This window comes from Alnus glutinosa, chromosome 7 (assembly GCF_958979055.1).
Source record: "Alnus glutinosa chromosome 7, dhAlnGlut1.1, whole genome shotgun sequence".
Lineage (NCBI taxonomy): Eukaryota > Viridiplantae > Streptophyta > Magnoliopsida > Fagales > Betulaceae > Alnus > Alnus glutinosa.
The window spans coordinates 8,372,096-8,442,977 of record NC_084892.1 but is presented as its reverse complement, the minus strand read 5'-3'; the positions used below and the strand labels follow the sequence as shown (position 1 = coordinate 8,442,977).

At 37.2% G+C, this 70,882-nt stretch overlaps 6 protein-coding genes across 8 annotated transcripts; 3 read left to right on the top strand and 3 right to left on the bottom strand.

Moving 5' to 3' along the window:
• The first annotated feature begins 3,353 nt into the window (after positions 1-3,353).
• On the top strand, positions 3,354-9,236 carry LOC133873208 (uncharacterized). The gene is made up of 4 exons (XM_062310940.1): positions 3,354-3,621; positions 7,087-7,788; positions 8,040-8,438; positions 8,593-9,236. The coding sequence occupies exons 1-4, from the start codon at positions 3,354-3,356 to the stop codon at positions 9,234-9,236; spliced, it is 2,013 nt and encodes a 670-aa protein (XP_062166924.1).
• A 1,919-nt stretch (positions 9,237-11,155) lies between these two features.
• Positions 11,156-20,793, top strand: LOC133872496 (DEAD-box ATP-dependent RNA helicase 37-like). Of its 3 annotated transcripts, none has more exons than XM_062310009.1 (7): positions 11,156-11,312; positions 11,944-12,805; positions 12,919-13,002; positions 17,154-17,396; positions 18,610-18,777; positions 18,970-19,083; positions 20,203-20,793. In XM_062310009.1, the coding sequence occupies exons 2-7, from the start codon at positions 12,059-12,061 to the stop codon at positions 20,695-20,697; spliced, it is 1,851 nt and encodes a 616-aa protein (XP_062165993.1). In that variant the 5' UTR covers positions 11,156-11,312; positions 11,944-12,058; the 3' UTR covers positions 20,698-20,793. The 3 variants fall into 3 exon arrangements, with proteins under 3 accessions (XP_062165993.1, XP_062165995.1, XP_062165994.1); XM_062310011.1 differs by having other exon boundaries at positions 11,307-11,409; XM_062310010.1 differs by lacking the exon at positions 11,156-11,312 and adding an exon at positions 11,400-11,534.
• A 101-nt stretch (positions 20,794-20,894) lies between these two features.
• LOC133872498 (protein WHAT'S THIS FACTOR 9, mitochondrial) lies at positions 20,895-26,826 on the bottom strand. Its single transcript, XM_062310012.1, has 2 exons — positions 25,299-26,826; positions 20,895-21,603 (listed from the first exon to the last, which is right to left on the bottom strand). Exon 1 carries the CDS (start codon positions 26,662-26,664, stop codon positions 25,363-25,365), a length of 1,302 nt encoding a protein of 433 aa, XP_062165996.1. The 5' UTR covers positions 26,665-26,826; the 3' UTR covers positions 20,895-21,603; positions 25,299-25,362.
• Positions 26,827-27,576: 750 nt separating this feature from the next.
• On the bottom strand, positions 27,577-28,845 carry LOC133873207 (uncharacterized). The gene has a single exon (XM_062310939.1). The coding sequence runs from the start codon at positions 28,843-28,845 to the stop codon at positions 27,577-27,579; it is 1,269 nt and encodes a 422-aa protein (XP_062166923.1).
• An 8,873-nt stretch (positions 28,846-37,718) lies between these two features.
• Positions 37,719-45,262, top strand: LOC133873500 (F-box protein At3g58530). Its single transcript, XM_062311205.1, has 13 exons — positions 37,719-37,967; positions 38,059-38,118; positions 38,435-38,518; positions 40,026-40,156; positions 40,253-40,328; positions 40,966-41,036; positions 41,397-41,483; positions 41,578-41,650; positions 41,735-41,802; positions 41,891-41,959; positions 42,993-43,098; positions 43,200-43,317; positions 44,929-45,262. The coding sequence occupies exons 1-12, from the start codon at positions 37,809-37,811 to the stop codon at positions 43,263-43,265; spliced, it is 1,050 nt and encodes a 349-aa protein (XP_062167189.1). The 5' UTR covers positions 37,719-37,808; the 3' UTR covers positions 43,266-43,317; positions 44,929-45,262.
• A 2,653-nt stretch (positions 45,263-47,915) lies between these two features.
• LOC133872739 (carbon catabolite repressor protein 4 homolog 1) lies at positions 47,916-56,572 on the bottom strand. Its single transcript, XM_062310331.1, has 12 exons — positions 55,937-56,572; positions 51,942-52,686; positions 51,174-51,260; positions 51,008-51,091; positions 50,849-50,935; positions 50,654-50,740; positions 50,089-50,142; positions 49,903-49,994; positions 49,587-49,701; positions 49,273-49,417; positions 49,024-49,178; positions 47,916-48,080 (listed from the first exon to the last, which is right to left on the bottom strand). The coding sequence occupies exons 1-11, from the start codon at positions 56,092-56,094 to the stop codon at positions 49,033-49,035; spliced, it is 1,800 nt and encodes a 599-aa protein (XP_062166315.1). The 5' UTR covers positions 56,095-56,572; the 3' UTR covers positions 47,916-48,080; positions 49,024-49,032.
• Positions 56,573-70,882: the final 14,310 nt, after the last annotated feature.

Here is a 70,882-nt window from a genome sequence, read left to right as displayed (position 1 = left end):
AAAAAAAAAAAACTGAACGGGTGGCTTGGCCACCCATTTGGGGGTGGCGCGCGGCCACCCCCAAGCCACAGGGGGTGGCCTTCGGGCCACCCCTGGAAGATCCGGGGGTGGCGCGCAGCCACCCCAGTGGCCTGGGGTGGCCATCGGGCCACCCCCTGTAGCTTGGGGGTGGCCAAACCACCCATTCATTTTTTTTTTTGAAATTTTTTTTTTTTAAAAAAAAATAAGTATTTTTATTTATTTTTAATAAATTTATATTTTTTATTAAGATGGACACGTGTCGCCGTAAGATGGCGACACGTGTCGCTGACATGGCATTTGACGAAATCTGTTAAAAAATTTAACAGAATTTGACGCCAGGGATCGATTTGTAATTATTGCATACCACGAGGACCTTCCAGTAATTTTTTAAACCATAAGGAGTAAAAAATAATTATGGAATACCACAGGGACCAACAGTGCAATTTTTCCTTTTTAATTTAAGGTTTTAAGTTTTATTTTTATCATCATGTGTAGTTAAAAGTTCGTTTAGGGTTGAGGATGAAACCTCACCATCGAAGAGAAACTGAGTTTCATGCTTGTTTATGCTATTTGAGTTTATGGGTTTTGATTTCTCATTGTTCTACTTCGATTTTTGAGATGATTTTTTGATATCTCTTGTGATTTCCGGATACAAGTGATGATGTGAAATAGTTTCATTAAATTAATGGCTTGGTTTTTCATCTATCAAAACATTGGATATTCATTGTGTTTCGTTCTACTGATACATTTGATGATTTGGTTTAAACCTGATATCTTTTGTGATTTGTGCAATGAACGGATTCATTGAATGATTTAAATGATTTTTGAAGCAATGTAGAGCATACCTAAGATTTGTATGTGAGAACCTCAAAATATGTGTGATGAGCATGAGATTAGGTTGTTGTGATTTGGTGAGTGTGGATTCCAAAACCCTAAACCCCTTTATTTTCATTATTTTTGTTTATGTTTCATTTTATCAAAAACCCCTAAATTTGAAACTAGGTTAAAATAGAATTAGTTTAAATAGAAATTAATTTTCGCAACACAATTCCCTGTGGGATCGACCTCGCACTTGCATAACGCTATATTGCAAAACGATTCGTGCACTTGCGAGTATATTATAATTTACACATCAGCTATCAAAGTTGATGTTGGCCGGAGAAGTTAACCCATCGAATTCTGCTAATGAAATTAGATATCCATCAAACAACCAGGGTCGTCCTTCCATAATTCTTATTTTATCCTACTCATTATCAAATTCCACGACTAACATGTTATTTCCAATTGCCTGAAAAACCGTTTCCCCCGCGGGTCGCCATGCACGTCTCAGGGGAGCCTTAAGAAAATCTTTAGACACAACCCTGTCCGATAATAGCTTCCCAATCAAACAATATCTTCCTCTAGACACCATTGGTTCAATCTCCGAGGCTTCCAAAGAAACCCCAGAGGTTTCATCCTCCAATAGAGAAAACTTTCCCCGCAGATGTGACAGATCCTCCTCCACCGAGTTAGGCTCCATGCTCACCAAAGAGAAGCAAGGAATGCAACAGAGATTAAATATCTACAGCTCTTTAGTACTGTTCTACAAGTTATTAACATGTATTGACATGTAGTTAAAGCCACGTTAATTTCCTTTTCTTTAAACTGGTCAAACACAAGTCAAAATTTTCATTGTAGATTGTAGTTCTCAGTTAGAGTAATATTCATTACACTTACAACTTTTACAACTACTGATATAGTCATAGAGAAGTAACTAACGTACTGAAACATGATGACAACCCATGTTGTAAAAGGAAAAAATGTAAAAAGTTCAATGATATATTAAAATTGATTATCTGGTTAAAAACTTATTTTTAATAACTGGATAATCGGTAGTTGGTAAAACTCGCAACTGGTCTACCGATTGCGGTTACGGTTATTAAAATGAAAATAACCGAGTACCCCAGTTGCGGTTGCGGTTATGACCAAATAACCACAACCGATTGTACGCCCCTAGAAAAAATCATGTAGCAATCTCAAGGTATGAAGACTGGTTTATGACAACTTAATTAATTCACGCAAGGCGTGACAAAATAAATTGTAAATTACATTTATATGTTTTTAAAAAATAACTAAATTTTGTTGAATTATTTATTTATTGTGTTAGTAATATTTTTTCATATTTTTAATTTTTTTTAATTCATCGAAGAAAAAACATTATCGACCCCTCCTTATCCAAAATCATATAAATTTTAATATTTATATTACTCGCAAGTGCACGAATCGTTTTGCAATATAGTGTTATGCAAGTGCGAGGTCGATCCCACAGGGAATTGTGTTGCGAAAATTAATCTATATTCAAACTAATCATATTTTAACCTAGTTCCAAATTTATGGGTTTTTGATAAAAGAAAACATAAACAAAAATAATGAAAATAAAGGGGTCTAGGGTTTTTGAATCCGCACTCACCAAATCACAACAACCTAATCTCATGCTCATCACACATATTTTTAGGTTCTCACATACAAATCTTAGGTATGTTCTACATTGCTTCAAAAATCATTTAAATCATTCAATGAATCCGTTCATTGCACAAATCACAAAAGATATTAGGATTAAACCAAATCATAAAATGTATTAGTCGAACGAAACACAATGAATATCCAATGTTTTGATAGATGAAAAACCAAGCCATCAATTTAATGAAACTTATTTCACATCATCACTTGTATCCGGAAACCACAAGAGATATCAAAACATCATCTCAAAAAATCGAAGTAGAACAATGAGAAATCAAAACCCATAAACTCAAATAGCATAAACAAGTATGAAACTCAGTTTCTCTTCAATGGTGAGGTTTCATCCTCAACCCTAAACGAAAATATTAGCTACCCATGATAAAATAATTACAACCTAAAACATTAAATTAAAAGCATAAAAATTAAACACTTACAAATAAAAAATGGAAGAACAACTAGAAGAGAGACTTGGTGCGTAAGGGCTGTGCCCCATTCCACACACCCCTTCCTCAGAGAAGAGAGAAATATATACTGCAAGCTTGCCAAAAATTAAAGAGAAAAACAATAAAGAAACGAAATGCAAAATGGTGCCACTGCCCTTCACTTTTCGGAATTCTTGCTGAATCTACAGGTTGTCTCTTTTCTGCTACCCTTTCACGTGATTCTCCACACTTTAGTTCATCCAGCACACACATCTTTCAATGGTCTAACAGGAAACCAAGAAGAAGAAAAATCTGCTGGTCCGTGTGTGTGTCTGCTGGGTGTGCTGCCCTTGTCTTGGACAATTCGGTGCTGGTCTTTGGGAGTTGTTGGACGTGCATGAGCTGCTGTCCATGGGAGCTGCTGGTGCTGTAGAGTGCTGCAGGTTGCTGTCTGGCGTGGAGGTGTGCTGCAGGTGCTGCTGTCCAAGTGCAGGAGCTGTCTGGCGTGGAGGAAGGTGCTGCTGTCCAAGCTGTCAAGTGCTGCAGAGTGCTGTCCAAGTGCTGCAGAATGCTGTCCAGAAGATGCTGTTGGTGAGGTGGACAGGTGCAGCCCATGCTGCTGTTCAGCAGCGTTTCTGCCCTTTACAGGTACTGCCAGCTGCTTTGGAGGATGGTGCAGGTCACACGTATGTGCTGCTAGGCGTGGACTGCTGCATAGAAAGAAGGTGCCGTGTGGTTTGTTGTTTGCAGTGAGATGTCTAAGTAGTTGGAGATGTGCTACCAGGCGTGGAGAAGCTATCCAGCAATTGCAAGTGCTATCCAGGTGAAAACAAATGTGCTGCCCAGCTTTGGGGAGACAAGGAATGGGACAAAATAAAATAAAATAAGAGGGATGGACAAACTTCTGGATTTTCGAGATGATCCAACGACAAAAATTAAAACAGCCATATCTTTTTGTATGTATCTCCAAACAGGATGAAACTTATTGGGTTGGAAAGCTGACATCTTGAACTTCAATTTAGACCTAAGAAACTCTCAAAACGGATAGTATTTGGTCCTGACATGATAAGTCTAAATCTAGTAGTCTGCTGCATCCGAATTTCCTTGTATTTTGCTTGAATTATATCATTTATCTCTTATTGTCCTACAAAACATAAAAAACACTAAAACTAACCAAAGCATCAAAAAATAACAAAGTTAAAGGTTTAACTAATGTAAATTAAGAGGTCCAAATATGCACTTTTTGGCACTCATCACTATACTTTCACAAATAGGATAAATCATTGGTTATGCCACGTGTCAATTAGGGATTAAGTGTGACGCTACTGTTTATGTTAAATAACTTATGCCATATGGCATGGACCATTTTAAATAAATAATTTATCTCAATGATCTCTAAGATGCTCCATGAATTAGTTTGGTACATCTACGAATACTAAATTAATAACTTTTCATGTCCAAATAAATACATAAATAACTTTCTCCAAATATAATATATGTTTATGCTTACTTAAAAAAAATATATATGTTTATGTTGTAATCCTTGAGTTACACTACCCGAACATTTATATTTGATAATATTATTGTAGAATTGCAAATATAAATACCACATGCTCCATCACAATATCCAAAGTACCTCTTCTTCTTCTTCTTCTTTTTTTTTTTTTTTTTTATTTATTTTTTTTTTTTTATCTTGAGCTATTAAAGCTAAATAGTAAAGAGAGCCCCTTCTATGGTAGTGGCAGAAAAGAGGGGGTTTATGCCCATCAATAATCACTTGACACATCAGCTAAAATGCAAAAAAATTGAAATTTTGGTGAAGTAGACAATCCCTCTCACAACTTTAGAGTACCACCATTCCAAAACAAAAGAAAAACCCCACTGCACGTCCGCTCGTCAGCCGGTCTGCCAGTCCACCCCTAATCCGCCCCAAATCACCGCACGCCCGCCTGGACTGAAAAAAAAAAATATGAAAAAAAAACTGAAGCTCTTCAACAGGGGCGGAGGCACGTATGTTCTTGGCCCCCCCAAAAATTTCAAAGCCCTCGATTTTTTTTTTTTTTTTTTGGCTAAGCATTGGCCCCTGCAAAAATAGAATCAGGCCCCCCTAAAAAAACTCTACTCTAACTACAAATATAATTTTTTTCCTTGTTTATTTTCCTTTTTTTAAAAAATATATATATAACCCTGCAAATCCACAGCAAACACAACAGATTTAAAAGGAAAAAAAAATAGCAATAGCAAAATAGCAAATCCTCCTCAACACGGCAACCCAACCTGGCAATATCAATTAAAAAATTAAAAAAATACACTGCACAAGGAAAAAAAAAGAGAGGCAAAATTAACTTTTCAATAACTCAAATTTTTCTCAACCTCGTTCTCACATTCAACCCTAAGTGAAAAGAAAAGAAAAACACAGCTTCAAAATACCGAAGGCTCGAGAGAACTCAGAGATCTGAGATTAAGATTTGAGAAGAACAGCTTTGGAGGAAACACCGTCGGCCGTCCAAGGTCCACGCACCACTAGTCCACTAGCAGGTCCAGCCGTCCAGCACTGTTGACTGTCGTCTACTCGTCTGTGTCGGTCTGTCACACTGTGAGTTATCTGCTAGATCTCACTTCGGTAGGCTATTTCAGTATTTTGCAATTTTTGCTTTAAAATTTGGGGCTTTTCTATGAACAAAAAGAAGAAGAAGAAGAGAGTGTAGAGAAAACTAGAGAAGTGAGGAAGTAAAAGGAGACGAGGAGACGAACTGACGGAGGATGGGAGGAGTGAACTGTGAAACTGAAACTGAAGGTTGTGATTGTGATTCTGTGAAATTTGATTTGCTTGAAGGCTTGAAGCATTTGTGCCTTTTTGTGTTGAGTCGTTGACACTGCGTTGGGGAGAACAAAAATATTAAAGGCAGAAAGTGAGAAGCCAAGAAGCCAGAAGGTCCTAGAAACTAAGAAATTAGAAGTGAATACCGTGGGTCTGGGTCATGAGTGAATCAATGGGTAATGGGTTATTGGGCTTAAAAAACCACTTTTTGATAAATTGTCTTTGTGAATTTGTCCTTTTGTTGGATCACTTGGATAGTTGGATGAGTGCATATTGTGCATTGAGTGGTGCTTTTCATGGGGACCATCAACCATTGGTGGGGAGGAAATTAATTGAAGATTAAATGTACATTGGGAATGGAATTAATCAATGACCTTTTCTTAAAAAAAAAAAAAAAAATAGGAATCAAATTATTTAAAATTTCAAATGTGATTATGTTATTAATATGATAAATAACCAATTAATCAAATATGTTTTGTTAGTATTTGTTTTTGATTGATAAAATTTTTTATATGTTTTTATTATTTAATTTGTTTTTTTTTTCAGTATTTAGTCTAGATTGAATTCTTAAGAAACTTACAAAATAAATACACAAAAAAAGGAACTAACTACGCCTTCTTCTTCTTTTTTTCTTTTTTCTTTTTTAATTGTGTTCCATCACTTATTCTTCTAATTTATTATTATTTTTTTATTGGTTTGCAGCGTTCAGTTAGCACATTATTATCTTTAATTTGTTTTCAAGAAATCCTTCAAACTCAAGATAACGTTGATTCACTGAAAGGTACTCTTTTTTTTATACTCTATTAACTGTGCTTAATTTATTTGTCAATTAGTTTATATTTTTTCTTGTTTGCTATTTTGATGGGTTATTTGATTTGGTTAATTATTCATTGCTTTTTGCCTTTTTCAATTGTTAATGCTAATAAGAATTATTATAATTAAAAAATTCTAACAAAGATCTTATATTTCTAGGGGTACTTTTCGGTTAATTTATTAATCTGTAAATTTTTTTTACAGCTTAAAAAAATATGAGCAGACCAAAAACAATCGATTCATTCTTTAAGAAAAAAAATACGAGTCATTCAGAGGTTGATAGTGATACACTTTTAAATAGACCGTTAGCAACGGATCTTAATGAGCGATCTTCTAAATGTCCAAGAATCATTCCTGAAGAAATTGATGCCACCACTTTGCAACGTGATCCAGGGAAACGTCCGCAAATATGGGAATATCCTGTAAACTTACAAGATGAAATGCGGCGTGCTTATCTTAGAGCTGGCCCATGTTAACCTATTCTTTTACCTACATAATATCCACCTTCAGGACCGGAGAATCATCATCGTCGATTTCAAGCTTCTTGGTTTCAGACATACTCAAGTTGGTTGGAGTATTCGGAATCAAATGATGCCATCTTCTGTCGTCCATGTTACATTTTTGCTAAGAAATCAACAGGCCGTCTAGGATCAGATGCATTTACAGTGAAAGGTTTTAGGAATTGGAAAAAGGTGAACGATGGAATGCATTGTCCTTTAATGGGACATGTGGGGACAGATCCAAATTCACCACATAAAATTGCTGTGAAATGTTGTGAAGATCTGAAGAATTATTCACGGCATATTGGGAAGTTGATTGAAAAGCAGTCATCACAAGAAATAGAGAATAATCGATTGCAGCTCAAAACCTCAATAGATAGTGTTAGATGGCTAGCATTCCAAGCATGTGCATTTAGAGGTCATGATGAAAGCTCCGACTCAAAAAATCAAGGTAACTTCATTGAATTGATAAAGTTATTAGCAACTTTTAATGATAAAGTTGATGGAGTTGTGTTGACAAATGCACCACGGAATGCCAAATATACATCACTCAAAATTCAAAAAGAAATTTTTCATATCTTTGCAACTAAAGTGAGAGATGTGATTCGCAAAGAAATTGAGGATGCTAAATTTTGCATTCTTATTGATGAAGCTCGGGATGAGTCAAAAAGGGAGCAAATGGCAATCATTTTGAGATTTGTTGATAAAGATAGTATTATTCGAGAGAGATTCTTTCATATTGTCCATGTCAAAGATACTACTGCATTAACTTTAAAAAAGAAGATATGTGATGTCCTTTCTTATAACGACCTCAAAATTTAGAATATTCGAGGTCAGGGATTTGATGGAGGTAGTATATGTGTGGTGAATGGAATGGGCTACAAGCTTTATTTCTTAGAGAATGTCCATATGCATATTATGTGCATTGCTTTGCTCATAAGTTACAATTAGCTTTGGTTGCAGCATCTAGAGAAGCAAAATTTGTTCATCAGTTCTTTGAGAATTTGAATTTTATTATCAACATCGTTGTTGGTTCTTCAAAATGCAATGATGAATTGCAATCTGCTCAAGTTGCTAAGATTGAAAGTATGATTGCTTCTAATGAAATCGAGACTGGAAGGGGGGCAAATCAAATTGGTACTTTGCAACGACCTGGAGATACTCGATGGTCTTCTCATTTTAATTATGTTTGTAGCATGATAAGAATGTTTCGTGCAACTTGTTCAATTCTTGACACTATCTCAAAGGAAGGAACCAACTATTCTCAACGCGGTGATGCTGAAGCGGCTTATATGGTATTAACATCATTTGAATTTGTTTTGATATTGCATTTGATGAAAGAGATTATGGGATATATGCATTGTCTTTGTCAAGCTTTGCAACAAAATTCTCAAGACATTTTAAATGCCATGAAAGTGGTTTCTACTACAAAATCACTTCTTCAAAATTTGAGAAATGAAGAGTGGGAGCCTTTCCTTCATACTGTTAAATCATTTTGTGAAAAAAAATGAAATAGATGTTCCTGATATGAATGCTCGTTACATTAGAGCTCGAGGTAGATCATGTCGCCAAAATGAAGAATCTTCCATGACAATGGAGCATCATTTTAGAATTGATGCGTTTATTGCTGCAATAGACTTCCAATTACAAGAACTGGATAATAGATTTAGTGAGCATGCAGTGGAACTTCTTTGTCTTAGTGCCGCTTTAAGCCCTTTAGATGCATACAAATCATTTAAGATTGATGATATATGTAGCTTAGTTGAGAAGTTCTATCCTCAAGATTTTACTGAGCAAGAGAAAATCATTTTGAGATTTCAATTGGATCATTATAAGCTTGATGTGCCAAAACATTCAGATTTTCAGAATATGTCCACTTTATCTGAGTTGTGCAGAGGATTAGCAATTTCAGGAAAATCGAAGATTTATAATTTGATTGACAGGTTGATTCGTCTAGTGTTGACTCTCCCTGTTTCTACCGCTACTATTGAACAAGCCTTTTCTGCCATGAAACTTGTAAAAACTAGATTACGTAGTAGAATGGAAGACGAGTTTCTAGCAGATAATTTGATAGTTTATATCGAGAAAGAAATTGCTAAGGATTTCACGACAGAGATGATAATGAATGAATTTTATTCCATGAAAGACTGTCGACGTTGAGCACAATTCGAAGGAGATATGAAGTTCCTTTTTGGATTTTTTTTTGTTTTGTACATGTCTATAGCAAACTAGAACGCTTTTGTATTTGAAAGTAAAGTTATTTTTAAGACTTGTATACAGTTATAACTTATGTTTTAGTATGAAGTTAAATTTAACTGTTTAAGACTTGTTTTGTTTTATTTTACAAGTGGGCGCACATATAAAAGGACTATATATACATATTTATTTATTTAGGTTTGGCCACCCCACCAATTAATTCCTGGCTCTGCTCCTGCTCCTCAACCCAACCCGTCAGCCGAATGCCTCTTCCCCGTCGACGGACGGCCGGTCCTCCAGCCACAGCGATCTGGTCACAGAGATCCGTCGACCACAGGCGAGCCTCCAGATCCTCTTCCCTGCGACCTCCTGACACCGTCGACAGAGATCCAGCCACAGATCTGAACTGAGCCTCCTCCTCTCCCAGGATCTCTCCCTTTCGCCGGCCGTTCTCCCCTATCGCCCCTCTGGTGGTTTTTGGTGATCAGATCTGGTCGGTGATCACATTTGGTTCGGTGATTTGGTGCTCTCGGCATTCTGGTTCAACCGGAGATGGTGAACGGAGATGTGGTCGGGGTCGAACTCGAGTCGGCCATGTGGTGGCGCTGCTTCCATGGGCTACGCCGGTTTGGTTGTCTGGGTCTGGGTTGGGGTCGGGGGTCGGGGGTCGGTGGTTGGGGCTGGGTTTCCATCTCTCATCTCTCTCCCTCGATCTCTTCTCTTCATTCAACTGCAAAGAGAGAAAAAAAAAATCGGATGTTTTGCTTGTATGTGATTTTCTTACTCCAGACTTACGTGTCAATTTTTTATTGGTGGGCAAACAAAACCTACTTTCTGGCACAGCCAAATTAAAGTCATTCTCAATAGTAAATACCAAGTAAGCAACTTCATTCGTAAGAATCGTGACTAAGCCTAACTTGCTCTCAAGAAGAAGTAAATGCCAACTTTTACTAAAAGAAGCAGGGGAAAAAGAAAAAGCAAAAGGGTAAAAACTAAAAAGTAAAAACAAAGCTCCACCGTCAGCTTAGATAGAGATAAAATGATAAATAACTTGTCCATTAAGGAACAACTGTCGGATTTGGACACGTTTATGGCACAATTGGCGGCAGATTTATATCTTGCAATTCAGGGTACGTAGCTCGATAAAAATTGAGGTTAAGGCAAAAAAGTAAACCGGCTCCTTTTAAATATTTATAAAATAATATTTTATGTTCTTAATCAAATTTTCATTTTTAATCGTCCATATATTATTTTTAATAAATAATATGACTAATAGTAAGTTTTAATTAATCGTGTACAAAAATCAACAACACACGATTGAAACTCGTAGCAACGACCAACTAAAATCAACAACGTTTTGATAATAGGTATAACATTTTTTTTATAAGATTTTAAACCCTTATTGCATGTCAAATGACCTCTTCTCATTTTATTTTTTTCGAGACATTTTAGCTATTTTAAAAGAGATTTACAATCCTGCCTTCTACGAAGCCACCTGAATTGTTTGTAATTTGAACACCGTAAATGCAAGAGACTTTCATTAGTGTGGCTAACCTTTAAGAGTGATTGACTACCATTTAGAAAGTGGTCAACCATCTCAATAAAAAGGTCGTTGACAGCCTTGAGAGACGAGAGGTAGTTTAACCATCCATTCATTTAGCTAATTAATTAATTAAGTTATCTAAAAACTTATATAATTCAATTTAAGCCATTCATTTCGAGCGAGCTAATTAATTCCGGTCTTCTTTATAGAATTATTCGTTACGAGGAGCTCAATGGCACAGAAACCAGTGAACCCACGTAACCAGATAATAATCTCCCCTTAACCTCACAATTACTGTAATTAATTAAAAGTTAAAACCCAATGAAAATCAGAATATAGAAAGTAGAAACCCATTTTAGGGACGCCAACGCATTTCTCTCTCTTTTTATGACGCCAGTTGCCTTACTCTGTGGGACACCCGTTTGCTTAAGATTTTTTTTTCTCTCTCTCTGGTTTGGTGGCGACGAAGAAAGAGCATTGATCCGTGTTGAAAAAGGGTAAGCAACCTGAAAAAAATATCTCATTCATCTTTGACAAGTGGAATAAAACCGATATTTTCGCTCCCTGTCCGATCCATCTCGTCTTCCCGAGCAAGTTAGGGTTTCGAAATTTCATTTTCAGATCCAATTTCGCCATTTACAGCTTCTTCTCTCTCTCTCATTACTATCATTTTCGTCTCCTCTCTCTCTCTCTCACTTTTTTCTGTCCCACCGAGCTAGGTATAGAGCTTGTTCTCGTTGTTGTTATTTTTTTGGATATGAGCTTCTTGATGTATTTGTATGGAAAATCAGATGGCGTCGCTTTTTTATTTTTGTCAAATCTGAGTGTTTGATGTGCATTTTGTAGTTGTTCTGATGACATTTTGCAAGCTTGTAATTTGATCTGTTTAGCATGACCTTCATTGTCGAAACAAATCATTCTTTTCAATTTTTTGACGAATCCTGTGTTTTAGACTAATCTCATCACTACCCTTTGTAAATTTTTGTATGATCTCCATTGTTGTGACAACTATATACATTTTGTATAACTGCATAGTTTTTCTTCATTATTTATATATTTTGGAGATATATTTATTTAGCTTAATTGTACTTGATGAATCAAGTTAATGATGTGCTGAGTTATATGTAGGGCAAAGGCATCAGAGGAAAATTTGATTTGGAACCAGAATTTCGCTTTTCACATTTTGGTGGAGTAGGGTTTTGGTTGTGGTCGCTGGGCTTTTATTAGTAAGAGGTTTATAAGTATGAGAACTTCATGGGCAGATTCTGTGGCCAACTCTGCATCTGAAAATGCAGCCACTGGTTCTTCCGAAAGCAATGGCTTGAAACGGCCTACCAGATCAACCTATGTCCCACCCCATCTCCGTAATAGGCAACCTTCTTCATCAGATCACCCACCTCCAGTACACATTGCTCCTTCACCAGCCAATGATCGGGTTGGATATGGTGGACCCCCAACTGGGTCGCGCTGGGGTGGAGGTTCTAGGCCTGATTTCGGACGTGTGGGAGATAATGGATCCAGCGGTGGACGAGGCGGTGGTGGATGGAGCAGTAGAGGTGGGGGGAGGGAGCGGGAGGTGAACCCTTTTGCTGATGATGACAATACAGAGGAGGCGTTTAGTGAGCAAGAAAACACGGGTATTAACTTTGAGGCTTATGATGATATCCCGGTGGAGACGAGTGGGGACAATGTGCCACCGGCTGTGAATACGTTTGCGGAGATAGACTTGGGGGAGGCATTGAATCTAAATATTCGGAGGTGCAAGTATGTGAAACCAACTCCTGTTCAACGTTATGCTATACCAATTTCTCTTGCGGGACGGGATTTGATGGCTTGTGCTCAGACAGGGTCAGGGAAGACTGCTGCCTTTTGCTTTCCAATCATCAGTGGAATCATGCAGGGGCAGTATGTTCAGAGACCACAACGAGGAGCACGTACTGTGTACCCTCTTGCTCTAATTCTTTCCCCTACAAGGGAGCTATCATGCCAGGTGGAATACTTATTTATACTATCTACTTGACGTGCATTATGAGAGTTTTACACATTTTTTATAAGGGTATTTTGTGTCTCTCTGATTATTGTTATATTGTGATTGATTTGTAGATCCATGACGAAGCAAAAAAGTTTTCCTATCAAACTGGTGTCAAGGTGGTCGTTGCTTATGGAGGAGCTCCAATCAACCAACAGGTTTTCATTATATTGACAATAGTTGTGTACTTTTTTTTTTTAATAATAATTGGGGCCTCCGGGGCTTCGCCCCGACTAGATCTTCGGGATGCCTTGCAAAGCGCCCTCTCCACACGGGTCGGGTAAAGCTCGGGCTTTCGCCCGCTGGCGTATAGTCTCAAGGAATTGTTTGCACTAAGGGGGTCGTGGTGTACTGATTCCTTGGCCTCTTTGTTTACTTTTATATTGTTTGGTTGTTATCTTTCTAAGTTGTCAACTGCTTGACGTTACATTTTATTCCAGACACAATGTTTCTATCTTACCCTGCATTTATTTATTTGGTTTTGTATAATTTTTCTTCTTTATAATTGTGTATAATGATGAAATTATGCATGCAAAGACAAATTGTGTTGTTTTTTATTTCTAAGGTGGCCTTTGTACCTTTTGTAGTTGGCTGGACAACTTAATTATGTGTGCCAGGTTTGGCAACTTAGATTTTGTTGCTTTCATAAGGCTCAGTTTTGTTTCCTTAGTAGCTCTGAATGCTGAACTGTTACTTTCAATTTTATTTTAAGTTGTTGCTTTTCCTGGATTATTATGGGAAGTTTGTTGGTGATAGTTACTTTTTTTGATGTTGCTATTCTGGTACTGTACAGATGATTGCTTTTGGGATAGTAAGTTTGTTTTATGCTTAAAAGTCTGGGATTTCTGAAATTACCTATTGATGGCTTATTGAGGCTGAGGAAATTAGATGATGGTGTTTCTTATTGAAATTTGAATAATAATAATGCTTGGGGAAACATGAGAGGAGTATAAATCTATTCTCTAGTGTGACTATTGTTGGAGGTTGAAGTGTATGGCTGTAAGAGAGGAGTTTTGAGGGGAGTGATAGTTGCTTTATGAAGACACAAGGAATTTCATGGGTTGTAAAGGGATAGCCTTTTATCATAGAGGTGGTTATGTCAATAGCTGTTTCTAGTACAAAAACACGCACATTTTTATTTTTATTTTTTAAAAAACTTAGGATATGAACAATGCATAGCTTTCTTTGCGAAATTTTTATGTTACTATTATTCAAGATTCTATGATCACGTTGATTCAATCACCACGTTGAGTCAAATCATTATACAGAAAATAGATAATCTTCTTGGTAATTCCCTTCCCTTGTTGAGGTTTGCCTCTTGGGTAGTGGTTATTATTGCCATGTGAGATGGGGGTGATTCATGGTATAGTGTTTGGGCTCTTTAATTGGCTTCACTGAAGCTTTAGCTTCTTGTAAATGTGTTGGGAGTTGGTTTTGCAGCACGTTTCATTATGGAGATACTGTTAATTATGACAATGGCCGAGTTGTTGGGTGGGGGAGGGGGGCACATGATCTTGCTTTAGTGAATGTCTTTACTGTATAGGGTTGTTTGATGCGGAATGAGTTATTAGTATTTAATGTTCAAGAGTCAATGGTATTGAGAGTGTGTTTGGCATTGTGATTTCGTAAACAAAAAGTGCGATTTTAAAACCAAATTGCAAAATATATTGTTTGGGATTGCTTTTCTTTACTTGTTTTTTTTTAAATTGTTATTTGAAAATGTAAAAAAATATGTGTTCAAATCGTAGACAAGAGGTTGCGTTTTTTAAAAAATGCACTATTTTATAGGATAAACTGCGATTTTACGAAAAGTTTAATTGCGCTGTTAAAAATTGGGTTTTCAAATCACATATTTTAAAATCGCTATTTTTAAATTGCACCTTTTAAAATCGCAAGCCCAAACGGACCCGAAGTATTGCCCTAGATTATTTTGGGTAATTCAATAATGGGCATTGCCCTGTTAGGTAAATCAATGAGGTAAAAAATGGGCGATACCCTAGGGTTTGGTAGAAGTCTATTTAAGTAGTACTCCAATGGAGACAAAATTTGATGGAATAAAATTATGAGAAAGTGATTTTCTCTCTCCTCTCACTCCCCTAGCTTCTGCTATCTTCTCGCTCTTTCCTGGCCACCCACAACAAATTGTGAAACCCAACCACTTCCATACAACCCAAACCATTGCATTTAAAAAAAATAAATAATCTCCACTAGTCTCAACCCTTCAAAACCAAACAATCCATTGACTCCAACCTCCTCCATGCCGGAACCCACCACCTCACCACCAGTCAACCATCAACGACAAACATACAAACACCCAATCCAAACACAACACCCTATCCCAACCGGAAACCACCACCAAAAAACACACAAAAATATCCCCAAACAGTCCACTTCCCTCCATCGGAATCCCCTCACCCCACGCTACCGCGCCGCCACCACCACGCCGCTGCCACCCAAAACCAAACCAATCACCGCGCAACAACTTCCTATTGTACGGCCTGCACCACTCGTGCACCCGCATCCCAAACATGCCACCAACCATAGAGCCACCATGCCTTCACCTTCCGGCGTCCACCATCAGCCCACTGCCCGGACAGCATTTTGATGGCCGTAGACAATGCCACCATGTCTTGTTGTTGCATACCTTGCCAGAAAATCGCGCCTAATAACCGCACCATCATGACAATTACCGGATGTGTTCTTCCTAACCATGCTTTCTATCAGCGAGTGAAGCTCTGTTTTATTTTGCCCAGAAAGAATTGGAAGAAACATCGATTTTGAAGAGAAGCATGACATTTAGGATTTGTTGAAAAAGAAGAAGCTTGTTTTGGACTGTAGCGCATTGGGCCTTTTCAAGACTTGGGCTTGAATCCAATATTTTAGCATATATTTTTCATCTTTCAGTATTTCAAAACTCGAGGTTGAGTTTTCCCAACTAGGGGAAAATGATGTGGAACGAGTTATTAGTATTTAATCAAGAGTCAATTGTGTACGCTGTCCTTAGGCAAGCTTGGTTGTAAAGGGAAAGGCTCCAGGATTACAAGCCATGATCTAAAAAGTGAATAAAAAACCCTGATATGAAACAAAGTTTGTAGGTTTACGAGTTCCATCTAGAGAAGGCATGGATTCTAACGGAGGAGAGCATACAGGGGAATGACTGGAGAAAGTTGGTAACCGTCAGGTCTGCTTTCCAGATTCTTTAGAGTGAAGTGATTCATGGGAAGAAGAAAGGCACATATAATTGAATTCCGCCCCTACTTAAATGTACTCCCAAAGACCGGCTTTATATCTGTAGGACCTGCTTGTGATGTTGACTTAGGAACGAATTATCCAAGTGCACCCTTGGTGTCCCTTACTGCTAGTCTTGTTGGGACTGCGGAAATGTGAGGACTCGTCGGTGTCGATGTCACTGTAACCAAGGTATGCACAACCTCCAAAACCACCACCACACCTGGTTGCTATCCTTTTAGCCTTCCGCAATATCCATCTTCTAGTCAGCTTCCTGAATTAGGAAGTCAGTCCCCATCCAACGAATAACACTTATATCTATCTTGCACCCTCTTCCCTACTTTGCCTTGCTTCTTGGTCTATCCTGCCCCTTTAGATTTTTTTGGGTTATTCAATAATAGGCATTGTCCTGTGAGGTAAGTTAATAAATGGGTGTTGCTCTAGGGTTTAGTCAGAGTCTATTTAAGCATGATTTGTATTCCTAATGAGACAGAATTTGATGGAATAAAATTATGAAAAAGTGATTTTTTTTTTCTCCTCTCTCTATCTCTCCTCCAACTTCTTCTCTCTTCTCCCTCTTTCCTGGCTTCTCACTTTCTTTCTCTCATATCTCCTATCTATCTATTTTCTTTAGTCATTCACTAGAACAATTATGATTGGGAAGTTGATCCGGGGCAATTGTTCATATCTATTATGACATAGCCACAAGGTGCTCAACAGACACTTTTTAATCTTATAAAACCTTTTCAGGTCTTTGAATTGACACAAAACAATTTTTTTTTGTGCAACTCAGTATATTTGTATCTCAATTATAAGTTCCTAAATGGAACTACTTTGTCTTTAGCTTTTCTCTCTCTTCTTTTAGCTTCTTCCTCCTCTCTTTCCCATATTTTCTCCTACTTTCACATTGTAATTCTGGCGAATCTCGTTTGTCCCTCATCATAGTTCCATAGTCTGGTTTGTTTTTTATCTGATTCTTTTTTTTTGGGGTGGTGGGTAATAAATTTTTAAAGTTCTCAGCTTGATCATTTTTGCAAATCTCTGCCTCCTACTTTTATACTAATACTTGTTGTGTGCTCAGTTGCGAGAGCTTGAGAGAGGAGTTGATATTCTTGTGGCAACCCCGGGACGATTGGTTGATTTGCTTGAGAGGGCTAGAGTGTCATTGCAGATGATCAGATATCTGGCACTTGATGAGGCAGATCGGATGCTGGATATGGGTTTTGAGCCACAAATCCGAAAGATAGTGGAGCAAATGGACATGCCTCCAGCAGGTGAAAGACAAACATTGCTGTTTAGCGCCACCTTTCCTAAAGAGATACAGGTTAGTCTTTATTGTTGTCTTTAAATTTATTTGTTTGGTTATTGTATTGCAAGTGATGGATATTTTATGTTGTTCACCGAATTGTCATGGACATTATTTTATTATTATTAGAAGAAGAATAAGAAGACACCTTTCAAATTCTTCATGTATCTATGCATGTATTTGTTTGTATGTAAGAAAGCTGAACATATAATGCAGAATACTTGAGCGGTCAGCTTGTGATATTGGGCTTTTGTTTTGATATCCTCATGGGATATAATTTTGTGTGGGTGGTGGTGCTTGCTACTTTCTATGTATTTCAATAGATAGAGTCAATATCTTCTCGATTTTTATTTTGCATATATTGTGTAGTAGATACCATTTTTAATATGCAACAAGTTTAAAAGTAAACCCCATTTGGTAACCGATGTTTGAACACCATTTTCTCGTTTTAAACATAAGAAACCGTCCTTGGCAACTCTGGGCCTTTGAAGAGGACTTTCTTCGGGAAGTTAAGGTTGGTTGTTCTTGTGTATTCAACTTGTGTACTTAGGGGCGCCTTACGCTTTTTTAATAAAACTTTCATACTTCTATATATATAAAAAAAAAAAAAACCGTTTTCAGAAAATTGATCTACGTTTGCGAACTGATGTTTTGTAAACCGTTTAGATCTACGCCAGGGGAATTAGTAATGTGTCAAGAGAAAAAAAAATGTTCTCTTGCAGCCGTTGTAAACAGTGGTGCATGGAGGTGGAGGGGGGGCGGTGGGGGGATCTCCACCCCACAGAGGGGTGGAGTGGTGGAATTTCTTCCATGCAGAGGGGCATGGAGGGGGTGGTCTGCTCGCCTATGTGGGAGTGGAGATCCACCCTCACGGGCCTCACCTCTCTATGAGGGTGACTCCCCCCGGCGCCCCCACACCTTCTGTGGGGTTGGACACCACCAGAAGCAGAGAGGGGGAGACCCAACTCCCTCCATTGAAGGGGTGGTGGCCAGCAAGGTTTTTTTTTTTTTTTTTTTGTGGCCTTTTTCAGTTTCCAAAACACTTTAAATCTACCAAATAAGTTTCCAGTGAAAAAAAAAAAAACTATTTTCAGTTTTAAAAATCAGAAAACACTTTTTGAAAACAAAACACAAAAATCTTACTCAAACAGGCTGAAAGTTTTTGTAGAAAAGGCTCCCTTAAAATTTCTTCTATTTGATAGCTTTTTTGCAATTTTGGTTTGTTATGCAGAGACTGGCATCTGATTTTCTTTCAAATTACATATTTTTGGCGGTTGGAAGGGTTGGTTCAAGTACTGATTTGATTGTTCAAAGAGTTGAATTTGTTCATGAATCTGACAAGAGAAGCCATCTTATGGACCTTCTTCATGCTCAGAGGGAAAATGGAGCTCATGGCAAGGTAACATGAGACATGCTCTTATTCTTCACTTTGGACTTATTTATTTGTCTTTTGGAGTAAACTTGGTGTTTTCTTCCAAAATTGACACTTAACGCTGCTACTTCAGAAGAAATCCTCTCCAATTCAATTTGATGGGTTTATTTATATTTATAATAGCACACTATTGATAATTGCTTGTCTTTGGATTTGCAGCAATCTTTGACATTAGTTTTTGTGGAGACAAAGAAGGGAGCCGACTCACTGGAGCATTGGTTGTGTCTTAATGGGTTTCCTGCAACTACCATTCATGGCGATAGATCACAACAGGTGAATTTGTTGGAATAGATCAATTAAATGAAGTGTTGGATATATTCTGCATCTTTTATATTTCCAATTTTATTGACTTGATATTATGCATTGTTGATGAGTTGACGTGTTCATATTGCCTATCCTGCATGTGAAATGACTCGTGGTAACTAACATAATAATTAGTCGTGTGCATCATCAAATATGTAGAATCCTGATCTCGAGACCAGAATTTCAATGATAATATTTTCCCAGCTTATTTCAATCAATCCGCTCCTCCTCCTCCTCCCCCCCCCCCCCCCCCCCAATTTGTGCAAATTAGCAATGTGAACATCTAAGTACTTTTTTAGCAACAGTCACATGCTGCAGTGTATGATTCCACTAGATTCAAATTCCAAATATCTGGTAGGATTTTTATTATTTTTTTGTAGGTAGCAACTTGTTGCTTATCTGTATCAACAAGATTTGCAATTTCTAATGACATGCACTGCTGCTTCTTCATTTACACAGGATTGGGTTTCTTGATTTCTACTGCCTTTTAGGGACCTCAAAATACCCCCCCCCCCCCCCCCCCCCCCTTCCTTTGTGTCATGTGACAATTGGACCGGGAAAAAAAAGGCGATTGTTACCTTTCCAACATTTTGATGATTTCTCTTTGGATTCAAATTGGATATTGCCTTAAAAGAAAATTATGTAAGAAAAAGAGTCTCTGTTGGGATGATTGGCAGCTTGAAAGTATCCGAGCTGTGCCTAGCCTGCCTTATGTATCAATAAGCTGGCTAAGTGAGGCCAAGCTTATTTTGATGTCATGGGCCTAAGCCAAGGCATAGCTATTATCCTACCCAACAGGCAGAAGAAAACTTTCCCAGTGTCTACTGTAGTTATCTTGTCTAGTTAAAAGTTTCTGTTTAATACCCAATTATGGTTGAATGTAACACTGCTTTCTTATTTGGGAATAGAAAGAGTAGGCACTTACCAGTCATAACATGAAATATGCTTAATTGATAGTTGTCTCAAGTTTTTTAATGCAGTCCTTTTGTCATGTGGTTTGCATCAACCATTCCATCAGTTGTCGTAATTTTTGTATTTTACGCTTTTATTATAATGTCACAGCCTTATTGTACACGATTCTGTATGCAGGAAAGAGAACATGCATTGAGATTGTTCAAGAGTGGAAAGGCACCAATTTTAGTGGCAACAGATGTGGCAGCACGTGGTCTTGATATTCCTCATGTTGCTCATGTGGTCAACTTTGATCTGCCCAATGACATTGATGATTACGTTCACCGGATAGGACGGACGGGGCGAGCTGGCAAAACTGGATTGGCAACGGCCTTCTTTAACGAGAATAATTTGTCAATGGCAAGGCCACTAGCTGATCTAATGCAAGAAGCAAATCAGGAAGTACCTCAATGGCTTACACGTTATGCATCAAGGGCTTCCTATGGTGGTGGAGGCGGTGGCAGAAATCGGCGGTCTGGAGGAGGCCGTTTTGGTGGCCGTGATTTTAGGAGGGATGGTTCATTTAATAGGGCTACAGATCACTATGGTGGAGCAAATAGTAGCAGTGGATATGGGTATTCTGGTGGTTATGGTGGGGGGTATGGTCAAGGTGTGACCAGTGCTTGGGATTAGTGTCCTGCTGTATGCTGAAAATTGTTCTCCCTAGTTTGCTCACAGTATATATATTTTTTTTTCCAGAAGTCAAGGATTGTTGTATTCTCTTTTTCATTTTCGCTTAATTTTCGTGTTAATGGGGGTTCTAATGTAGGAAATGCTATTTGGAAATTCATGGAGAGGGCTGTAGGTTTGGTATAAGCATCAGTATTGATAATGGGGGAGGTTTAAAGGTGGCTAGGTTGGCAGAGCGCAGGCCCAATACAAGTTGGTCAGACTATCCAAATGGTACGTCTGGTGCCAATAAACGTAATTGCAGGATATATTTTAACTCTTGGATAGTGCAGTTAGTCGAGATAAATGTGTGCATGGGAAAAAACGAAGGGGGACGCATTTATGCTGTGTATTCGATGAGGCTAAGTATTATATGCCCGTCATCCAAAAATTGAAGCAGTCAGATGGAATTACTCGTTTTGATATCTCGTTATTTACAGAGGTGGTTAACGTTTAAAGAGAGAAAAAGGTTCAATGAACAGAAAGTGGAATTCTCATCCCAAGATATGAAGTAAATTCGAGCAAATAAGCATGATGATCAAAACTTTCTTCCAAAGGAGATGCAAACTTCACGAATCAAACCTATTCTGATGTTACCCTGCAAAATTCCTCGAATATTTCTTTGTTCAAACAATAGTTGAGAATCTTGAGATTGTTACAATACCAAAACAGAGGACGCGGATCTACTATTATTTGGAGTTTAAACTACTGCCCCGTTTCTTTCTGCTTGCTGTATACCTTCAATTTCTTATATGATCCATGGCTCTTCTATCAAATTTCCCTTGAATAGCTTTTGACATATCCTCTTGGTGAAGTTTTTCCGCACCCTTGTTACATCATCTCCATAATTTGACTTGCTGTTTGAGCAACCTGATACAAAATAAGCCAAACACTTTAAGGCCCCAAACAAGAGCTTTCATTTGGTCAAAGATAATTGACAAGTAAAAGTTTTCAGTTGGAAGCTAGAATCCCTCTTTTTAAATAATAGTAGCAACCCATAGGCATTAAAATAATAATGGAAACAATCTTTTATGAATGGTGAGTCTCTCTAGCCGACACAGAATATATCACACATAAAAGCACAGGCCAAGCCGCCAAAGTACTTATTAAAAAGATTTCGGAAAAGAAAGTGTCGTAATCCAAATCCACCATGACAATAGAAAAAGTTGAATGAGCCATTATAGCTAGAAGTCTCCTTAATTATCGCTGCATATATTTTTCTAGATGCTACATGTACATTTTTTTTTCTAGGCAATTCTAGATGCTACTTAATTTTTCCTATAACGGAATGCAAAATCGAACTCTCCATGTCAGCACAGCCAAGTCTTAAATGGTAAAGGAACTTATCTCCAGAAACATCATACACCTTTCATAACAGATAAACCTTGTTCCATAGAGGCATACGATCATATTAACTGTTTGAACTAGGCACTAAGTCAGCTTCTCCATCGTAAATGAAAAACAAGCTCTTGTTCTTTCTCACAAAAACAAAGATTATAAGAGTCCAAATAGCCATTACTCTTCATTTAAATTTATCAGTACGACTGTATTGAATGACATAAAAGTAGCTGGCAACTCGAATATCTATATATGGCACAAGAGATGTAAGAAGAGGTGTTCTATAGTGTTAACATGCCTAATGATTGCTGAATCCAATACACAAAACCACCTCGTAATTAAACTTGCTTCACTTTGAATGTAAAAACTCTAGTTGCATGTGTCACTAGAAAGGTGATCAATCTCAGGCTCTTCTTTCTCCAATAACATACATATGAACATGAGTAATAACACCTCATCCCTGGTGGTAATCACTTAACATTGCAAATGGCCTGTTGTCTTGTCTTTATTTCTAACAACAGATACGGGATCAATTGATCCAAATAGCAACTACAAGAACTTGAACACTAGATTTTCCTTGCTGTGGTTGCCCCCTTAATAGTTATCTTATAACCTGTTTGAAAGAGTTGGGGTGCCCCACTTATCTGAAAATGGTTGGAGCTTTCTTGTAGCAAATGTTCATAAGTTGCTAGATCTAATGCTGACAACAACCACCCTAATAGGATGATTAACCATTTCACGCTTATGTATTAAGCTTACATGCAAGTGTAAGTAAAATGGAGAGGTCAATGTAGGACTGCTTCAGTCTCCCGAGCATAAAATGAAATTTCTAGTAATAATGATAAAGAACATCTTCATTTCACTTAACACTTAAAAGAATGGGACTTTCTGTTGTATATGCTAAGCAGGTGCAGTTTTGGGAGAAATGGTGTACTTGGATTAGCTCATTGTATCTCTTCAGTATGCTTTTCTGTTTTGGTGAAAGCCACTCCCACCAGCTTTTTTAGGAGTTCTCATGGTTTGAGGCAAATGGACCTTTTGTCTCCGTTGTTTGTTATTGTTATTAAAGCTTTTGGTAAGATGATCACAACTGCAGTAAAAGGCCGGTGCCGGGGGGGGGGGGGGGGGGGGGGGGGGCGCTATCTGGTTTTTTTGTGGGGCCTAGTAATGCTGGTGGGGATTGATATCTCCCATCTTTTGTCAGTGGATGGCATCTTGATTTTCTATGCCACCTCCGTCATTTTCAGTGCTTAATTTTATGTTTTGAGGCCGTTTCGGTGAAGATTAATTTGGCTAAGTCATAATTGGTCCCTATAGGTAATGTCAATAATGTAGAAGATATGGCTTGTATTTTGGGTTGTGGGGTCTCTTGTTTGCCTTTGAAGTACCTAGGTCTCCCGTTGGATGCTGCTTTCAGGCCAATTCTACTTGGAACGACATTATTGAAAAGGTTGAGCGTTGTTTGACTGGTTGGAAGAGGCTATACTTGTCTAATCGGGTAGAATAACCTTGATTAAGAGCACTTTGTCCAATTTGTATACTTCATGCCCCTTTTAACCTCCCAGCGAGAGTTGCTAGGCGCATTGAGAAGTTACAAGGAGATTTCTTGTGGGGAGATATGGGTGAAGAATTCAAATTTCACTTGATAAGTTGGTCCAAGATGTGTTCTTTGATTCCTGAGGGGGGCTTGGGGTTCAGGAATTTGCTCGTGTTTAATAGGGCTCTTCTAGGGGATTGGTTATGGCGCTCCACTTATGAGAGAGAGACTCTATGAAGAGTGGTGATGGACTTCAAACATGGTAGTCAATGGGGTGGGTGGTGCTCTAATGAAGTAATGGTTCCATGGGATTGGTCTTTGGAAATTCATTAGGAGTGGTTAGGAGGAGTTTTCGAGGCGAAGCATAAAAGATTTAAGGTGGGTGACAATTCAAGTGTCAGTTTTTGGCATGATGTGCGATGTGGGAAGCAGCCCTTTAAGGTAGCGTTTCTGGAGTTGTTTCGCATTGCTTGTTCTAGGGATGTCTCTGTGGCAGATCATCTTCAGTTATCCAATGGCTATCCTTAGTTGAATGTTAATTTTGTAAGAGCGACATATGATTGAGAGATGAAAATCTTTACTTTGTTTTTCAATTAGGTGTACTCCATCAGTTTGAAACAAGGAGTGAGGATCCACTTTGTTGGGTCCCATCCAAGAGAGGGTTATTTGATGTTAGATCATTCTATAGTATCCTAATTCTCTCTGTTTGCAATCATTTCCCTTGGAGGAGTATTTGGTGAAGTAAAGTCCCATTGAGAGTGACTTTCTTTGTTTGGTCGACTGCTTTAGGTAAGATCTTCACTTTGGACAACTTAAGGAAGAGACAAATCATTGTGGTAAATTGTGTTGAAAAAGTGGGAAAACTTTTTACCACCTTTTATTTCATTGTGAAATAGCTAGTGCTTTTTGGATTAGCATGGGCTATGCCCCATCGAGTGATAGATCTATTCACTTGTTGGAGAGGGCAATGTGGGAATCCTCAAAGTGAAGTTGTCTGGAAGATAATCATGCATTGCTTGATGTGGAAGAAATAATTGGAGCTTTGAAGACAGTGAGAGGACAATGGTGGATTTAAAGGCCTTTTCTAATACCCTATAGCATTGGATGACTGCCTATGAGTGTTTTCATATTTATAATTTTCATGACTTCACTGGATAGTTGTTTCAGTATACTTTGTGTTTTTAATGAAGTTCATTTACTTATCAAAAAATAAAAACTTAACACTAAAAGAAATTCTAAACCTGATCTCAAGCAACAAATGAGCATACTCAATTGTGATTAATAAGGTCATCAGCATTTTGACTTCTGAACATTAACTCATACTGTTTCACATATAGTTTTGGCAGCGTCTTTTAATATAAAAGCATAAAAAACATTTGTTGAATTTTGTCCTTCCAAATCAAATGATAAGCATCAATATATTTACCAACAGGACATAAACTTGTCTAATCAAAACAATTCTGTTTTTGCTTTGTGCAAGTAATGAGAAGTACAACCATAATCTCATACTGTTCATATTATTTGCAAAGGAAAATTTAAATAACAACGTAGAGAGAATTTTCCTCAGAGTCAGCAGCAAGACCAAAACAGACAACGGATGCATAGATTGTAGAGAAAGATATTCCTAATAATCCCCATGGTGAGGTAAGAGAGCAATCTAAAATCACTACTTTCAAGTAGGATTCCTTACCTTGAGCCACTGATCATGTTTTGCTGTTTTGCATTGAGTAAACCTCAATTCTGTCATACAAACACTACTCATCATCAGACCCTTCCTCCACCTCTGAAATTTCCTCCTCATAGCACTCATCACCTGCTTCATTCTCTTCTGCCTCAGAACCTTCTTGTTCTGTCTCATCTTCCATATCAAGTAAAATGTCTTGCTGAGGTAGCAAGTTTATACCTTTACCACGATAAAGAAGCCCCGTTCTCATAACATGATAAAACTTCTCCCTGGCACGCACAAGAGGATGTGGGTCCACAAGTTTTCCCCGGCGGTACCCTTCTCTAAGAGCCACAGTCGTTGTTTTACACTTTAATGACAGGTAGAAAATTCCCGGATACCTTGTAAATATTCGAGTAAACTTATGTGGAAGATTCAGTTCCTCCCTCAAGCTTCTGAGGTAGTTCCTTTTAGTCTTTTTGTGAATAGTCAAGCTCAACATCTCATGCAAAACCCCAACAACTCGTTTCTCCATAAGATCACTATTAGGATCAATATTTCTAGAATCCCCATACGGTGAAATGTATGGTAACTTCTGAAACTCCTCCATCCATGACTTCACCTTCTTCTGTGCCCCATAACCCCTCGGAAAACTCATGGGGAATGCCAATGCCGTTTGCCCCCTCTTGAATTGCCTATACTCTTGACCCAATTTACTACTCTCACTATTCCTCTCTAATGCCGAGGCCGCGAATTCCTCTCGCCATTCTGCGAGTCGCAAGCACGCGACCCCATTCGAGGCCTTAATGAATCGAAAATGATCCGGGTATTTTGGAACCAATACTTTAGCAAAATCATCTGGCAAACCCAGATCCCATTTCAACGGATACAAAGATTGCAACTCTACAGTCCTAGTTTTCATCATCATAAGCAATCTACAGAGCCTCTCCACAGTATCACTCTCACGGTCTTGGTGAATAGTTTGCTCTTGTGAGTCTAACAATAATGCAGTGTCTGTTAACTTAAAGCAAGGAAAATTGGCGTAACGGGTGTGAGGGAATTCGTGAAAGAGAGTAGGGTACCTGCGCAAGAAGCGGAGAACGGGGACGGTGAGGCCAAGAAGCTTTTGCCAATCGGCGACGGACTTGGCAGTGAGGAAACCGATTGGGGAGCGCTTGATAGCGTCCTTGAGGAGGCATGCGGCCTTGAGATCAGTCTCGGTGTCGATGATGTGGTCCAGGCCTCGGTTCTTGACCCATTTGAGACGGACCTTGGTTATGCCTCGGCACTGGTGGCATTGGTGAGGAAGAAGAAGAAGGTTGGGGCCCTCAGATGGGGTGGGCTTTTGGGATTTTAGGATTGAGAAGAGGAAGTGTTTGATTTTGAAGGTCATGTCTGTGCGGCGTAGATGTTTGAGAAAATGCCTCACAGGATATTCATTTTGAAATCATAATTGAGAATTGCGAATTTTTATGTGCATGATTACATCCAAAAGGTCATGAAGCCATGGGTCGAGGACTCGAGAGGAGGGACTGTGGCCGTAGATTGAGAAATAAAAACTCACGGACCACTAACCCAGGTAATTTATATTTTCTCAATGATTCCATAGAAACTTCGTTGCTATTATTATTATTATTTTTTTCATTTTCGCTTTCTGAAAGTGATATTCTATTCTTCAAGTGGATAGATAAAAATTCTGTCCTGTTTTTCATTCTGAGTCAGAAAATTGTCCTCCAAACATAAAAAGCAGAAAATGTTCTTGGGTTTGGGCTTTAATTAGGTGTCAAAATCGTAGACATATTACGGAAAATTTACTCAAAAGTACCAATATTATAAATCTTTGTATTATATGTTTCCACCTCTACTAGCCATATTGATTATGAAGCATTAAGATAGACTTCAAAACAAAAAATTTGAAACCCGACTCTCTGATTTTCTGATTTTTTTCAAGAACATTACGTCTTTAATGATTCTTCTTCAAGAGGTTCCTGGGTTTCTTCTTTCCCCCTTACTTTCATCAATAGAAGGTATCCAAGCAAAAGAACTTCATAAACACATGTTAAGCAAAAGCTTTGTCTTTGCAGTCCTGTCATTGGTTGGAGCTATTTGTAAAACTAAACCAAAAAACCATAGGTATACCATGGTTGGTAGACAGTGAGTTATGAGTAAGAGTTCGGAAATGACCCATAATAACATTATAAACATATTTAGTCATTCCAACACATAATACCAAAAAAAAAAAAAAAAAACATAACATGCTAATATTAATAACTAGTACAAAATATCCATAACTAATCTGTAGTTCCTATGCCTCGCTATGTAGTTGCCATAAGTTCTCGACAAGGTCTAACTGGAGTTGAGAATGAGTTTTCCTGTCTCTAATGAAATGATGGCGTCGAATGAACTCACTGAAGTCATTTGTAGCCCCGAGTGTCACTGGTTCAAGTGGTTCATTGAGTTGTTCATATTCAAAGTCTTCTTCTATGTTATTAGTCCGCTCATCTTTAACGATCATGTTATGTAGAATTACACATGTCATCATAATGTTTTTGAGCGTTTCAAGTTTCCAAAATCGTGCAGGCCCACGTACTATTGCAAATCGTGCTTGAAGTACTCCAAATGCCCGCTCCACATCTTTCCTTGCCGACTCTTGGGCTGCAGCAAAGTGTTTTCTCTTATTTCCTTGTGGAGATGAAATTGTTTTCACAAATGTCGCCCACTGTGGATATATGCCATCAGCAAGGTAGTATCCCATATTATAGTTATGACCATTTACGGTGTAGTTAACAGGAGGAACACGCCCTTGAGCGAGGTCAGAAAATATAAATGACCTTTCCAATACGTTTATATCATTATGAGATCCAGATAAATCAAAAAAAGCGTGCCATATCCAAAGATCATATGAAGCCACTGCTTCCAAAATAATAGTTGGTTCGTGATAATGACCAGAATACATACCTTGCCATGAAGTTGGACAGTTTTTCCATTTCCAGTGCATGCAATCAATGCTCCCCAACATGCCTGGAAATCCACGATTTTTGCCTTCCGCTAGCAATCTAGCGATGTCTTCATTGTTGGGTGACCTTAAGTATTGTTCTGAAAAAATTGAAATTATTGCTTGAACAAACCTTTTAAGACTCTTAACGACAGTGGTTTCTCCAATCTTCAAGTATTCGTCCATAAAGTCAGCTGTAACACTATATGTAAGCATCCTAAATGCGGTGGTAATCTTTTGAAGGGAAGTAAGACCGAGCCTTTGGGAACCATCTCTTTTTTGGACAAAATATGGATCTTTGGCTTCAACCGCATATTGAATACGGCAAAAAAGATCATGACTCATTCGAAATCTCCTTCGAAAATATTTGTGATGATATATTGGTGGTTCAGCAAAGTAGTCACGAAAAAGATCTTCCCCAGCTTGCAAGCGGTCACGCCGGATGAATGTGCGACGTTTTTTAGGACGACCATGTGATGTTGATATTTCTTCTTCCATAGCAAGATTTGCAATTATCTCCAACTCTTCATCAGAGTATGACTCCATAAGAAGCATTTTGTAAAAAGAAGAACGAGCCATAACAAGAAAACAAATATTGAAAGTCAAGATAAGTTCTACCGAGTTCTTCACGAAGGTTGAGTTGAAGAACTCTCTTTGAGTTTCACTAAGTTTAAAATTCGGACTTCAACCAATTTTGGTTGGTATTTGTCATGTCTTCTTTACTATCAATAAATTCATCTTCTCCTTTGTTGTCTTAAAGCAACGCCCGGTTTCAGTTTTGTTTGATATTTGTCATGTCTTCTTTATTATCAATTAATTCATCTTCTCATTTGTTGTCTTAAAGGAACGTCCACTTTTGTTTGATATTTGTCATGTCTTATTTATTGTCAATAAATTCATCTTCTCCTTTGTTGTCTTAAAGCAACGTCCACCTGTTTTGTTTGATATTTGTCATGCCTTGTATCATCAATAAATTCATCTTCTCCTCAACAAGACAACAACGTTGGACGTTCTTTATCAAAAAAAAAAAAAACGTTGGACGTTCATCATCAAACTCGGGGGTTGCTTGTTGGACATTAAAGTGCAATAAATAAGTTGCTTGGCTGGTTGTTGGAAGTTAAAGTGCAGTAAATAAGTTGCTTGGCATGTTGTTGGACGTTAAAGTGCAGTAAATAATTTGCTTGGCTGGTTGTTGGACGTCAAAGTGCAGTAAATAAGTTGATTGACTGGTTGTTGAAGACAATAAAAGTCCAGACTAATTTTGGTTCAATTAATTTAATTAAAGCACAGTGGCTTGACTTCAACAATTAGTAGTTGATGAATGAAACCAATATTGACAGTTAAAAGTAGTTATTTTCAAAACTAATAAAATATAATATTTAGTTAAAATAGAGAAGTATTTAGAGAGTTTGATGTATGAAGTTTTTCAAAAGTAAGAGATAAAATCAAAAAAGTAGATTGTTTGAATTAAATTTAGAGAAAATTTTGGAGAGTTTGACGAGGATGATCTTAGTCTTTTATTTTAGGATTAACTATATATTTGGTAGCTCTACTCTAAGTTCTTTATTTTTATTTTTTTTGTGTTTCAGTTTCAATTCGCATTATAGATGGTACTTAAATTTTGAAAAAATATGAATTAAACTTGGTACTTCCGTCTATTTTTTCGTCCAATATTTAACGGTCTACCACTTGCCAATTCCCCAAACCCTGAGGGTGGCCTGGCCCTAAGGGGTAGCTCACAGGCCACCCCTCCCTAAGTGACAGACATCCCCAAACCCCTTATTTCCTTTTTTATTTTTAAAGAAAAAATTAATTAAAAAATAATAATATTTTAAGATGACGTGGCACTAATGAAGCTCAGAAAAATGGACAAAAAACTCACGGAGGAACCTGTTTCAATTTCAAATTCGCAAAAAACTAGGATTCAATGTTCGGGAAAAAAGAAAAAGAAAAAAAGTGAGGGGTTTTTCAGGATTTTCGCGAAAATCCAGAGATTTATTTTATATTTACCCTATTAAAAAAAAAACAAAACAAAAGAGGTGGCTCAACCACCCCCTCGGCTAGCCTGGGGGGGGGGGGGGGGGGTAGCTCGGTGACCCCCAATGGCCAAAAAGAAAAAAAAAATAAATAAAAATTGGGAGAGTTTTGGCCTTTGGGGGGTGACCGAGCCACCCCCAAGCCGGCCAAAGAGGTGGCTGAGCCATCCTTTTTTTTTAAAAAAAAAAAAAAACAAAAGTTTTTAATTTTTTTTTTTTTAAGTTTTATTAATTTTAATCTTTTAATTAATTTTTAAAGATTTCTATTTTCTATTTTTTTTTATTGTGCACGTGACAGACCGTTAAATATTGGACGAAAAAATATACGGAGGTACCAAGTCCGTTTTTTTCCAAAACTCATGTACCATCTGTGATGTAAATTGAAATTGAGGTACCAAAAAATAAATTTTTTAAACCACAAGTCCCAAATATGTATTTAACCATTTATTTTAAAAAATGACGAATGCTTTCAGGCAGTAATTATCTTTATTGGGCAAATTCTGAATATGTGCAAATCCCCTCTTCCACATGAATTGGGCGAGACTTTGGCTTTACCGGGGACGTGATCTCAATGAATTATTTGCACTCAAAGAGATTCATACCTTAGACATGAAAGAGATGCCACCAATACAAGACCGTTACCACAAGAGCCAATCTATTGGGACTAAAAAACCACTTACTTTTCGCGTGTTAATTAAAAAATCATGTACTTCTCAAATATTGAAAGACAGACATGTGATAAATTTATAAATTATATTGAAAGAAATTTCATTGACCCAAGAGGAACTTTTTGTCTAAAACTCACTAACTATTGAGTAATGCTATTTATTAGACTGTTACGTGAAAATTAGTACCAATCCAATAATTAAGTTTCGCTGTCGCATTATTAAATTTGTATAACAGTAGTTCGTATGACAATAGACTAAATACGATTACTTCTTACTATTCACATAACCCTAAGATTTCACCCAAGTTTTGTTCAAATGAGATGTAAAATTATAATGGATATGTCTTTTTTAACTTTCTAACATGCACTTATAGATTTTTTATTTTTTTTTGAACAAATAGCATGTGATATCATTGATACTGGAAAGCCCGAAGGCATACAACTTGAGAATTAAGGGACAGACCCCCCAACACTCTAAGCCATAAAGGATTTGACTTAAAAACAGCTGCCTAGGTAGAATCACAAATCTCACTAAAATTACATTTAAGCCCCTCTTACAATAAAATTCCAATAAAATTTGTGGCATACATAGGTAGACTGTACATAGAAACAAAGAAATACACAAACACATCTAACAGAAAAATCACCTAAGCCGGCAATAAGGGCACTGTCATCGCTGGAGACCAGCGCGTGTAGGGCACGCGCCTCCCCTAGAGCTACCAAGCAGCAGATCGGCCTCCCTGTCTCTAGTCGCCATCTTTGCATGGCTAAAAAAGGCGAAGCGTGACCGTTACGCGAGGCGCAAGAAGGAAACCTCCCTGGCGCGTGATAGCCACGTGCTGGTCACTGGTAACCCACACAGCCAATGCAAGTGATGACAGAATTGAAAGTCGACGGTGGACCCATCTGAGGGGCACATGTCTCTCAGAAGCCGGTGGAGAAACGAAGATCTAGCATAAAAAAAATAGAGGAAATGATGAAGTCTAGCCATACGCTCCACCGGCGACTAGGGTTGGCAATTTTTGACACGACCCGCGAACCCGACACGAACACGACACGAAAAAACCGGGTTTGGGTTTGCTATAATCGGGTTCGGGTCATAATCGGGTTGACCCGATTATGACACGATTATAATCGTGTTTGGCGGGTCAACCCGCGGGTTGACCCGCCAACCCGATTATGACCCGATTGCACGGGTTGACCCGATAACACGATTACCCGCCAACACGATTATAACCCAATTACCCGGGTTGACCCGCCAACACGATTATAACCCGATTAAAAAAAAAATTGAAGGTTGAAACATGTGAAAACAGTGAAATTGATGCCGTGTCGGGTCGTGTCGGGTCGTGTCGGGTCGGGTAAACGGGTGACACGTTTTTTAGTCGGGTTTGTCGGGTCGTGTTCGGGTTACCCGATTATTAATCGGGTCGTGTTCGGGTCACGTGTCACAACCCGATTAATAATCGGGTCGGGTTCGGGTTGACACGTTTATATAATCGGGTCAGTCGGGTTGACCCGAACCCGACCCGTGAACCCGAATTGCCAACCCTACCGGCGACACGAACAATAACAATAACTCCTCACTGGACGTCTCAAGATGAACATTCCTATTAGAGAACGAGAAGAAGAAAAACAAAGCAAAATGAACAAACTCCATAGCTTTAAAAGCTATGAGAATCATATCCATCACCGGATCTAGCCGGGGGAGAACAAAAGCTCCACAACCCTATTGGTTAGAAGAAATCTATCTCCATTGAAACAAGCCAGGGGGAACAAAAAACCACCCTGGCTCACGAGGAGCCAGAGGGGAAATAACCACTGGGAGTAGGGAGGCGTGAGGCCACCCCCCTCTCGGTGAAAGCCACACTCACAGGGGGGGCTCTCAAGGAAGAAAATATCACAGAGAAAGAGAGAGAGGTTTGGTGTATCTCAAAATGGGTCAAACTTGCATTTATGGCAAATTTTTTGGCATACTGTAATGACCATATTTCGTAACGACGATAATAAAGATGCCATTAAACAATATTTTCTTACTTAATATCATTTTGTAAATTGCAAATATGACCTTAAATGCAAAGACGAATAAGATTTTGAAATGCTGCGTGCATGTAGGAAGAGCACCGAGATTTAGCTGCTGTAACGAAAAGTAATGTTACATGGCACAAGGATTGGTCTTTGGTCCTAGAAGTCGGTCACTGAAATTTTTGGGTGGGCCAGTCGTTCAGCGAATGAAATATATTGAAACTAAAGGGCCGAGGGATACTTTGATAAAAAAAAAATGTTATATGCAAGAAATTTTATTATTATTATTTATTTTTAGAGCTTACATGACTTATAAGATTACCATTGTTAAATATATTGAGAGAGAGAGAGAGAGAGAGAGAGAGAGAGAGAGAGAGAGAGAGAGAGAGAGAGAGAGAGAGAGAGAGAGAGAGAGAGAGAGAGAGAGAGAGAGAGAGAGAGAGAGAGAGAGAGAGAGAGAGAGAGAGAGAGAGAGAGAGAGAGAGAGAGAGAGAGAGAGAGAGAGAGAGAGAGAGAGAGAGAGCATAAGCATATAAGGACTACATTGTATTGAGTAGCGTTGTATTGTATTACAAAAGACCTCTATATATAGAGAGGCTATGAGTAGTGAACAAGAAACTCAAGATTAACTCTATAATACATCAAGAATGAAATAATCCTAGAAATGTAATCAACGTAATAATGAACATAACGATATAAATAATAAATATTTTAACATCTCATCTCAAACTCAAGGTGTAACCTTGTGTTTGGAAAAATTATTATTATTTTTATTTTTTTGGTCGCTAGAAAAGTCGCCGAATTTTGGCCAGAAAGTCGCGGTCGGAGGCATAAGACGGCAGCTGTTGGTTGCCGGTAGCGGATGGTGGTGGCTGCTGGTGGCAGTGAATTATTTGAGCCTTGTATTGGGCTTGGAAGTTGAGCCTTATAAAATAGGCTAAATTGGGCCAAAATAGGCCAAGACCCATGGACCATTGAATATGGTCTAACCCGAAATTAAGTGACCCGGATCTAATCCGGTGGGCTGGGTTGATTAATTTGGACCGAGTTTGAGGTCGAATTCGACCTGGTTGGCCTGGTCAGCTGAACGGTGTGGAGGAACCCGGTCTAACCCGCTAGTTTGGGTTGACAAATGTGGGTCTGTTTCCTTGGCGATCTAGATGGATAACGGGTTGGCCTGGTTGGCTGAACCGGGTGGAGGAACCGGGTCTAATGCCGCTGGTTCGGGTTGACAAACGTGGGCCGGTTTCTTTGGCAATCGGGATGGATAACGGGTTGAACCCGATCGGATGACCTGTAGGGCTGATGTGGCATTGTGATAGGTTGACATGTCGCAGGTAGCAACTAGAGGTGGGTGACATACACGCGCGGCATGGGGGCGGCGTGTGGGCGCTTGAATCATAGATCCAAAGAATTTATGATGGTACTGGGAGGTCCGATGGCGGAGATCGAGGCAGATCTGGAATCTTTGGCGCTGGATCTACTGATTGGCAGGGCCACAAATGCAATTCGCTGAACAAGACGAAGCGTGGGCACATGAGCCAGAAGGCTCGAAGTTGTGCTCGGTGCGTGGTGGCGCGTCTGTTAGATGGCTTATGACAGTGATCTCGGCGGCTCTAGACTGTGCGTCTCTTGATCTGTTGGCTGGTACAGAAACGGAGGCCATTGGCCGAGTATGGAGGCGTGTGACAACATGAGTAGTGTGCTTGAAGAGCACGTGGAGGCACGTGCGGCTGTCGTCAGCAGGGGATCTTCTCCAAATCATAAGATCTGTATCTTGCAGACCTTATTATGAGATTGTTTTTCTTGATGTGGCTGCAATGAAGCCATGGAAGAGACTGACAACAATTTTAAAGGCATAATGCGACGTTTGGACGATTGAAATTATGAGACAGTCGTAGAACATGTAAAAGACGCCTGGAAACGTCAATGATGTTTAGTGAATGCCACAAGAAAGTGGTTCTAATACCATGCCAAATATATTGGGAGAATATATTAAAAAAGTGGAAGAATTAGAGAGAGAGAGAGAGAGAGAGAGAGAGAGAGAGAGAGAGAGAGAGAGAGAGAGAGAGAGAGCATAAGCATATAAGGACTACATTGCATTGAGTAGTGTTGTATTGTATTATAAGAACCTCTGTTTATAAAGAGGCTATGAGTAGTGGATAAGAAACCCAAAACTAACACTAGAATACATTAGGAAGGAAATAATCATAGAAATGTAATAAATCTAATAAGGAATATAACTATATAAAGAATAAATATTCTAACAACCATTAAATTTGAGATACCATGATGATTTTAAAAGCTATATTACTTTTGGAAGGATAAGAGAAGAATATGAATCTTACATATAACCTTACTCTTATAATGAGTCTAATAGGAGTAACCTTAGGTCGGGCGAGTTTTGCCCAGCCAAGATCTAGACTTCACTTGTAAAGTTGAATATAAACAATTGGGTTAATTATCTTTTGCCCATATGAACTAGCACACATTTATAAGTTGTTCCATGAATTGACACTTGTCACACTCAACCGCATTGTGAGCTATCATTTTGTTACAAAAAACCTCGCTGTTAGGAAATATCGTTAAATCAGAAGAAATATTCCATCTTTAGACGTTAAAATTTGTTAAAGGAAATAAATACCCTCAAATAAAAAATATAAACATTAACATCTAAAAAACAAAATTCCAAAATTAAAAAAACTAATTAAAAAAATTAAGAATATTAAAAAAAAACTTAAACTTTTTTATTTTTATTTTTTTAATAAAAAAAATACATATTTGGAGTGGTTAAACCACCACAAGTGCTGGGTGGGGGTGGTGGCTAAACCACCCCCCATTGTGATTTAGGGGTGCCTGAGGTGGTCCAGCCACCACTCCTAACACCTGTGCGAACCACCTTCATAATATGTTCTTTTTTGGTATTTTAAAATTTTATTTATTTATTTATTTTAATTGTAAGGGTATTTCTATAAATTTAGTTTCTAAAATTAAGTTTTTTTTTTTTTTTTTTTTTTTTTTTTTTTTTTTTTCATTTTATGTTGTTTTAAAATCGATTTTGACTAATGGAATACAGGTTTTTGTAACAAAATTGTAGTTTAGTGCAGCTAATGTAATATGTGTCATTTTATGGGACAACTTATAAATGCATATTAGTTCATGGGAGCAAATGGAATTAACTCTTAATAATTTAATCAATACTTTAACATTTTTCTTTACGTGTGAGTTCAAATTTCACTCAATAATTAAGTAAGTCCAACACGTGAAATATATGATTAAATAAGAATTATAGAGACAAGATTCGAACTAAATACATTTACTCCAATCCCATATAATATCAATAGACTGAGAGAAAAATCTGCATGCAGCTTTCATGAGTCATGAGGTGGTATATTGATCCATTATGTTTATGGGTTTTTATTTTGAGTAATGCTAGAGGTACTAAATCTTTTTCTAAGAAATGAATACTAAGATGATGTGGAGTTTATATATTTAAGATGATCAAAACAATTAATAAAAAAAAAAAAAATACTACAAGTATCAATAAATAAAGTGATAATTGCACTACTGATCTATAGGGTATGCTATAATTACGAATTACTCCTTATGGTTTAAAAAGTTAATGGGAGGTCCTTGTGGTAAACTATAATTACAAATCAATCCCTAGAGTCAAATTCGGTTAAATGCCACGTCAGCGCCACATTAAATCAATAAGATGGTGACACGTGCTCATCTTAATAAAAATAAATAAATTTATTAAAATAAAAATAAATAAACATATATATTTTTTAAAAAAATTAAAATTAAAAAAAAAAGAAAAAGAAAAGAAGGAAGGGGTGGTCTAGCCACCCCCAACCAATGGGGGTGGCGCGCGGCCATCCCCAGCCTCTGGGGAGGCCGCGGCCACCCCCAAAGGTGGTCGAGGGTGGCCATCAGGCCACTCCTAGAAGGTTCAGGAAGCCACCCCCAGGCCACTGGTGGTGGCTGCGCGTCACTCTCGGCCACTCCTTCCATTTTTTTTTTTAAATAAGTTTATTTATTTATTAATAAATTTATATTTTTTCATTCAGATAGACACGCGTCGCTATCTTATTGGTTTGATGTGGCGCTGATGTAGCATTTAACAGAATCTGTCAAATTTTTTAGTAGAATTTGACTTCAGGGATCGATTTGTAATTATAGTTCACCACAAGAACTTTTCATAAACTTTTTAAACCATAAGGAGTGATTCGTAATTATGGCATACCCAGAGGATCAGTAGTGCAATTATCCCATAAATAAACTCCACATCATTTACTCTTTTATTTTCGGACATAAATTTCTTACAAATCGGTTTGTAGGAAATTTCATACAACCAATATATAAGATTGACATGTGTCCATTGGCATGTGAGAAACACATATTGTTTTAATAGCATGTGCTTCTCACACGCTTTTTTTAATAGCATTAATAAAAAAATATATGCTTCTCACATGTTTAAAGAACACATGTCACTCTTATATGTGGGTTGTATAAAATTTTTTACAAATCAATTTGTAAGAAATTTCCGTCCTTTATTTTCTTGGGAGTCTTGGTGGCTGCGTATATCTGAATTCCAAAAATTCTGTTAGTTCGTTTTTAAAGCTACGTCGTTTGGGCTGAAAAAAGGAAATTTTAATCTAAGCCGTAGATTTTAAATAACAGGAGATGGCCGGTTATTTCTCACAGGATGTAAGCCGGACCCCAAAGCGAAGGATCATCAACCCATGTAGAAAAACCTTTGTCTCTTGTGGAAATGCTCGAAAGTTCGAAACACAAACCACCCTCTCACCAAGATGGAAGAAGCAGAAGCAGAGCGCACATGGAACAGAGAAACAATCCCAAAGGTCCTCAGAATTGTGAGCACGAGACTGCCTCAGAGAGACCTCATCTCTCTCCTTCTGGTCAGTCCATGGCTTCACCGTACCCTTCTCTCCTATCCTTCTCTCTGGCTGGTAATGTTCTCGTCTTTAAGTCATCTCGTGTGATTTTTTATTGGGTATGAATGTTATATCGGTTTGCGTGATCTGGGTTTTCATTGTTCAGGTTCTTGATTTATGTGAGATGGGTAATGCCGGAAATCGGCTTGTAGCTGCTATTTCACTGGTTAGTAGAAGTTGAGATTGCAGAAAGTTAATACTTTTTTTTTAATGGATGATGGGCATTTTGTGATGAATGAAATAACAGAAGTATCGGGTAGGCCATTTCAATGTTAGAGTTTGCAAACATTCAGTATTGGATCATACGGCAGTCGTACTGTTGAAGTGATAGAATGGTGGTTAATTTATTTTGGGTGAATATAGAGGGTAATGGGTGTTGTCACTGAGGGGGATAGTTGTGCGATTGCCTTGCTGAGGTTATTGCAATTGTTGTTTAAAATTAAGGATGATTTTGTGATGGTTATTGTTTTTGTATTTCGTAGCCGAGATATCATCATGTGAAGCAGATAAAGCTTGAATTTGCTCAAGATATTGAGGATAAACATCTCGAACTCCTTAAAAGCAAGGTAACACATGCTGCCGTGGTTTGAATTTGTATCAAATTTCATTTGTTGAAAAACTTGAAAGGTTTTGACATTAAGGTGTGTGCGTTGCAATGTTGGGCACCAATAACCATATTACGTTCCTCATTACATAGATCTTGGTTGTGTCATCAGAAGCTATTTGTAACACATAACTACGTAAGTATAGCTGGCTGTTTGGAAGGATTTTTTGGGCACCAGACTTACGTTCTATTCATCAGTACCTCATCACATAGATTCTGGTCATATCATCAAAAAGTGTCTGTAACATAAGTATAGGTCACTATTTGGAAAGATCAACAGGTGAGGCGACAAGCAAGACCTTTGAGATGCAAACATCTAGGCCTGTTGCTTAAATCTTAAACTATCAATTTTCTAATTTTCAAAACAATAGATATTGGCAAGTAAAGAAGGTGATCTTACATTGGAAGCCATGTTTTTAGTCGCATTATGAGTTTGCTAGGTAGAGAGAGTAGAAAAAAGAAGAAGAAGGAAGCTTCTTGACTTACAAGTCCTATAATTCTTAACTTCTATCTTTGCATGCTAAAATATCTATAGTATTTTTTTATTGGTAAGTTACACTTGCACCCGGTAGGACTTGAACCCACGACCTCACCCTCCACCTTGTTACAAAGGGAGGAAGTATCATTTGACCTAAAGCTCATTGGCAAATATCTACAATTTTAAAACCCCAAGATTCCTAATCTATGGATTCTATTGGAAGTAATTTCGCTTAATTGAATAATGCCTTATGGGAAATTCTGACAAATATGCTTTTTAAATAGGGATAGATGCAAAACTAGTCCATGTGGTTGCATTGATTTGCAATTTAAAAAAAAAAGAAAAGAAAAAGAAAAAAAAGAAAAAAGTGGATTACAACCCCGTGTTAAGCACAAATGGAAAATAACTTCCCAGCCTGAATTTTCGTTTGAAATTTTGATGAAATCTGTCAGAGTGCCAGATCAATAATAATACGACACGTGTTCCCTATAATAAAAATATTAAAATATAAAAACCATAATCTCGTAAAAAATAAAAAACTAAATAAAAATATAAAAAAGAGATTCTGGGGGGGGGGGTAGTCAGGCCACCCACCCCCTTTGGCCATATTTTTTTTTCTTTTTATTTTTTAAATTTAAATTATATATATATATATATCTTTTATATTTTTTATTATAGGGGACACTTGTCATATTATTATTGGTGTTGGTGTGGCACTTTGACGATTTCCATTAAAATTTCAAAAGGAAGTTCGACTGGAGAGTTATTTGCCATTTATGCTTACGAGGAGTTTTAAGCACCTTTTTGAACCCTAGGAAGTTTATGGCAAATCGGAGCAACCACAAGGACTGATGTTGCATTTTTTTTTTCGTTTTAAATATATCATATGCTTTTGACTGGTGCTTTTCATAAGTTAAGATTCTATGGATTTTATTTTTTGGTAAGTTGTAACTTTTAAGATTTTATTGATGAAATTTTGAGGATTTTATAGTGCTCAGACTCTCTTCAAAACCTGGAGTCTTTGAATCTGAATGGCTGCCAAAAGATCTCTGATAAGGGAATTGAAGCTATAACCAGTGCCTGTCCTATACTGAAGATCTTCACTATCTATTGGAATGTCAGGTATTTTAATATTCACTAGACTGTAAATCGACATGAAATTTTCAAACCCTATTTTTAGATGTAAACTTTTCTCATTACTGATGAATTTAACTCCAGGATTACAGATATGGGTATGGAGCATCTGGTGAAGAACTGCAAACATGTAACCGATTTGAACTTAAGTGGTTGTAAGGTATTTCGTTGCCAGGTTTAATCCTACTGACTGAATTCTAAACTGTATGTAGTAGTACATGCACATGTACAAATAAAGAGAAAAATATAGGTGAAGATATATATTATTTACGTATGTATCTCTAGAGAACACTCGGTATCTTATGGCCCCAATTATAGGTTGGAAATTAGCATATATGTGCTGTATAATTATAAATTTGCCGTGACACATGGTTACTCTTGGTTTTGCATGTTTTACGAGAAAAAGGCCAGAGAGAAGCTTTTCACTTTTTCCAGCATGCATTGCAGTACTTTGTTGTTAGTACGAGTGACTGAAACCTCTAGAGTGCTTTGGCATTAATTTAAACCACTTGTCATATGCTATAATATAGCTTATTGTCAAGATTACGTAGGAGTGCTATGAAATCTTTACTCACGTTATGCCCTCCGTTGTAGGCAAAAGGAAAGCATGCAGGTGAGAGTCCTTTTTATTTCATTTTTATGATCTAATTTGTAACCAGAGAAACAATATGTGAAACATGACATGTCCATCTTTTGAATGTTTATGATTATATCTTGCATCCATTACTCAGTTGTTGAGTTTGAATATTTATCTTGAAGGATTGTCTTTCAACATGGTACTTTGATGTGCTTTGCAGAATATTTCAGACAAAAGTTTGCAATTAGTTGCTGAGAATTATCCGAAGTTAGAGTCGTTGAACCTGACTAGGTATGTGAAATTGGTCTATATATATAATATTGGATAATTGGAATACACTTATTTTTGGGAAATGAAAATAATTCATCTGCTACCATATCATGACATAGAATTCACAACAATCATTTCTTGATGGTATTGCTTTAGTCTATGATCCATCTGAAAAATGATAATTTGATAGCATATTTTACTGGCACAGAAGCTGGTCTGGATGGGTTAGTATTGTTTGCTAATTCTGTAAAGTATGCAATTCTTCATCTTGAAATATTCGCATTCTAGATGATGGTCAAGGGACATGGTGAATTTACTTGCCATGAGTAAAAAAACTTATGTTCGTGCTTGTGCTTACATTTCATAATTTGGCATACCTAGGTGCATCAAATTAACAGATCATGGATTGCTGCAGATAGTGTTCAAATGCTCCTTTCTCCAGAGTCTAAACTTATATGCCCTTTCTGGGTATGCAATTGATCCTTTGTATGTTAAATTTGAAATTAGTTCTTGCTGTGATTTGACTGGTTGCGTTGCCTCTTTTTTTTTTCTCTGCCCAAAGCTTCACAGATGAAGCTTACAAGAAAATCTCTCTTCTAGCCCATCTTAAGTTCTTAGACCTATGTGGTGCCCAGGTGAAATCTCAGATTTGTTGAACAACCATTTGCACACAGTTTACCAAACTGAGGATTGATACTAATCAGAAATGCTATTTTCAGAATCTATCAGATGAAGGACTTTCCTGTATGGCTAAATGCGCGAACCTTGTATCTCTCAATTTGACATGGTAACTAAAACTTTCCATATAGCTTTGAAGAAATGGAGATAGATTGATTGAGATTTTATAAACAGATATTGTCTTTTTTTCCTGATAGGTGCGTCCGAGTCACTGATGCTGGGGTCATAGCCATTGCACAGGGTTGCACCTCTCTAGAATTCCTTAGGTAATCCTGATAAGAGAATATTTAAAGACCTTGAATATCTTAGATTTCCCAGTGCATTCTTGACTTGAGCAGTTTTAACCTCTTGTCGTTTACTTAATTTTTTTTTACATAAGAAACTTTTCTATGTTCTTGTCTCAAGATGATGATGTTTGATTGTCTTCTATTAGTTAGCTATTTTCGAACTCATAAAATCACTTCTGGTTTCATTAATTTTTTTTTTTTTTACATAAGAAACTTGTCTATGTTCTTGTCTGAAGATGATGATGTTTGATTGTCTTCTATTAGTTAGCTATTTACGAACTCATAAAATCACTTCTGGTTTCATAAAACCTCTTCAAATAGCTGGTTTACCCATAACTTTGAGATGATGCTATTTATAAGCTGAGCTGAGCCTGAGAAGGTCATATTGCATTGAGACTACAAATAAGCAAGCCCTCATGACAACCTCGCACTGGGTTTACTGGTTGTTTTGCTGATTTAATTATCAAGCTCAGAAACCGGATAAGATGAGCTTGAGCCCAAGCTAAGTTGGGCTTGGCCATGCGCTCATGAGCCCACCCTATATGCATTTGTATAGTTCTTGTTTTCTTTTCTTTTTTTCAAATGCTTTTTACCCTGATATTTACATGCAAGTTAATATATTTATGGCTGGATAAGCTCGCTCTACATCCTTCTCTTCCACCTAGATCTTGGGCTTGACATCAAACTTGGGCTTCAAGCTTGAGCTGATCAGGTAATGCAAGAAAACCCAACTCAGCTCCAGCTTCATATCCTACTGACCAATCGGGACCAGAAAACTCAAGGATTGAGCTCTTCTCAGCTTGTTTGCATCCCTAGTCGCATTCAACTGAGCTAGAACATTGCTCCTGATCCATTGAGCCTTGATTGTAGAGCATTATAAAGCTTTTAAACGGCCCATGGGCCATCCCATACCCTTGTGATGACCCCTTAAGGAATGTTGTGACCTTATGCCTATTAGTTGTTTTTCTTGCAATGGTTTCTATAGCTGATGTCATGAAAGAATGTTATGCAGCTTGTTTGGAATAATTGGGGTGACTGATGAATGTCTGGAGGCCCTCTCAAGGTCATGCTCAAACACCATCACAACCCTTGATGTGAATGGATGTATTGGCATTAAGGTAATTACCCTTTCTGTCTGTGTTATCTTTGTTTTTTGAATAGTAAATTATAGTCATTTACTGGATTGGCGTTTGTGATTGTATGCTTTTTTCCCTCATAGAGACGGAGTCGTGATGAATTGCTTCATTTGTTCCCATATCTGAAGTGCTTCAAAGTGCACAGCTAACGTGTGGTCTATGGAAATTTGCAAAGAACTGGATCATCTCCTTGCAGACAAGGTATTGTGCCTGCTTAGTTTCCAAATTGCCTGAAGTAAATAAACAAACACCACTGATAAGTATAATAAAAACAATCTATCCCTAGCTGCTCTGTCTTTGTGCTGTATTTGAACTTCATTTTATCTTCATGAGGTCCTCCCATTTATGATTACCGTTTGTAGTGACTTCATCTAAATGATAAATATTTACAATCAAATTCTATGAGAAAGGAAATAGATTGGTTTTAATCTTAAGTGGTTTACTGATGCCCACATAATTCGTCATCTTCACTTATTGTTGTTATCTGAACTGAAAGAGCAAGGAGGTAAAACCAAATGTTAAATCCCATGTATTCCTGATACCTTTTTTTTTTTTTTTTTTTTTTTTTTAAAAAAAAGTAATGTATTATGATGCGATTGACAGAACACAGTAAACTCCAGGCCCTAGATTTATAAATGATTACCAAGTCATCACTTCTTATTGAAGGGAAAAATAGTGATTACTTTTTTTTTTTTTTTGATAGGAAAAAAATAGTGATTACTTATGTTCTGCTTTTCCAACAATAATTTGAAAGAAATGGAAATTGGCTATTTTTTGAATGTCATGAAAGTGGTAAATTCCAATTTTTCTATTTTTTTCTGGTCCTTCGTCTGAGTAGACCTATATCCACGCTTAAGGAAAGTTTCTTAACAAACTCCAGGGAAACATTTTCGATGAGAAATTTCTGTTCTTGTGAACATGCTAGAAGGAGGTGAATGCTTAATTTTGGTAGTTTTATTAATATTTTGGTAAAGTACCTTCAGTTGATTGATTGTTTATACATGCTTCTGACTTCATATCTGTCTGAGCACTTAAAATTGTCCACTGGATGGGACGTATATATATCAAGTTCAAGTAGACAAAGGGCCACTTAACTCCACGAGGGGTTAACCTATAATCCTTTGAGGTTTATTAGGGAATTATGAAGCTGGTCAAAAGTGTTTTAAGACATTCAGTCTATGTTCAGTTTGGTTCCTAGTGAAAGGATCCTTGTCAAAAGGCACTGCATATCTTTGGTCAATGTTTGAGCCATAGTGCTTTCATATTGACAGATTGGACATAATGCTTTGTTGTCTGGCTAAACTCAAATTGATCATGAGTTCATTTAATTCTTCTGAGTTTGCTCTATGTTTGTCTTAGGTTAGAGGATAGATGTAGGGGAATTGGGGTTCATTTTTATCAGTGGGAAATAAATGAAGGGCAGAGAATTTTGTAGAAACAGGTGGGACTTCATGCATGCTGCCTGAATACATGCAGAAGCATAGGGATTCATTTTTTCGGTTCCCTCGCAAAATATTACTTAATAATGTATCCGTGTGATGTTACCCATCGATTACGCATTTGAAATTGTTTCTTTGCTACACCAATGAAGGCACAAGACTGTTCTTTTATGGTTGAAAATATTGTTATATAGACAAGCAAAAATTGGAAGCTTGGACGCATGTTCTTTTTTCTGTTGTGGTCCAGGAACAAACTATGCATCAGCCTCTTAAATGTTTGTCGTAGATTCTTAATAATGAATGTCTGACATTTATTCCAAAAAAATGGTGAATATTTGAGATGCTGACAACTTCTGAACTATGTTTCCAACAGGTTCCTATAAAAGAAAATGAACTTCTTGCGACTGTACATATATGAAGGCATTACTTCTTATAGATACATGTGACTGCATGAAGTATTTATGTGGTAATGGGATTTATGACAACTAATTCAGAAGAGTAGCAGCACAGCAGAGAAAACTGTTATGATTTTCATGATATCACCACCATAACTAGATTGGAGATTTTGTGGGGGGGACATTTCCTGCTTTTTCACAAGGAGCCTGATCGTTTATTTATGAGTTAGAAAAATATGTTGTTAGAACAGGAGACGATGATCCATAGTGGCCAGAGCCTTATTTACTATAATGTATTTATTGTTGGTGTTATTGTTATCGTCATTACTAGTAGACATAACCGAGTAGTTCAATTGGCTAGGGACCACGCTTCATGAAGCAGTGGTCACTAGTTCGAAAACTAATGATCCTTGGACTAAATAAGGGATAGAAGATAAGATCACATGCTAATCTCAAGTGAGTGCCTTCGGTTAGGTGAGTTTTATAAATGATCTTTTACAATCACTTGTTCAAATTCTTTTAAATTTGGACAAATAATTGTAGACGATCTTGATCCTATTGTTACATTAGTGGTATACTGGTACAGGAATAAGATGGGAGATAAGTATGCGGCGTTAACTTACAAGAGGGTAATTTAAAAAGGAAAACCCAGCAAAATTAGTCTCTTCTTTTTGCTTTTTCTGCAAACCATCATACTCGATGCATGCCCACCATCTTGGAAGGTAAGCATATGTGATATGTCAAAAGCATGGATGAAGAGCAAACTTTGACCGTCCATCCATAACACGACTCCTGCTAGAATCGCCTTTACCCATGCACTTCATTGAAAATATGCGAATAAGGTTAGATGAAGGTAAATAAATAGGGTAATGATATTTGTATATCAATTGGGTGTACACAAATCATATGCACTGGGTGTACTCAATTTTGGTGTACAAATAGCATTACTCAGGTAAATAAAGCCCCGGATTCGGATGGGTTCAGTGCGGGCTTTTTTGGAAAAGGCCCGGAGCATTGTGGGGCATCTTGTGGTTTTGGTTTTCAAATCTTTTCAGTTCTGGAAAATTGCTTGGGAAGGTAAACTCCACTGCCATTGTTCTAATTTTTTTAGTTTTGTACTTTTATTTAATTCTTTTTATTTTGTTATTTTTTTTAATTTTTTTTTTAAATATTTATTTTGAGAGTATTTTCATCATTTAACGTCTAAAAAAAATAAAATAAAGAAGAAGCACATTTCATCATTTTTTTTTTAAACAAAATTTCTTAATTGTTAGTTATTCTAACAAAAATGAATAAATGCAAAATCAATTTACGTGGTTGACTTAAATTACGAATAACTCATTGTCGTATAAAAATAATTCAAACGTCCTTGAGGTAGGCCAAAATAATAATTTAGCACCTGCAGTTCAATTTCATTAAAACTCTTTACAAATTTTGTTAGTTTTCCACGTTAGTACCAATAGAATAATGATATATGTCACTTTTAATAAAAAAAATTATATAAATATATAAAACTTATGTATATTAAAAAAATGACATGTGTCATCATTCAATTGGAGATGACGTGACATACTAATGAAATCTTTAAGTGTTTTGACAAAATTTGACTGCAGTAACTAAATTATTATTTTGACCAACCCTTAAGTTTCTCTGAATTACTTTTAATAATTTAGCTAACCACAAGGACTGATTTATAATTTAGCCAATCACAACGACCGAAAAGTTCATGTGAGAAACTTGTAAATTAGTAATTCATGAGAAAAATGTATTTAACCTAATTTTAATTCTTTCAAATATTATTCTATGTGTATGATCTCTTTGTACTTCCTTCGTAGCAAGGTGAAGGGTTAGGTCGTTCGGTTCAGGCTCACCAATAATTTTGTTTAAAAAAATAAAATAAAATATTATTCTCCGTGTTTCCCATCAAAGCACACTTTTTTTTTTCTTTTTTTTTTTTTAAAAGAAAAAAAAAAGAGTTTACATACTCAATTGACAATGTCTCTTTAAACTACTAAAAAATTATCATTGTCTTCTAAGGCCAGCAAAAATACAAAAATGACATTACAATTTTTTCAATAATACAAAAATACCCTTACAAATTAAAAAATAAAAAGGAAAAAAAAATTAATTTTTAATTATTTAAAAAGGCAAAAAATTTTATTTAAACAAAACAAAAAATTTAAAATTTACTTAAAAAAGCAAAAACAAAAAGTTTGTTTGTTAGTTTATTTTTTTATTTTTAATCTAGCCACCCTTAGTTTTAATGTATTTTTTTTAACTTATTTTTTTAAGGATAATTACACCACTGGTCCCTGGAGTTGATCAAAATTACGAATCACTCCTTAAACTCGTTTTTCATTCATCGAGTAAACAAAGTCCGTTAGTAGATTTCAATACAAATGACATTTAAAAGTTGATTCACCATTTATATGACATGATGGACTAACAAATTCTATTAACTTCGTAGACGAAAAACAGGTTTAAAGAGTGATTCGTAATTATTGTTTATCACAAAAACCCTTCAAGAACCTTTTTATACCAAAGAAAATAATTCGTAATTTAAGACAACCCTACTCTAGAGACTAGTGGTGCAATAATCACAATTTTTTAGTTTTTTGGTTTTTTTGGAATTTTTAGTATGTTTTTATTAAGGTAGTTTCGTAATCGAGAGATATTGACAATTTTTATTAATTTAGAAAAACATTGTCCAAATTGAAAGTTTTGAAAAGTCAACAATTGGGTGATAGTTTGAGAGTAAGTAAACTTAACCTTACATTTTTTTTATATTTTTTTATATTTATTTTTAAAATGCCATTGTAATTGAATCCCCGGAAACATGGGAAACCCAAGACGAAAGGAGCGCATACAGTTGCAGGCCACTCAATCACAGGATCATAAGTTATATATATATATATATATAGAGTTCTATTGGCGACGAAAAAGCAAACGCACTTGAACTCGGGAGTCGGGATAATAATAATTTTTCTATGAGACAAAGATTGGCATAATACAAGGCAGATCATAGCAAGGATCCCCACAAGGAGATGCCTGAGATCTACAATTCTTACAATAACTTAACTTTATCCAACAGCTTCTCTTGCCCTTTTTCCTGGTTATCTCCATTCCTGACCTACACCCATTGAGGTTGACATTAACACAATAACCATATAAAACTGTCCCAAAGTCAATATAGAAACACATTATGCATTCAAATCTTCATTGAAGCACCAGCCACCTGGCCCGTTTCTCCATCAAGGTTCACCCCAGAATCCACTGGGCAAATAACAGACTACACTACTTTGGGTAACAAGTATTTATAAAATTTACACAATTAGAAGCACCACAATCTGAGTTTCAACAGTTTGCGCAACTAGAAAGAATTCAAACTTAATGAAAAATGTTCATCCATGGATGACTGATTTGGTCAATCCTTCCATATAACTTCCTATTCCTATATTCCATAACTTTATGACAGAAATAGAGTACGAAGTGGTGCTTTTCTTAATACACCATATGATGTAGCATGTCAACTTACTAGGAGCAAGGCAAAATCCCTTGAAAGAGATTCTGAAAAGGTTACTCTCAAGTTCAGGAAACACATCCTTCAAGGAGAAACAACGGAAGAGGTGATTTTTTTTTTTTATGCGGGACAAATCAGTGATTTTTTTTTTCCGTTGTCTACATGTTACTTATAAAGTACTTGGTTAAAAAGGGAAAAATGTTTGTTGCATCTGATCTGTCCAGACACCAACTTCTCTTGGTTTGGCTTTGACTCACCAGACTCAAGACCACTAGTAGTAGAAACAATATGTACTACATGAGGATACAACACCATAATTGTGATTCTTAGTTTGAATAAAAGTTCTATTACTAATAAAAGAGAACAAAGAATATATACATGCGAATTCAATAATCAATCACAAATCCCAACAACAATAGAAGCCTAGTACTAATTTCAAGCTTTGGCAGCACTATCAACACATCAACCAAAAAAAAGAAAAAAAAAAGAATAATCTTGGAAGCAAGCAAACAAACAAATCAATCAGATAAAAGCAAAGATAATAATTGCTTACCCTGACTTGTCAACGTCTAGCTCTAGGCATGCAACGAAATTCAGCTAAAAGTGCTATATGATCAGAGGACCACTCTGGAGAAGGAAGTGCTGTGTCCTTCCTCAAGCTCTCCTCATCCAAGAGCTCCAGTAAGGATTCCACCGTCAAAGAGTCCGCTGAAATCACAGCATGTATAACTTAGCACATGAATGAGATTTAAAAAGAAATAATGAAACTACAGATAAAACAATATGGTGCACCAAAATTCACCTGTGTAAAATATATAATCTAGTGTGCCAATGAAATCTCTAGTGCAATTTGTAAATAAGGGTTCATTTGATGTGGGGTCCATTCTCCTCCGCTGTTCCAAACCATGGCCAACCCCCATTCTTGCAAAGGATGAGTAAGCACTAACCTGTAAAAACAAGACAGTCACAACAAGCCCTCGACCGTTGAAACAAAAAACACACATCAACCTCCTCCTCCCGCCTTTTCCCTTTTAAACAAAAATCTAGCGAAAAGAAGTTGCATCTATTGCGAGTATGCTCTAGAACCCATGCATAAGAAAGGATATATTATATTACGAGTGGCAACTGATGCACCAGCTTGCTGTTTGGACGCAAGATGCCAATGGGATCTGCCGCCAAGTCTGGATGCAAAGGATCCACCTTCCCCATAGCAAGAAGTGAATGAGCAGCACTGCAACAAAGTTCAGGCACTACCTTAATAAAGTAGACCAATACTCATAAAACATAACTTAAAAAGTCCTACATCAGTTGATTGAATTACTTATCAAAAAGGAAAAGGTCCTACATCAGCTGTAGTATACCTACTTAGAAAAAATAAGAAAATAGAAAGAAATATAAATGAACTAAAATAAGATCATAAAAGTGGACAGACCTTCCAGGAATTGAATTAAAATCCCCACAAACCAACATTGGAATGTCTGCACTAGCAGCTATTTTCTCCAATCCTTTCAGGAGAGTATGAACCTAATTTGACAAGCAATCACAAAAATAAATATGATTTTTCATGATTTGAAACAAGTACACGGCTGCACATAAAGATGAAACAAAAAGGTCTTACCTGCCAGATCTTTACATCCTTTAAATCTTGGTGAACGTTTACATGTGTATTTGCCTGTAGCCCAAAAGCAGTAAGAATGTGGTTAGAATATGCCATGAGAAGTGTGTGCAAGGTCAGGCAGGCATACAGAAGGAGAAGAGATAAAGGTGCATATCTCACTTACTAGGGGATTAAATATCATGTATTTACAGAAAGACTGAAACCTAGGACATTTAGGGCTTTGTTTCTTGATTTTAAAGGTTTTCTTTGGAATACAAAACAGAAAAAAGAAAAAATAAAAAAAAAGGAATAAATTAAATCTCCGCCTCCACATAACCTTGTATCCTTTAATCAACCTAATCAACAAAATGCAAAAGAAGTCACAGCCACACGTAAGGGAACAACTTGAAACATTAACAATAACTGAGAAAGATGCAAATACTTGGCCTGGCCTAAAGCAGGCCCCACTGCTACTAAACAGCCGACTACTGCTAACAGAAAAGCAGTTTGCCCATGCAGTGAGGAACGAATTTGTACACGCACACACAGAGGGAGAGAGAGAGAGAGAGAGAACAGGAATTCCTACCACACAAAGAAGCTGGCGTTTCCCAGGATTATCAGCTCCCAGATTGCTGAATTTTGCTTCCAGGACAACTATTAGTGCAACATTATCCTATTAATAAAAAGAAACCCACATAAGTATCGTTAGGCCAACATACATGCACAAATATCTGGGCATGAGACCCAGGAAAAAAATATAAATAAAAGCGCATCAAGCCACCTTATACAGTCGGTTTAGAGCAGTTTTCTTCTGAGCACTTGGTAGTTGACTATCAGTCCAAGACTGGGCAGCCTTATTAAATTCAACCTGCATGAAAGCATTCTGTTAAAATGTGGGAGAACTATATAGCGCTATAATACGAGCAAGACAATTCCAGACCTCATATTTTTTAACATGTGAAAATCTGTCTCTCCGAAAAAATGTTGCACAACCGTCAATTGTGTTGGTATTTCCACTATAAACCTGTAACCAAGAAGAACATAGATCAATAACATAACGTGTTTCAAAATACACCACCTAGAGGAACAAGAAAATTTCAAACTACCTCGCTCGTTTTTCTCTTATATAGACCAACATAACCATGTTTGTCCAGCTCAGGAGAAAAAAACTCGTCGTAGTGATCACTTTGAACCTGAAAAAAGGAAGAAGCTCTACATTAGTTTATACTAATACACGGTCCACAATCAGTTTACAAGTATAGCCCTAAAGCAAGAGATCTTTTTTCTCGGAGCTATAAATTTGCGAACAATGAGGGAACCAATTGAAAAGGAAATTCCTAATACAAAGTTCTACAGGCTCATGATTGTCATTGCTAGAGGTTTCATCGGAGGATTATGTCTTACTATCTCATGCAGCATTGGTGAAGTCAGAAGAATAAAGTAACAAAAGCAAATAAATCCTATGGAACAAGCATAAGCCACTTTAAAAATATTAAATAAAAGAAATAGTCCACATAAGATTAATCTTAATTAAAGGAAACCAACACCAATATCACTAAAAAAATATTATAACTACGTGTTCACCATTAACAAAAGTTTGGGTCTTTGAAAGGTCTTCGAAAATGGTCAGACTGGTAGAATTAGCTATCCAGGAAGAAATCCAGATGTTGTATCTAAAAGGGCAACATAGAGACCTTAAATCAGATCTTCCTACACCTACTATCGGTGATTTTAGGTTCCTTACACCTCCATTGAGTAAAACAACTTCCATAAAAACAATTATTTTAACCTGAAATTTCCAAAACTTGCTTAACATTGCTTCAGTAATCAGACCCTAATATAGTCATCAAACAATTCAAATTCTGCTTGCATACCTCCTGAAGACAAACAATATCTGCATGGTAGCCAACTATTTCTCTTAACAAATTTTGTCTGCGATATGGCCAGGAAAGAGCCCAAGAGGGGCAGTAACTGTATAATTCACTTGTTGCATACACATCAGACAAAATGTTGTAAGAGAGCACAGAAAAAGTTCCTGAGGTTGCAATACGGCCATCTGAATCTAGATGTCCCATCACATCAACTCCATTTACTGAGATTACACAGCGTGGACTAGGTGAGGGAGCTGGTATGACACGAGAAGTCAATATAGTGTTGACATGGCCCACAGGTAGTTTTGATTCAGCATCTACTACAACACATTCAAACTTCAGAACATGACCAATATCATCAGCTGTTGGTGTATATGTTTTAGCGCGTCCAACTTCAAACCAAGTTTCACCCCCACTCCTTTGTGTAACAGCAGCAGGATACAATGGTGTTGTACCATTCGTCAAGCTAGGATTTGCTGCAGAAGCAGATAAGTTTGCTGCAGATCCTGCACTGTTGAAGCGCCCAAATAACTCTTCCTCTTCATTTCCATTTTCATTTACAGCACTTGCAGCACGGTCATGTAGAACACGATGATGTTGCCATGCATCTGAGAAGCACTTAGGAGAACAATGGTAACTTTTGGCAACAGGTATTTTGGCCTTAACACAACCTAGGCACTGCAATGTAGCTTGCTCAGAAGGATGTACACTACAGACAGCAACTTTTTTATCACTTTGTATACGATACCTGCAAATGAACCCAAAAATAGGCAACGCGTAACAAGTCAAGAATTTTGGGCTGAACTCAATGTCTCAAACCATTCAGTAACCAAAATAACTAATACAGAACCACTTAAACAGACAATGGAATATATCAGGTAACAAAGAAAAAATTTGTTTTAACAAGAACTTGAAATGAAACATCTATTTCCTCTGATATTTATTGTACAATAACCCAGCACACAGCCGTAAACATTCCAATGAAGGAGCAAAACTTGTATAACTTACATCTTCAAAAGGTGCTAAACATCAGGCGTGGTCAAATGATTATGCTATGCTCATGATTTACATCAAAAGCATTTAATACATTCTCTGATGCCAAAGCTGCCAGTCATCTATGGACATTAGAAAGATGAAGTAGTATGCTGTACCAAATAATTTATGATTTCTTATCAACATTCCTTGTCTTTGTCACCTGTTAAGGATGTTTCTCTTGAATAACTAAATGAGGTGTGTATAATAACGAAATGATGTTTCATGATTTTCTTCTTCTAGCTAGGTGTTTTATCATGTATACTTTCTGTGTACTTGGGAGCGCCTTACGTTTTTAATGATATCAAAACCACTTATTAAAAAAAAAAAAAAAATCTCCATTCAAAGACTTCATAATTCATGACCTTGTTCAAGACATAGGTGCCCTAAATTTTCTTTCGGTTTAAGGTTTCTTTTGGGTTATTCACTAGAATTGTTTCATATGTGCTTCTAACAAACTGCCAACCATATAGCTTTTATTTTTCCTTTTTAAACAAGAACCCTCCAATAGTTGATGATAACGCACATATTTAGGACTCCAAGGTCCTAGAACTCACTTAGCTCCCTATATCTTCTCCCTTACTTGGGTAAACCGATATATTTTCTAAGTCTAACTGCCTTGTTAAACTCGCTAGCTAAACATTTTGTGTGTGTGTGTTTCAATAACCTCATTCCATGTACAGTTCCATTTTTTCTTCCACTTATAACCATAAAATTTATATATTTATCAACCCGGACCATTGTATAATGCAATTGTAGAAGTTTTAAGCTACCACGGGCAAATCCACATGGTCACTTCATGAGAACCACTGCATGCAAAATGATGAAGGTTAGGACATAATCTAAATCTCCCCTCCCAATACTCTGCTTTGGCGGGACCAAGATTGGGTAACGGCCATCAAATTAACAAATGTTTGACACTCTTATAATCCCACACTTCTTTCAAGTAAACGAAGGCTACTAAGTGTCCAAACCAGTGTGAAATATCGAGATGTTATGTTTCTTACCAATCAGGTAATTAAGAGTGTAGGCTTAGGGGTAACAATTTGTTTTCGCGTGTCAAGACACGAATATAAGACTATATAGGTTAATCATAACCCAATTCATTTAATTAAACGAGTCAAATCCCTCAACTCCAACCAACAAATTTCATTTTTGGTTCGCGGTTCGTATAAAAAATTGATATCCATTATGTCGCGTGTACGATCGTGTCGAGGTATATATATAAGACTATAAAGGTCAACTCTAACCCAATCCATTTAATTAAACATGTCAGATCTCTTAGCCCTAACACACTAATTTCATGTTGAGTTCGTATTAAGTTCGCGAGTGGTGTCAAAAATTGTCAACCTTAAAATCAGGAAGTAGCACAACCAATTAGGTATCCAGATATCTAAATATTATCATCCTCAAAGCTATTCATCCACTAAATAATTCTATGGCCATACACTACTTGAAAAATCATGTAAACAAGGTGCAATATTCAGTCTTCAATAAAATCTTCAATACATGAGTTTATTCTTTCATGGTGCAGCAAGTAGAGGCCATATCTAAACTTTATTACTCAATATAACATTTGATTGCCTTAATTCCTCTATGAGTTCAAATTCAGATTTTCTTCTTCTGCACAGAAATCACACCAACTCAATGGTTACCTACAAGGTATTTTTCATACCAAAATGACCAAAAACATGGATCCCTTTAATATGCAAAATGGAAACTGCTACAGAACAAAAGTGCAATTCATCTAATGTAATGCAATGAGAATACATTAACCTAGGGAATCTAAATGTTTTGATTTCATATTTTGGTATTGTTATTTAGATTAAACGCTAGTTTTTATCTTATGCTATGAGATCAGTTGTGTATTATCTTTTAATAAATATTTTTATGTCCAGATTTTCAAGCCTTATCAATGACTTAACCATGCAATAGAAAAACTTATCTATTATTTATTTCCGTCTCTCAACATACTATGTCACTCTAACAGTGTTGGTGCACAGCAACTACACACTCCATTACACAAAAAAGTTAGCCATGTAATAGCACAAGCTTAACTATGATTTGTTGCAATAGCATCAATAAATTATCTTTATCATTAACTTTCAAATTTAGGAATGAAATGTCCCAAAACACAACCTAAAATGCAGACTGCTAAGATCCACTAGCATTTTGGGGTACTCTTGATCCATACAAAATACATTTTAGAAAAGTAGCATATGCTTATCAATACAAATCTATTTAGGCAAATATTCCCCTGGACATAATGTGGAGTTCATTGTGCTTTTTCTCTTTAACATCAATCATCAAGGGAGATCCCATTTTCACCACAAGCCCTACTCAGCAATAAATTTACACCCCTTCTACGTTTGAATGGCTTAAATCAAGTATGAAAAGTACAAATTGTTCAACTGATGAAATTTATGGATAGATTTAATCCTTACTATCATGGATGGATTTCAGCCATATTAATATGTGGATTTGAAATGATTTGGTATAAGATGCTACTTCAAATTCAAACACAAGTATCTCTATTGGAACAAAATCCTGATAGCCGAAATCAATCATGGGTTGTTAAATTCATATCAATCAATTTATATTAGCAATGGTTCTCCAAATCCCTTGATTTGAAGAACAATTGCAGGAAAAATTCAAAGAAACGAATAAGCAAAAGGCGAGGAAAGAAAATTTCTGCATTTTAGTACAACCCCAACACTACATATTTGCAACAAAACCTTCATACAGATACACAATTGAAGCCCACGAAGACTGCATAACAACTATGATCAATTCCATGCACCAACCAGTATTATCTCAATCACATACAATAAAGTTAAAGTATTTAATAGAGTAAAACATAGCTCAAAAGCCCAAAGATGACCCAAAAGTCAAAAGCGCCCACAAGCGAAAACAAACACAAATTCAACAACAGGAGCAAAGAAACGGTGGGACTAGGTAGCACTTACCACTTGTACCTCAAGAAATGGCCATCGAGCGGGGCGGACTCGGGCACATCGTCGGTGGTGACGATCTTTTCAGGACGACGGAGGAGAACGTAGGGCGTGAGCTCGCAGCCTACAATGGGGATATCAGAAGGAAGGTGCACCCGCAGCACACTCAGCATGCTTTTCTTCTTCTTCTTCTTTGTATTTTCTTCTTGTTTCACTCAGAAATCGTCACAGCTCTGTAACCCTATCAACGCCAATCGAACACAGAGACAGAAGAGACAAGTTCGGAAGCTTCCTCGGGACGACCACACGTGCGGAAGAGGGCGGAACCGTGGCGGATCCGCCATTTACTTGACCCGAATACTCGCCAGCCTTGCCGGAACCCTAATCGAACCCCAGAAAACCACCAAATTATACGGAAACAGCCTTGGATCTTGCTCGAAGAGAGAGGGATTTCAGGTCTCAGAGAGAGAGAAATTGCTAGGTTTCGCGCAGTGATTGAAGTGGATCGATTGGGTGCAGACAGATTGAAGATTACAGAAAGAGGGAGAGAGAGGAACTTCAGGTTTTAGGTATAGGGATCGAAAATTAGGGTTTTACAGAGGAAGTGAGAAAAGCAATCTCGGTCTGTGCTCCCATTTGAGAGAGAGAGATTACGGGATTTATATTAATACGTGACTTCGTTTTCTCTTTTTATTTTTTATTTTTCTTTTTTATTTTTCCTGTTTGTGTGTTTTGCCCTTTTCGGGTTTGGTTTTTCCACGGCTCTCTCTTTCTCTTTATCTCATTTTTGTGTTAATAGTTTCTTTTTTCTTTTCCTTTTTATTCCTTGAAATATTAGTGGAAATTGAAAACCCAGATGTCCAATAAAAAAGGAATAAAATGGAATTTAGGAGCAAAGTACAACGCGACAATGATTGCTTAAAAAAAAAAAAAAAAAAAACTAATTTGCATGCTTTTGTTTTGTTTTCGTTTGTCAAAATTTGAAATATATATTTCAACCAATAGGAAAAAGTCTAGAGCGGAGAAAACTCTAAAACTTAAACAAGAGATTAAATTTCTATAAAGCAATAGCAAAATGCTCTAAATTACAATATTATGAATAGAAAATGTTAGATTTACAACATCAACACAACAAGTGCACAACACCCCCTCACATGAGGGTGGGCCCCACACACTGGAGCCCACCCTCATGTGAAGGGGGTGTTGTGTATTTGTTGTGATCGTATAGTGCAGAAATCAAATCTCTATCATGAATACTTTCGGTGATTTCTTCGATACGCTATCCATTATTTGTTAAAACATGGTTTCATTACCTATATATATATATATATATATATATATATATATATATATATATAATTTGAATATATTTACATTTTATTTTCAAAATTTTCTTTTATTTGAGTAAATAATCCTATATTTGAATCCATAACATTTATCTTATGCATTTATAGATTGAGAAAGAGTTGTGATGCACATCTTATTTATGTCATTCTCTTATCTTCTCATTTTTAAAAATTATCATTAGATCTTATATGAGGGATCCTCATAGATCCACCTATTCAATAGTAATTTTTAAAAGTGGGAAGATAAGAGAAGAATATGAGGAGAAAATAAATCATTTCTCAGTGAGAAAGACATGTCAATTTAGTAGACTGTTATACAGCTGTCATACTATTAGGATGACGTAACAGTGAAAATTAGCAGTTAATTTAATTTTTTTTTTTTACAATTCATTGATAATCCAAAAGCTGATTTTCACGATTACTTCATCCTAATTGTATAACAATCTATATTTCAAAACGTCTAAGCAATACATTTTTTTTTTCTTCGGATAATTTAAATTGGAGTATATATTTTTCTATTAAATAGGGAAAACTACAATTTACCCCCCCAAAGTTTACACCAATTTACAATCTTGGTACCAATGTTTCGATTGCGTCAATTGCACTCCAGAAAGTTTCAAAAATTTACAATCCACCCCCTTCTGTCCAATTGTGCCGTCTAAAGAGACGGAAGTGACCCACGTGCCATGTACGTGCCTTTTTTAGACAAATGTGGACAAAAATGCCCTCATTTGAACGGCACCGTTTTGTCCAAAAAAAACCCCAAAAAATTCAAAATGCTTGACGCCTCCCAAACCGTAGGATATGAACCTGGGGCCTACATCATTAGAAGCCAAGTGTACCTGTTGGTTTTGGGAAGCAAAATAGTCTCCATTAATCTCAAGTGAAGACATAGCAGCTTCTTAAATAATCCAAATATCGCATAATCTTTTTGAATGCTGAAGACCAAAAATCCCATCACAAACGAACGAAACTTCTCTATTTGCTCTCTTCTATCTATGTGCTGCACTACTCTATCTTCCCTATCTTTTACTTCTTTGGTTGTATTAGGCAAACAGAAATGATGGTAATTACCGTACTCCTATTAGCTCTTCAATTTCTTACTGGCTTCCTTCATATATTCTTTCATTTTCCCACCAAGAAGTTGTTTGCATGGTTGAAACACAGTACTCCACCCAACAAAAATCCTTCGGTTATTTCCACCACGTCTTTAAACTCCCACAACAAGGTTGAGCTCTAGAAGATATTCGCCACCTTCGACAAAAAGGGCGACGGATTCATAACAAAGCAGGAGCTGAGAGAGTCGTTGAAGAAATCACTCTGTTCTCCCCTGTTCTACACAACATAAACAGAGGAGGAGAGAGAAAGAGGATAATGCATGTGTTTTACGTCTTGGTTGTCACCCAAAGTGCACTAGCAAAATGATTTATCATTTATATCTAAAGCAAGCCTCAAGTCCAAGAGAAACTGAGAATAAACTTGGTAGGGATGGACTTCAACGAAGGCAACGCACAAAGGGTCCTGCTGAGCCATAGGCCCGAATGGTTGGACGTTACTCCGCCAAGGTTGTGATTCAATGGTCGTCAACTCCAGCGTTTGATTTATCAGCAAGTCTTGTGGATCCACACGTAAAAGTTTTATAACTTTTACATGTACCTTCAAAGGATACACCACAAGGGCTCGTCACTGCTATTCATTGCAGCACACCCAGCAAAGATCCAGTGATTGTACTTCGAATTCCATCACTATATTTACCGACAGTACTGCCACCAATATCTGAACATTTGTCAGGAACAACAATATTTCCCCAAAGTACCTTCTTTTAAATGAATTAGGAAGACAAGTTTTTTTTCTTACGAATACTGCAACTGGTGGAGCAAGGGAACGAGCCGAGTGATTGCACTGAGAGCAAGTATCGGCTATGTTCAGAGACGACGACGACGTGGCTTTACTTCTTTATAAAATTTACCCAAGAAACGCTGCGTTTTAAATAAGGACATTTTTGTCAACTTTAGTCTAAAAACGCACGTGCTGCGCACGTGTTTGAGTTTTCGTCAATTGAGACGGCACAATTGGACGGAAGGGGGTGGATTGCAAATTTTTGAAACTTTCTGAGGTGCAATTGACGCAATCGAAACATTGGTACTAGAATTGCAAATTGGTGTAAACTTCAGGGGGTAAATTGTAGTTTTCCCTATTAAATATCTCTATTCTCTGACCTTACCGCTAGGCTAAAACATCCTAAATACATCAGAAATACCTATAAATACTAATAATTTAAAAATGCAAAAATAAGAGAAAAATAACAACAATCATGGAACCGCTGCAATATCTCACTAACAGCAGTGGTCAACTACCGGCCTCCACCCTTTATCACTAGTCAACTAATTGTTGGTGTAGGTTCGCCGAGAGTTTGCCCCAGCCGCTCCTTCCAATGGCGCGTGGAGAACTCCCTTCAAGTACATTTTCTTAATTTTCTGGTTACCTATTTCTTGTTTGTGGATCAACATTGCTGATCCGACCGACGTGCTTGGTTGGATTGCTATTGGTATTGATCCAACAATTTTTTTTTTTAAATAAAAATCAACCATTGGATATATAGAACCCACATCACACGTAGGAAAATAGATCTAATGATTAGTTTGAAAAAAAAAAAGTTGTTAGAATTGTACAATAGTGTATAGAAGTTGTAAGTGTAGAGTAATTCTATTAGTACATTAAGTGTCCATAAATAAAATGAGGTAGCTTTTAAAATCACCATGAATCATTTTTTGATGGACACTTTTTTTTTTTTTTTCTTAACAGAAACTCAATCTTCATTCAATATCAATTAGAGTCTAGGGATAATAAATTCCCTAGTAACAACATGAGCGATATTCTGCGAAATATCCTCTAACTAAGTAGCATTAACATTATTAAAAGCTGCATTCCTTGCTAGTCCATGTGCCGCCAAATTTGCTTGCCTTGAAGCGAAGCGGAACTGTGAAAAACGACATTGTTGCATGCTCCATATAATACTCTCAATAGAATGTCTAGCTCTAGATAAGTAGGGAGGGGGAGAGTTGATTTCCCTCACTATTTCCTTTGCATCGCCCTCTAAAATGATCACCTCGAAAAAACCTCATTCAATTCAATGCAGAATTGAATTGCAAATAAAGCAGCCATTGCTTCGGCTAAAGATGGATCAATTCTTAAATTTTTTGCAATGCATCTCGCCCCCAAAACTGCACCTTCATTATCCCGCACTATATTTCCAATCCTATTCGCCCTTCTTTGATGTCAAGTGATGCATCCCAATTACATTTTGTTGGGTGGTCCCTCCTACGTGGGGGACCAACCCTTGAGCCAAAAGAAACAGAGGCTGCGCCTTTGTTTCTGTTGGTCAGGAACAGGTCACGCACAATGCGTGACCTGTGTCCAAATGAAAAAAAAAAAAAAAAAAAGGAGAAAAGAAAGGAAGGCTGGCTGGTTTTACAGCCGTGTGAGGGAGAAAAGAAATAAGAGTTTTGGAGGGAGTGAGCTTCGTCCAAAAACAGAGAGGGAGGAGAGAAAAATGTGGTTTTTCACATAGCCATTTCCATCAGAGATTGGAGGGTCATCTATGGTCCGATCTTGATGAAATTTTAGTATGTTGTTCCTGACGACGAGGGCTACGCATTGACTGGTGTCGATCGTTGGACTTCCTCTCCAGTTGCTCGGTTGTTCATCCCCACTTGGTGAGACCTTTCTTTGATGTTGTTGGAATCCACTTTATAGTGATGAATTTATGTTTTAATCCAAGAATGTGTGTATTCTTGATGTGGTGATAACCTCTAGATATTGTTCTAGAGAAGACAATTTGTAAGCCCATTATTGTTGATAGTGGAAATTTTAACTAGACTAGGTCCCGTGGTTTTTCCCTTCACACCGGAGGGTTTACCACGTAAAAAATTTTGGTGTCTTGCTTGTGGTGGTTGCTGGATTTATTTTTCTGCATTGTTCTTGTGTGAGTTGATATTTTGGTGCTAGCTAGATTGACTATTTAATTTGCACAAAGAGGGGTAGATATTTTCCGCTGCGATTTTGTTATTGACATTCACCCAACAAGGTGGTATCAGAGCTTTGGTTGTGAAATTGCTGTGTAAATTAAATGGAGGAGTCATCTAATAGCATGGTCAAACTCACAGCTTCCAATTATTCAATTTGGAAGACTAGGATGGAAGATATTTTGTACTGTAAAGAATTGTTTGAGCCTATTGAGTTGAATGGGATTAAACCGGATGCCAAAATCGATGATGAATGGAAGAAATTAAATAGGAAAGCCGTCGGACATATTAGGCAATGAGTTGATCAAAGTGTCTTCCATCATGTAGCCAAAGAAGTTGATGCTTACTTACTTTGATTGAAGTTAGAGAGTCTTTATGAGCGAAAGACTGCTAAGAACAAAGCCTTTATGATAAGAAGACTTGTGAATTTGAAGTACAAAGATGGGCAAAGTGTTACGGAGCATTTGAGTAATTTTCAAGGAGTATTGAATGAGTTGTCTACCATGAAACTTGTACTAGATGATGAGGTGCAAGCATTACTTATGTTGAGTTCTTTGCCGGACAGTTGGGAAACCTTGGTAGTGTCACTCAGCAATTCGGCTCCCAACGGGGTAATGACTATGGGTATGGTAACAGACAGCATGTTCAATGAAGAGACAAGAAGAAAAGAGCATGGTATTTCTTCTCATACAGAAGCACTTGTTACAGAAAAGCGGGGGAGAAGTAAAAGCAGAAAACTTTGTGGTGATGATAGTCGTAACAAGTCAAGGGGAATATCCAAGACAAGAAAAGAGATAAAATGTTTTCACTGTGGCAAGCTTGAGCATATGAAGAGACAGTGCAGAAAATTTAAAAAGGAATAGTTGAAAGAAAAATGTGAAGAATCAAAAGAAGAAAAAGACACTGCAGCAGTTGCATCTGATGGTGATGATTTAGTTGTTTGTGAAGATGCTTATGTTAATCTCGCATGTCATGAGTCTATGTGGGTAGTTGATACGGCAACTTCCTTTCATATTACACCACATAGAGATTTCTTCTCTTCCTACACCAGTGGCAACTTTGGTTGGGTCAGGATGGAAAATGAAGCAAAATGTGAAATTGTGGGCATGAGAGATATACAGTTAGAAACCAGCATTGGATGCAAATTGCTTCTCAAAGATGTCAGATATGTTCCTGAGATGCGCTTCAGCTTGATTTCCATTAGGAAGCTCGATGATGAAGGCTACCATAATTACCTTGGAGGTGGACAATGGAAACTTTGCAAGGGTTCTCTTATTTTAGCCAGGGGAAAGAAGATTAACACTCTCTACAAGACTGAAGCAAGATTAGTCAAGGGAGATGTGAATGTTGTTGAGAATGAAACTTCCACTGAGCTATGGCACAAGAGGCTTGGTCATATGAGTGAGAAGGGACTTCAAGTTCTTGCCAAGAAGCAGCTCCTACCTAATATCAAAGGTACGTCACTAATGCCCTGTACTCATTGTCTTGTTGGAAAACAAAGAAGAGTTTCATTTCATAAATTCTCACAATCAAGAAAGACTAATATTCTTGATTTAGTTCACACTAATGTCTGCACTATGAACACTAAAACTCTTGGTGGTGCACTTTATTATGTGACATTTATTGATGATCACTCTAGAAAAGTATGGGTTTTTGCTTTGAAAACTAAAGATCAGGTGCTAGATGTGTTCAAAACCTTTCACACGAAGGTTGAAAGAGAAACTGGGAAGCAGCTGAAATGTGTTCGAGCAGATAATGGTGGTGAATACAGAGGTCCATTTGTAGAGTACTGCAGAAGCCATGGCATCAAGCTTGAGAAAACTGTGCCCAAGACTCCGCAGCATAATGGCGTAGCAGAGAGAATGAACAGAACTATCTGTGAAAGAATCAGATGTATGCTCTCTCATGCAAAATTGCCCAAATCCTTTTGGGGTGAGGCAATGAAGACCGCAGTTGACTTGATCAATCTTTCTCCATCAGTTCATTTGAATTGTGACTTTCCTCAAAGGGTGTGGACAGGAAAAAATGTTTCTTTTGAGCACTTGAGAGTGTTTGGCTGCAGGGCATTTGTTCATGTTCATAGAGATGAGAGGTCCAAGCTTGATAGCAAGGCTAAACAGTGTATCTTCCTGGGTTATGGACATGAAGAGTTTGGTTACAGACTTTGGGATCCAGTTTCTAAGAAAATCATACGGAGCAGAGATGTTGTTTTCTTTGAAGATCAAACCATTGAAGACATGGAACAAACTAAAAAGTCAAAGTCTCTTTGTGAAGAACGTGTTGATTTGGGTCCAGTTGTTCCTCCTTGTGTGGCGTATGATGAAGATAGGAGAGATATACAAGAAGAACATGTTGACACAGTTGGTAGAAATGGTGTGCCCGCAGTTGATAATGTGGAGTCAGAAGAGCACCTAGAGCAAGCTTCCTCAGAGCCATCCACTGAGATTCAGTTGAGGAGATCTACCAGAGAGCGCCAACCTTCCAGAAGATATTCAGTTGATGAGTATGTGTTATTTTATGATGAGGGAGAGCCAGAAAGTTATCAGGAAGCTATGTTACATGACCAGAAAAATAAGTGGCAAAAAGCCATGCAAGAAGAGATGAAATCCTTGCATGAGAACCACACATATGATTTGGTGGATCTGCCTAAGGGCAAGAGAGCACTCAAGAATAAATGGTGTTCAGATGCAAGATTAAACCAAACAGATCACAACCAAGGTACAAGGCACGGCTGGTTGTGAAAGGGGTTTAGTCAGAAGAAGGGTATTGATTTTGAAGAAATTTTTTCACCCGTGGTGAAGATGTCTTCTATCAAAGTTGTTCTAGGTCTGGCTGCCAATATGAATTTGGAGATTGAACAGCTTGATGTGAAGACTACTTTCCTTCATGGTGACTTGGAGGAGGAAATATATATGGAGCAACCAAAGGAGTTTACAACTAGAGGTAAGGAACATCTAGTGTGTCAGTTGAAAAAGAGCTTGTACGGAATCAAGCAGGCATCGAGACAGTGGTACAAGAAATTTGACTCCTTCATAGTTGAGCACGGGTATGACAAAACTACTTCTGATCATTGTGTATTTGTGAAGAAGTTCTCAGATGGAGAATTTATTATTCTCTTGCTATACGTGGACGATATGTTGATAGTTGGTCGTGACACTAGTAAAATTGACAGATTGAAGGAGGAGTTGAGTAAGTCCTTTGCTATGAAGGACTTGGGACCCGCAAGACAGATTCTTGGTATGAAGATCTCTCGTGACAGAAGAAATGGAAGATTGTGGCTATCATAAGAGAGTTATATTGAGAAGGTATTGGACAGGTTCAACATGAGCAAGGCAAAACCAGTGAGCTCTCCACTTGCAGGTCATTTGAAGCTAAGTTCAAAGCAAAGTCCTAGAAGTGAGGAAGAAAATGAAGAAATGAAGAAAGTGCCTTATGCTTCAGCCGTAGGTAGCTTGATGTATGCCATGGTGTGCACGAGGCCTGATATCGCTCATGCTGTTGGAGTTGTCAGTCGGTTGCTTTCTAATCCCGGCAAAGAACATTGGGCAGCTGTGAAATGGATTCTCAGGTATCTCAGAGGTACTTCTCAAGGGTATGTTTGTGCTTTGGTGACGGTAAGCAGGTGCTTGATGGGTTTACAGATGTAGATATGGCCGGTGATATTGACTCTAGAAAGTCTACTTCAGGGTACCTGATTACTTATTCAGGGGGAGCAGTGTCATGGCAATCCAAATTGCAGAAATGTGTTGCTTTGTCTACTACAGAGGCAGAGTACATTGCTATCACAGAAGCTGCCAAAGAATTGTTATGAATGAAAAAGTTCTTACAAGAACTGGGTCTACAATAAGAGAGTTATTTGCTTTACTGTGACAGTCAAAGTGCCATCCACATCAGTAAGAATTCAACTTTTCACTCAAGATCCAAACATATTGATGTTAGGTATCATTGGATTCGTGATGCGTTGGATGAGAAATTGTTGCAGATTGAGAAAATCCATACTGATGATAATAGTTCAGATATGATGACAAAAACGTTGCCTATGCAAAAACTTGAAATTTGCAGAAGGAAAGCGGGCTTGGTGGAGCCCCCTGCGTAGTCGGGAGGGGGAGATTTGTTGGGTGGTCCCTCCTACGTGGGGGACCAACCCTTGAGCCAAAAGAAACAGAGGTTACGCCTCCGTTTCTGTTGGCCAGGAACAGGTAACGCACAATGCGTGATTTGTGTCCAAATGAAAAAAAAAAAAAAAAAAAGGAGAAAAGAAAGGAAGGCTGGCTGGTTTTACAGCCGTGTGAGGGAGAAAAGAAATAAGAGTTTTGGAGGGAGTGAGCTTCGTCCAAAAACAGAGAGGGAGGAGAGAAAAATGTGGTTTTTCACATAGCCATTTCCATTAGAGATTGGAGGGTCATCTATGGTCCGATCTTGATGAAATTTCAGTATGTTGTTCTTGACGACGAGGGCTACGCATTGACGGGTGTCGATCGTTGGACTTCCTCTCCAGTTGCTCGGTTGTTCATCCCCACTTGGTGAGACCTTTCTTTGTTGTTGTTGGAATCCACTTTATAGTGATGAATTTATGTTTTAATCCAAGAATGTGTGTATTCTTGATGTGGTGATATCCTCTAGATATTGTTCTAGAGAAGACAATTTGTAAGCCCATTATTGTTGATAGTGGAAGTTTTAACTGGACTAGATCCCGTGGTTTTTCCCTTCACACCGGAGGGTTTTCCACGTAAAAAATTTTGGTGTCTTGCTTGTGGTGGTTGCTGGATTTATTTTTCTGCATTGTTCTTGTGTGAGTTGATATTTTGGTGCTAGCTAGATTGACTATTTAATTTGCATAAAGAGGGGTAGATAATTTCCGCTGCGATTTTGTTATTGACATTCACCCCAACACATTTTACCAAACCTGCCTGAGGAGGCTTCCATATATACTTCTGGTAAGATCACCTGGGCCGGTCGCTGCTCTTCCCTTGAAATAAACTCAGGGTTTACACATGTCCGGAACTCCTCTAATGAAGACAGGGCCGAGTTATACACTTCATTAGGATGGTCAAATTTCCCCTCAAAAACCCATTTATTTCTGCGAAACCACGTACCTCTTACCACCACAGCCATTAACTCTAACTGGTCCTTCCTCTGCCTTACGATAAAATACTCTACTAGTTGCAAAACATAATTGCCACCAAAAGAACATTTCTGAAATGCCGATTTTGAACCACCCCACACATCTTTGGCAGCAGGGCAACTCCACAATGCATGAATCGTGTCTTCCGGTTCTAGCCCATAGCATGGACACAGATCGACTATCTTTTACTACCTTCTTGTGATGAAGGTTAAGTTTAGTTGGTAGAAGGTTTTTACAAGCACGCCATAAAAATACCTTGACTAGATTTTTTATCTGTAAAGACCAAATAATTTTCCATACCTCACTACTAATATCCTTATGGGAACATTGACCCCTAGAAGCTTATTGTAATTCCACCCCTCAATGATATGCATTGCGGACCGAGAAGATGCCATCCTTCGTGCCCTGCCAAATCAATCTATCCGGTGGCATCACTGAACTCAATGGGATATTTAAAATCACCCCAGCCTCTTCCTCAGAAAAAGACTCCCGAATCAATCAGGTATTCCAATCTGCCTGGTCCCTATCAAAATAATTCTTCTACAAGTGCATCAACCGCCTAGCCAGATCTTCGCGTGGATTGGATCATGTGGGTAGATGGTGTTGGCAGCCACCTATCTCCCCATATTCGAATTTTGCTTCCATTCCCCACCCGCCATATCAGCCCCTGCTGTAGCAGTTCTTTAGCACCATGAATTCTCTGCCATGTAAAAGAGGGACGATTTCCTAGCGTGGAGGCCAAGAAATCCACATGTGGGTAGTACTTAGCCTTAAGGATCCGGGATATGAGTGAGTTTGGATTCTACAACAACCTCCACTCTTGTTTTGCAAGGAGAGCCTTGTTAAACAAGATAAGATTCCAGAACCCTAAACCACCAACAGATTTAGATTGCCCAAGCTTCTCCTAGCTGCACCAATGGATTTGTGAAGCCTCGTCCATATATATATATATATATATATATATATGGACACTTAATGTACTAATTGAATTACTCCTATATGTATCATATCTCATTTGCAAATGATTACACTCGACCCACTTGATCGCATCTAAAAAAATGAATCTGTTTTTTATTTTTTTTTTATTTTTTTTTTAGCATGTGGAAAAACTACATAATCACATTTGCGCGGATATTGTACATTTTCTACGACAAATCCTACATCGAATTACAAAAGAGTAATGCTATTTAATAGACTGCCATACAATTAAAATAATGTGGTTCTGAAAATTAGCCCTTAGATTTTATTCTTTTATTTTACAAGCCCTAATCTAATAATTGATTTTCACTGCCACATTATCAAGTTAAAAGAAAGCCTTATAGCAGTCAACTAAATAGCATTATTCATTACAAAATAAGCGGAACCCAAATGTAATAAACTATCTTTTACGTATTTGACATTTTTTGCCTTTTGTTTAAACCTAAAAGAAATAAAGTATATTTACTTCAAAAAAAAAAAAAAAAAAAGAAGAAAGAAGGAATAAAGTCCATGCTACTTATATATTTTTCATTTTTGTATTAAAGTTTGTTTATTGACGCATGCAATGATGGGTTATAAAAGGAATTAAGCTTGAATTAGCTTAGAGTATGACAGATTCAGTTAATCGGTAATAGATGGAATAAGCTTGAATATGTGTGATCTCCAACAATTAATTAACTGTACATATCTGATTAATCAGTTATTAAAGGAAGAAAATACGTACAACTTAATTGTTTTGTATTTTTGCATTAAAGTTTAGTTATTTACGCATGTCATGATTGCATAGTGAATCCTCTATTTATACACTGCGTTTCTTAGTCAAATAACAAATATAATTCAATCATACCTCCCAACTTGCAAGCTAAAGTGATGGCTACTCTTTCTTTCTCCCATTTCTTTCTAATTTTTCTTGTTTTTGGAGGTATCTACTTGCATTGTTTTTAATTATTGGTACTTATAAAGCTAATATATATCAAAATTCTATAATAATATATTTTTTATGCTTTGTTAAATCAAAATATAACAAAGCATATATACTCTCACAGTTTCATAAATCATGCATGTATTTATCATATTATTTTGAAGGTTGAGTTATGTACGTACGTAGTTAATCTCGTTATGGATTTGTGCAGCTGTATTCACAGTGCCCCAAGCGGATGCTCAACAGAGATGTAATGCTGTGCTGAATCGCGACGATTGTAACCTTTCAACTTGTCGGAGCGACTGCTTGAAACTACACAATGGCGATGGAGTATGCACGCCGACCAGTTTTGGCCATTACAGTTGCAATTGCTTCTACAATTGTTCTTGAGTTTTGAATATTTGTCAAGTGTCGACTACTTGTTCTGCAAACGTCAATAACGATCAATAAGATTTGAATGGATCATCATTTTGAATATCTAAAAGAGCTAAATATGTTTCTCATTACCAACATTTGTTCTGCAAACTTTAATAAACAATAACTTGTTCTATTTTTTAATTGTCATTTTGGGCTGTTCTCTTTTCTTTTTCTTGTTTCCGTTAATAAATTGGAGCAAGAGGATGCATGAGTGGATGAATTTTTAGAGAATAAATTTATATATTGCCATTACAAAAACGCTAAACATATACTTCAAAAAGAAAAGGAAAAAAAGAAAAAAAGAAGAAGAAGAGCATTCCTTCAACTCATCTTCTTGATGATTGAAATTTGATAATCATATGGGGGTCTTTTTTGTCCCTCTGACCACATCTTTCTAATCCATTGATTGTACATTCGGTTTGCGTAATTGATTTTTAACAACATGATTTTGGTGACACATTAGTGAAACAAAACCTAGAATGTAATATTGTATACTTATGTCAACATAAACAGAGCATTGATACATGGGGGACGGTTTTCCGTCCCCCATCACCCTCTTTTTCATTTTTAAATAAATAAAAAATTAAAATTTGTTCTTTGATGTCACATCAAAAGACAAATTTATAGAGAAAAACCTAGCTGCCGCCCCTCTCAAAACCTCTATTCACTCTCCTGGTATTCTTCTTCTTCGTGCAGTCGGTGAGGGAGGAGGGAAGGGTCTTGTCTCTCCTTTCCTTTATGCTTTTTCCTGTTTTCCTTGCTTTGGTTTATCTCATATCCCTTCTAGGGAGTTTTGTTCCCCCGGGCTAGATCCGGTGGTGGTTGATGTTCTCCTAGTCCTTCTAGGGCTATGGAGGTTGCTTTTTAGTTTTTCCTTGTGCTTTTTCTGGCAGAAGGCTACACGGGACGTCTGTGTTGGGGAGCGGCTTTTCTGGTGTGTCTCTGGTGAGTTTTTCTGGCTGTGCTTTTTTGATGTCTTCTTTAGAGCCAAATTTGTGTTTTTCGGCTAGGTCCTTCATGACACGAGCCTCTTTATGGTAGAGATTGCTGGAAATCGGTGGTTTTGGCGGTTGTCTACTGCAGAGGGAGGTCCCCGATGAAGGTGCGTGTTTACAGTTTACACGCGCTGGTGCTAGTGACAGCTTTTTCTCGACGGCGGTTTCATTTGGTTTTTTTTCGGGTTTTTTTTTTTTTTTTTTTTTTTTTTTTTTTTTTTTCTGTTTACAGTCTGCCTTTGTAATGCTCAATTGTTACTGGACTATTTGTTGGCATAGTAACTAGATTAGCCATCTTTTTCTTTGTTTAGATTGTGCTTAAACGTAAAGAGCTGCTGAAATGTTGTTCATGTAATGTTTGTGTGTTGTTTAAATAGCTGTTTTAAGTCAGATTTTTCTGGCTTAGGGTGTATGGGGTCTTGTACCTCTATTCTTTGTAATTGTCTTCGAGTATTCTTCAGTAATATATGGTGACTCATGTTATCTGTTAAAAAAAAAAAAGAGGACAAATTTATATTTTTTTTTACATCAAAGAACAAATTATGATTTTTTTTTTATTATTATGATTTTTTATTTTTTATTGAAAAAACCAAAAGAGAGTGATGGGGGACGGTTGTTTGTCCCCCACCTATCATTTTCCACATAAACAAGTTTGTGCCACAAGTTGTTTCATCTTCTATTTTATTATAATTTAAACAATAACGATTTTCAGATCTTGGATAAAAAAAGACAATAATTAAAACTAAATAAATAAAATAATGAAAAATCCCGTAATTTTAATTGAGATAAAAAGAAGCTTAATGTATGTCATGAATTATAAATTTATAACTTTCTGTTCATTCTTTTCAAAATCATGACAACAACCATTTTCAAAATCAATCCAAGAGTTGCGTGAGACAGGCCAAGTCAAATTTTCTTTTATGCTCTTCCATCTACCCGGTGAATTTAGCATTTCATGCTAGGAAATCAGATCGACTCTTTTCTATCATTCTTGTTCCTCAGCAGTAAAAAAGAATTGGAAAGACATTGTGATGGGAATGGATCGGTGATTACTGTAGAAAACAATCAACCTTGTTCTGATACCAATTGATGCGAACCAACTATTACAAAAAAATGGAAAAGATAAATTGAGCGGTTATAAAGATAACTAGTA

Bases quoted from the DNA above. Each gene is read 5' to 3' on its own strand.
- LOC133873208 (XM_062310940.1), top strand. From the start codon at position 3,354: ATGGGAGCTGCTGGTGCTGTAGAGTGCTGCAGGTTGCTGTCTGGCGTG. The intron at 3,622-7,086 runs GTCACACGTATG...ATCCACCTTCAG, and splicing joins TGCTTTGGAGGATGGTGCAG to GACCGGAGAATCATCATCGT. The intron at 7,789-8,039 runs GTATTATTCGAG...CTTTGGTTGCAG, and splicing joins GAGATTTGTTGATAAAGATA to CATCTAGAGAAGCAAAATTT.
- LOC133872496 (XM_062310009.1), top strand. From the start codon at position 12,059: ATGAGAACTTCATGGGCAGATTCTGTGGCCAACTCTGCATCTGAAAAT. The intron at 13,003-17,153 runs GTTTTCATTATA...TTGTGTGCTCAG, and splicing joins GAGCTCCAATCAACCAACAG to TTGCGAGAGCTTGAGAGAGG. The intron at 19,084-20,202 runs GTGAATTTGTTG...TTCTGTATGCAG, and splicing joins ATGGCGATAGATCACAACAG to GAAAGAGAACATGCATTGAG.
- LOC133872498 (XM_062310012.1), bottom strand. From the start codon at position 26,664: ATGACCTTCAAAATCAAACACTTCCTCTTCTCAATCCTAAAATCCCAA.
- LOC133873207 (XM_062310939.1), bottom strand. From the start codon at position 28,845: ATGGCTCGTTCTTCTTTTTACAAAATGCTTCTTATGGAGTCATACTCT.
- LOC133873500 (XM_062311205.1), top strand. From the start codon at position 37,809: ATGGAAGAAGCAGAAGCAGAGCGCACATGGAACAGAGAAACAATCCCA. The intron at 37,968-38,058 runs GTAATGTTCTCG...TTCATTGTTCAG, and splicing joins CCTATCCTTCTCTCTGGCTG to GTTCTTGATTTATGTGAGAT. The intron at 38,119-38,434 runs GTTAGTAGAAGT...TGTATTTCGTAG, and splicing joins TTGTAGCTGCTATTTCACTG to CCGAGATATCATCATGTGAA.
- LOC133872739 (XM_062310331.1), bottom strand. From the start codon at position 56,094: ATGCTGAGTGTGCTGCGGGTGCACCTTCCTTCTGATATCCCCATTGTA. The intron at 52,687-55,936 runs GTAAGTGCTACC...GTTCATTTGCAG, and splicing joins CATTTCTTGAGGTACAAGTG to GTATCGTATACAAAGTGATA. The intron at 49,179-49,272 runs GTGAATTTTGGT...CTGTGATTTCAG, and splicing joins AGATTATATATTTTACACAG to CGGACTCTTTGACGGTGGAA.